Source organism: Mixophyes fleayi, chromosome 5, assembly GCF_038048845.1.
Source record: "Mixophyes fleayi isolate aMixFle1 chromosome 5, aMixFle1.hap1, whole genome shotgun sequence".
Taxonomy (NCBI): domain Eukaryota; kingdom Metazoa; phylum Chordata; class Amphibia; order Anura; family Limnodynastidae; genus Mixophyes; species Mixophyes fleayi.
The window spans coordinates 52,837,381-52,909,469 of record NC_134406.1 but is presented as its reverse complement, the minus strand read 5'-3'; positions in this window follow the sequence as shown (position 1 = coordinate 52,909,469).

Sequence of the window (72,089 nt, the reverse complement as noted above, 5' to 3'; positions counted from 1 at the left end):
GAATCGGCCGCATTAGGGGTCAATACGGAGAGCTTTCATGGGAACTTTTTACCCCAAGGACCATACACAGGACACGTGGTCATCCCCTAAGGTTAGAGGAGAGGAAATTTCACAACCAGCAAAGGAAGGGGTTCTTTACAGTAAGGGCAGTCAAGATATGGAATTCACTGCCAGGGAAGGTTGTGATGGCAGATTCAATAGATATGTTTAAGAAAGGGTTAGACAAATTTTTAGCGGAAAGGTGTATCCAGGGATACGACCGTTAATTTAAAATAAAGGATAGTAGTGGATATAGGGTAAAAATTGGATTGCAATATTGAGTCTGGGGGGATTTTCAAAATTGAAACAGATGGGCGGTTGCTTACTCTGGATTAATTTCAAATATAAGTGCAGGATCGCAGGAGATCCAAAATAGGTTGAACTTGATGGACTGGTGTCTTTTTTCAACCTCATCAACTATGTTACATAATCATAGACCTCAGTTATGATCTCGACAAAATGTGCCACAGCAGTGAACCACATATTGCACCCAGTTTTCTGCTTTGCACAAAGTATACCATTAGGTTAAAAAATTTACAACTAAAATTAGTTCCTTTGTTCTTGGGCTCTATAACTATACTGTACTATCAAGAAAAAAATATATTTTTTGCTAGTTTTGCCAGCTACCCCCTACATGATCCTTTGATGCACATAATATGTTTACCTGATGATTTGTTTTCCTTGAGAACTCCATGGCAGACTCCACAAATGGGTTAATTCTTAATAAGCTGAGTATAGATAAAAAACAAGTTGACACCTCAGGAAGGTATATAATGCGATTTCTCCTTTCCTCTCTTGTCTTATGAGTGACTTCCCAAACTGCCACTGCAAAATCAATCCAAAGAAACATGGGTGGGAATATTGGAACTACCATGGAGTCCTCAAAGAAAATAAATTATCAGGTAAACATAATTTGCATATTTTCTTTCCAGACTCCATTGGGATTTATCCCAAGCAATCAAAATATGGAGAGACAAAGAGAATAAATCCATCAAACTCTTATCAATCTATGCACATAAAAGAGACAACTGCTTGAAGAAACTTAATTCCATACTGAGTGTCCTCAGGAGTAATGACATGCAGGAGATTGTCTCTGGAGAATGTATGAATCATGACCATTTTGCTGCTTCGCAAAGCTCTTCTGCTGAAGTCTGTGTCCTGTGAGCCCAATAGGTTGCTACTACTCTTGAATGTGTAATGTGCCCTCAATATTTTGGTCCCTTCCTCTTACAACTTTGTGAAATAAATTATGTAATCCATATTGCAAGTGGTTTTGGAAGGAGCTTGACCTTGCATTGGAACTTCAGGAAATGCCAATCTGATTTTCTAACATCTTGTGTTCTGTGGAGACCCAGATATTGCTTTGACCAGATCCAAGGTATGGCATTTTTACTCTTTTTCATTAGTTGGTTCTGGACACAGTGCTACTTTTTCTAAAAATGCTGAATTTGTTCATAGAACCACCACTGAGTGAATGTTCATAAATGTACCACAGAGCCTGACGTTCTCCCACTTTCTAGCAGATATGTTGGCTATCAAAAATATTACTTTGATTGTGAGCCATGTGAGTGATACTCAATGTATGGGTTCAAAGGGTTCTGATGTTAGAGCCTCTAAAATAAAATTGAGATCCCAATGTGACACAAAGGATTTCCTGCAAGGGTGAATTCTCTTTGCTGCTTTAAATAATCTCTTGTTTATTCTGATATTAATATTGTATCCTGGAATATACTGTACTGGGAACATATTGCTGATACCAGTATCTTCAATGTACTAAGAGTACTTTCTGTCCAATGTCTGAGGTATGCTAGTACCTGGTGCATTGATTGACTTGGACCTGTACCAATCTATACATATTTTACAAACTCTGTAGCATGCTATAGAATAATTCTTCTTTTCTTGCCTGTAGCAATACTTTAATCACTTTGTCAGAGATACCCTTACTCTTCAACAGTAATTGCTCAATCTTCAGACCATGAAAGAGAAACTCTCGGAATTTGGGAGAAAAACTGCAAACCAGGGTCTGCAAGACCAAAACGAAGGAAATGTTATTACTTCTACTGCTTCCGTCATCATTCCTTCAGCATACGTGCAATTATAGGAGCAGGAGGGAACATCTACCCCAATTTGAACTTTCAAGGCTTGTTAGGGCATCTATTCCCATTGCTTTTTAGTCCTTGAAACAAGAATTTGGTGTTTTGGCTTGTCACCATTAAATTGATCTGTGTTTTTCCAATCCTTTCTATTATTTGCTAAAATACTTCTCTATTAAAAGGCCATTCGCCTGGATGAATCTGACACCACCTGAGATAATCTGCTACCTTGTTGTCCTTTTAGATATTTTTGTGACAATGATATGACTGTTGATATTTCTGCACATGCTTGCTCTTGGTACCTCCTGGTCTGTTTATAAAAGCTACAAACATCTGATTGTCTGAATTTTTGTTAGATGTTTATGCTGCAGTTGAGATAATACAATACAATGTGGCATGTATAGCACGCTACATTGCTCTTGCTACCAGGATATTTGCATGCAATCTCTCTTCCTTTTGACTGCTTGCACCTTGTATTACTTCTGTGATCAAAGCATTCCCCAGCCACTGGAGGCTGAATATGTCATTACCACAGTTTATTAGGCTTCTGAGTGAAATTTCCCCATTTCCTTTAATATTGGATCTTGCCACCAGTCTAGAGACCTTTTGGTGCTCTAGGTAAATCATAGTGGTTGGTCCAGGGATTCTGGATTGTGATCCCATTGTTTGAGTTTTTCAAGTTATAGATTCTCATGTGGCAGCTCACCCATGGTAGAATATATATGGTTGGGGAGAACATACCTAAGAGCCTGGGACATTCCACACAGAAGATAGCTGAGATTAAATGAGATAAGTCAGTTGTTGAATCTTATGTCTTTTCTTTTGTGACACTGAAGCTTTGTCTCTTATTGTATCTATCTGTACTCCCAAGAATTGCAGGTGAATTTTGCTGAAGTGTATGATAAAGCCATGTTTCTGTAAAAACACAATCACCTTCAGTGTTTTGGTTTTGGCACTGTGTTCTGATATTCTTATTACCCAATATCATCCAAATATGGCAACACTGCCCTGTTTAGTGAGAACAGCCTTTAGGGCCATCAACATATTTGTGAATGTTCTTGGAGAAGTTGAGAAGCCAAATGGTAGACATGTAATCTGGGAATGGTGTCTTAGATCTAGAACAGTTTGATAGTCTCCTGACTGCTTCTCTACCAGGAAAAGTAAATATATGTTGCCCTCTGATTTGTAGGTGAATTACTTGTTTCTCCAAAAGTGTGTGTAGACTGCCACATAAAGCTTTCCTTTGCACTAGAGATTTTGAGCTTCGTTATTTTACAAAAACATTTTTCTTGGGCACCCTCTGAAATTCTATTTTGTACCCATTGCTTACAATGTTCTGGGCCGTCCTATGTAGTAAGTGTCCTAGTCTCCACATACCTTGAAATATTGCCACCCACCAGGGCTGTTGGAGACTAGTCCATATTCATTGTGGATTTCTTGGTTGTCTCCCTTCCTTCCCTCCCTCAAAAGGGTCGAAAGGCCGATTGGATGGCTTGCCCACATACTTTCTCCTTTGCTGCTTGTTCGAATGATAAGTTTGGGCTTCCTTGAATTGTTGCTTTGAGAAGAAACAGATCGTGATTTTTTCTAGTCATAGATAACTGATGTCATTTACTCTCTGATATCAGAGATATTCACAGAAATCCCCCTCAAAGGGGAGTGCAGTTAAGCGGTTGGTCGGCTGTCCATGGACATAGCCAGAGAGCTCTTCTGAACACCACTGAGGACCCTACACTTTTAGCTTAAAGTGTGAGAGTATCTAGTGATACCTGACATAAGAAGTCAATGACTCCCTGTTTTTAGCAATTATTGTCTACTTCATTTTTCTTGAGAATCGGCATATAGATTTTCCATCCAGATTCTGATTGCCCTGGAAATGGACACCATGGCAACACCATGGCTACACCTTATTTTATCACTGTACCTGTGGGAACATGCAACTTTTTAAAACACATCTCCATTTTCCTATCCATAGCGTCTTTAAATGAGCCTCCGTCTTCTAATAGTATAGCAAATCTGCAAATCCTAAACTATGGGCAGGATTATTATGAGGCTAAGAGAGTGAAAGGTCCAAATCGCACTGTTTTGAAGGAACTGTATCATCATAATCATCATCACCATTTATTTATATAGCACCACTGATTCTGCAGCGCTGTACATATATTAATAAAGTAGAATTAACTATTGTTCATTTTTCCATGGAAAAAAATATTCAAACCACAATTTGTTGTCATTTGAAATTAATGAACCAAATTGCAGCAAAGATTTTGAAAAGACACAGATACCCTGTGACTTGCTGCACCTGGTACATATGACTACACCCCTCAATACAAAACACTGTCAGTGCCCGGCAAATGAATTTACCTGTTCCAGTCAGGGGCAGACCTAGACTTGGGTGGGGGTGGGGCATTTAGCATAGCCACACCCTCCTTCAATCGGATTGGTGGACCCCAACCCTCCTTAATTTTGATCAGACCTCTCACAAACCTCTGTACATACCTTTGCCGTTCTTGTAATTTCACTTTATTATACGATAACAACATCTGACAAAAAGGTCTAAAAACACTGAAGCAGCAAACTTTGTGAAAACCAATACTTGTGTCATTCTCAAAACTTTTTGCCTTGATTGTAGTGTGTTGCTAGGGGGGCGACTGCCAAATTCTTTGCTATTCTCTACAATTTTTACTACCAAGTGACAATATCAATGCAGAGGCAGAAAATCATTTGAAATGGAATGAGGATTCTTCACAAATTACATTTTAAATGATTTGAGGAATTTATCAAATTGGAGCTGTGTTGGGAATCCTAAAAAGCCCCTCTATCCCCAGGAATTATATAGTTAATAACTCCACCAAAAATAACACAGTTAGGGTCTCATTTAGAGTTAAGAGAAACACAAAAAAGGTTCAAATTTACACCTGGACAAACCATGCTTCACTGCAAGGGATGCAGATTCATTTCTATTTCTTTTTGCATGCAGGGAAAATATTGTCTGCCTATACATGTACCACACAAACACTGGCCAACTTTATTTTTACATTGCAATTTAGAGTTGAGCTAGGACACGCAAATTGCCTGTTTACAGTGCAACATATTTTTAACAAGTTGCAGATTTGCTCCTTATTTGATTTTCTCCTAAATTTAAATGAGACTCTTAGTTTAGGTGGTGCTAGGTGAGATTAATAAAAGAAAAAAAAATTACCTGCACTCCCCAGATCGTACAATCAAGCGTGTCAAGCAGGAGATTCTCTCTCCTACTCAAGGTGGTCTTTCTCCCAAATGGAAGTTTTAAAGAAGTCTACCCTGAGCAGGAGAGAAATTCTAGTTCTCAAAGATGTTAGAGATACAGTGGGACCCGTCGGATTGGAGGATCAGGGAACTCAGGAAAGTAAGAGTTTTGTGTTTATTAATGACATCTAATTACAATCAGGTCAATTTTTGGTTGTGGGTGGAGCTATTCTTTGACACTCAGATCCCTCTATCTTGTTTAAGCTTAGGCTAATGCTTGCATGCAAATTTGAGATTTAGATGCCAGGTCGGCTTCCAAAAATGTAATACTCCAAATTAACTTCAACAAAGAGAATGGGGATAAATAGGAAGGATTGCCTAAAATTTTAAAAACTTATTAATGATCTATATTTATTTACTTTACTATTGTCTGCCATCGAAGCAAAATAATGATATTTATACAGAAAGTAAAATCTGTAGAAATATGTTAATCTATCATTCATAATTAACTTATTAATTGGCAATACAATATTGTCTTGTAACAAGAGGAAAATGGGGATACACCCCAGACCACTTCAGGATCCATTATGGATCTTAAATGTTGTGTTTTAGTTACAGTAAGCGCTAAGGCAAGAAGATTTCACCAAACTGACATTTAACAGGACCAAATTGGAACTAATAAGCAAGCCTTGGCATGCAACGCTCCCCAGCCTACATTCTTGTCCACACTTAGGGCCTGAGTCATTAAGAAGAGCAAAGCAAAAAAAAAGGAGTAACTTTGCACATGGCAAAACCATGTTGCATTGGAGGGGGAGATAAAATGCAAATGTGGGAAAAGATTTATAGTTGTGGTAGGGCATGTCCTAGATCAATTTTAAATTTCAGTATAAAAATAAAGCTATCAGGTATTTGTGTTTTAGACGAAAACAACACCTAGGGCTAGATTTACTAAGCTACGGGTTTGAAAAAGTAGGGATGTTGCCTATAGCAACCAATCAGATTGTAGCTGTCATTTTGTAGAAGGTACTAAATAAATGAAAGCTAGAATCTGATTGGTTGCTATAGGCAACATCCCCAGTTTTTCAAACCCGCAGCTTAGTAAATCTAGCCCCTAGTATTTAACTTATGTGCAAAAAAATAAACTGACTTGCACAACTTTCATTGTAACATGGTTTGTCCCAGAGAACATTTACTCTGTTTTTTGCCTTACTTTCCTTAATGACTCAGGCCCTTAAAGTATAAAAAAAATTAAATCGTTCTGTATTATATCATATCTGTAAGTCCCCAAATCGTTCCTTGGGGAACTTACAGACATGGCTATCTACTGGCAACCATACCGATCCAGTACAGTTGTGGAGGCCAAGTGCAGAGCACACAGTGGCTGCAGCCTTTGATAATTGTATTAAAAGAAGGGCTGGTAGGTTGACTGAGACTAAGCAATTCATTATAAAAAAAAGTTTGGAAGCAAAGACCAGACCACTAAAACTATCTTGTACACTAGGCCTTCTAGCAATGCCCGAGCTGCCAGATAGCCACACTGTGCATTGACAAACATAAAATGATGCCAATATTCATAAGTTTTAATGCAACTACACTTCTTTTTAGATATGTAATAAATATCTCATATTTTGTATGCAATTTGACATATTTAAAGTAATTGTTGTTGTTGCTGTTTTTATCATTATTATTCGATATGACCCTGACTGTAGAAACTTTGATGATCCATTGAATTAAAAGCAGGTTACAAATCTTCCAAAAACAATAACAATAAAACACCAAAGAAACTGATCTTTGTTGTATACAAAACTCCAGTCCCTTGAATTCCAGAGACATAATACTCTTTATAGCCATTTGGAATGTGTGGAGAGTTTTCAAAGGATTCGGAGCTGAGGGAGAGAATAATAGGCTTAGCCATGCAACAGTGGGTATGATTAATAAGAACTGTGCTTTAGTCCTAAATCAGTCTCCTTTTTACAAGTTTTTTTTAGGAGATTGTTTCTCATTTTGCAGATATAAACAATTAGGCAAACAAATTGTTGTTATTATAGGCACAACCTGAACATTGCAACTCATTGTGTTATTAAGAGTGTTGTTACAAGTTTAGGGTGCGTTTAATAAACTTCATTTTGCATAAATACAATGATAATAGCATAAAATATAGTAGCAACCTAAAATATAACACATGTATAATAAGATAATAAATATAGGCTTCATCCAAAAGCTGCAAAAAATCCTGAAATTTTTAACTGTATTTATACTAAATAATAATTTAAAATACCTATTTAAATTTAAAATTAAATATAAACTTTTCAGAGTAGGGTTTGCAGAAAAAAATATAAGTTTTTTGGTAATATTTGCTAATATTAATTTAATTTCTGGACAACATGGGTATTTCAGTACTTAAGGCTTTCAAATTTTCTTCCAAATATATTAGTATCTGAATCTGCCTATGTATGAAATAAGTTAAATTCAGGGTTTAATGCCAGACCTTGTAATAGATCCTTAGTCATTCAGTAATTGGGCTGTGACATGACGGCTATGAAATAATTATTTTACACTCTTGCGTGTGCCTAACAACTTCCTGCTGTGCATCAAAACGAGTGGTCCTTAGCAGGGGATACGTTATTTATTATTAAAACTCTCCTCTGCAGCAAAAATACATTATAATAAAAAATCATGGAGGCTCTCTTGTGCTACGTACTAAGAATGGGTTTATAAAAAAAGTCCAATGTGTGAGAATTCTGACTAAAACATTGCATTTTTTTTATATCTTCCCTTCTCCTTTATATACTAATAACTTAACTGGATTAAGGAATAAGAACACGTTTGGCCCATTGCAAACTTCTCATTTAATCCTTATTCACACTCAGTTTATTAAATTAAACCAGACAAGATGGATGCGAAGGCTTTCAAGATGGACATCGTGTGTGAAATCTGGAGACAAGAGATTTTAAAAAGTGCCCACCATGACTTGTCACATCATCTCTCTTCAGCTTCAGCTGGCCTTACCAAGACCCAGGCAGGGTCAGCATTCTCCTTGGTCTTACACTATGGACTGCTGCAGAGAAACAGTACTGCTACACAGTCTCCAGCAGAGTTACTTATTACACCCTGGCCCTCTTCACCTGCCCCAGCCATTCAAAATAGCATCACACCATAAAATATTCATGAACAGCCAATGCTGCTGCAATGGGCTCGCTTCTGCAGGTGGCCGTCACATCAGTAATTGCCCAATACTTCCCTCCACAGCGTAAAATTGTTTTCATTATGTGTCATGCACACAGAGCCAAGCAAATCCCTCTTGAGTGCTTTCCCAAGAGCTAAAGGGAGGTGGTACTTCACTTAAACAGGCGCTTTTGGCTTACAAGGGAAAAAAAAAAGAGGGAGTTCATCATTAACTTACTTCTTAACGCAACAAAAAAGAAGAAGAATCTAATGCAAGAAGTCTTATAAAGATTATCCAAAATGTCTCAGTTACTAGGACAAGCCTTAGTGGCTATAGATGTCCTTATGATACTTATAGCTACTTCAGCCAAAGAAATGAGAATAACTTTCCACCTGACTGCAGTTCCCATGGTTTGCAGTGTAGGGCGGTAAGCAGGTTTTAGCTATAAACTGCTGCATTGTGAGGCCATAATGCACAGTCAGGTCCCCCCAATTGGATTCAAGGGTGCCTTTTTCTTTGCCCCCTGCAGTGGACTAATCACAGTTCCACTTTGTTTAAATGCAGCATGAGAGAAATATGTTTAGGAGAAGTCATGCACACACCAAACGTACGACAGCAGTCTTCATGCAATAAACCGATTTCATGAATGCAATTATACAATGTCTTGCCGTATTCAAACTATATCTCGCTGTGTAATAAAACATAGTCAGGCATTTGAGGAGGCAAATATGCATCTAAAAGAGTGACCGCTAAGGGAATAGCAGCTAAACTTTTTAAAACATGAGACACAATTTACTAATTGTTTTTGAGAAGCAGAAAATGTCAGTAAATTCACTAACTTGCAAGTTCATAAAAATAAAAAAAACATCATTACTCCCATCAGTTGAAATAAAAGTACACTGTTAGAAACATTCTTGACAGTATTGAACTACACAAGATATGACCATATATATTGGTCATTTTGGTACAGTGTAAGGCTATAGTTCTACAGTTGTGTTCCCCTTAAATCAATAAAAAAAAACTTGTGATAGCCTTATTTGACCAAACGTATGCTCTATGTACCAGATTAGTTATTCTATGATACATTTTGCTATTATATATTAATATATCAATTATTTATTGTGGTCCTCAGTAAATGTTTAAAATAACTGTCTGTAAAAAGTATTGGCAACCCTGTACAGAAAGTTTGCTGTATATCCATGGCAGATGTCAGTATTTTCACTTATAATGAAAACTTCACTTATGTCCGATCCTTGGACACCAACAATGATTCCTCTACTAAAACTCTGAAAAACCTTTGCCCACAATGTATTGTAAATTATGGCTTAGAGGTCACGAACTCAAGGGGGGCGGGCAGAGAAGCATTTATCAATCAAATGTGCTGTTTTCTAAGTTTGACAAAATTCGCCCACATAACATAAAGTGATTAGGAAGAAGCTTGCTACTCATTCTTCTTACAGTGATCTACTTTTTCTACATCTCTTCACCTGTTGCTTTTTAATGATTAACAAGAAAAAAAAATTGACAAATATTTTTTACAATTTGCAGTCATATCATTTTTTTATGTCAATTAAAAATATGGAGGGAAAAGAGAAGCCTGACCCGCGCAAACTTTCAGCTAATATTTAAAAAAAAAAAATCATAAAAAGATAAAAATCACATTTAGCTCTGTATGTTACTTAATGGTGTGGTGTATACCAGTAAACTTTGGCTCACAACAGCATTATAAAAGTATGAGAAGATTCCTTGGTGAGCACCAAGCCTAGCTGGGCTCATATAGCATGGTGATAGTGAAAAAAACCATTGCAAAGGTTACTTTATTGCACTTTGATAACATAAAACCATTACAAAAGGTGCCCATATTGTAGTATATTGCATACTTATATTATAAATAGGTGCTATATAATATATATATATATATATATATATATATATATATATATATATATATGTATATATACATAAAAATAATATATGTATATATATATATATATATATATATATATACACACACACACATATATATATATATATATATATTCATGTATATATATATATATATATATATATATATATATATATATATATATATATGTTTATATACATATATATAAAAATATAGATTGTCTACAGGACGTTCTTGTTTGAGTGGTGGTCCTTGCTCAGCTCTAAGTATATAGAAGTGGTATACTATATATATTTGTTGTTGCTTCTTATTTTGCTATTGTATTTATTGTTACTACATTAATTATAATGAAAATATCTGGAAAATGTTGTATGCCTATTAAAAGAATATGTATCCACAAGCCATGTCAACGCCATCAGACTTTTTTTTTTAGATTATACAATGTGTCAGCCGCTATACAACTTTGGGCCTTTTGTAAGTTGAACAACTGACTGTTTCAGACTAGGAGGCAGTCGATGCAAGACAGTAGCATTATGCCCAGTTACTTTCTGAGTGAATGGGGTCTTTTAAAACTTAGGTGTATCATTGCCAAAAAGAGCTAAATAGTTCTGTCAGCATTTTAAGAAGGGCTAGATTCTTTTTTTTTCTCTCTCTCTCGCTTCTGAAACGCCATTCTGGACAGCTGTTAGTGACTTACCAAACTTTTCATATGGATATGTATGTTAATGGCAAGCAATGAACTGAGGATGAAGAGCCACAAACACAGACCAATCTCTTCACTGCACATCAAAAGCCTTCACAAAAGGGGCAGTAAAAGAGGCAGCAATGGTGGAGCCTTCACTTTTGTACACTGAATTAGTTCTGCAAGCAATGAAACTGATCTTTTCTCCTTGCCAGAAAAGTCCGGTGATTTTTGTAAGTACTCATTAGCACAAGAGCCATTTATGAAGATAATTGACTGACGCTGATACCTCTGGCTGTCACAACAGTGCCAGAAGGCCATGTGCACAGTTGTGTTTTGTCCAAGAGATACTAGATTTAAAGGCTCACCATAATGTATCAGACTATCATCCACTCCCCTGTGTGACCATCACCTCAACAACTGTGCTTATTCCTTCTTATGTGCTGATCACAAAACAGGGGAGGTTTAACATTTCTAGAGATACAGGATAAATCTCTCAACAGGGAGTGGATAGAAATACATTTTCTGCTAGAAGAAGATGATTAGGTACTGTCAAAATCACACATGTCAATGTCTGCAATTCAAATATAGCCAATGCATAATATATATATATATATATATATATATATATATATATATATATATATATATATATGGGCATATATATATATATGGGCATATATATATATATATATATATATATATATATATATATATATATGGGCATATATATATATATGGGCATATATATATATATATATATATATATATACATATAGATATAGATATAGATATATATATATATGTATATATAAATATTTTTCATATATTTGTACACGATGGGTGAAATAAGTATTGAACACATCAACATTTTCTCAGTAAATATATATTAAATGTGGCTATTGTATTGAAATTTACATCAAATGTCAGCAACAACTCTTGCAAAGAAATCATACCATAGATGTCCATAATTTAAGTTTTGTGTAGTAATGTGACATTACACAGGAAAAAAGTATTGAACACATGAAGAAGAGGAGGTGCAAAAAGGCATGGAAAGCCAAGACACCAGCTGAAATCTCTCAGAAATTAGAAAGCAATCCTGCCAGCTAGTTCAGCAACAACTGATGGTCTATAAAAAGGTGTCTCATTACGAAGGTGTCACACAAGAAACATCTCATGATGGGTAAAAGCAAAGAGCTCTTTCAAGACCTTCGCTACCTTATTGTTGAAAAACATACAGATGGCATTGGTTACAGAACGATCTGTAAACTGCTGAATGTTCCAGTGAGCACTCTTGGGGCCATAATTCGGAAGTGGAAAGAACATCATTTCACCATAATCCGGCCACAACCAGGTGCACCTTGCAAGATTTCTGACAGAGGAGTGAAAAAATTATCAGAAGAGTTGTCCGACAACCAAGGACCACTTGTGGAAAGCTTCAGAAAGACCTGGAATTAGCAGGTACAATTGGTTCAAAGACAACAATAAGTAATGCACTCAACCGCCATGGCCTGTCTGCATGCTCACCACGCAAGACTCCTTTGCTGAACAAATAACATGTTGAAGCTCGTTTAAAGTTTGCTGCACAACATTTGGACAAGCCTGTGAAATACTGGGAGAATATAGCTGGTCACATGAGAGCAATATTGAATCTTTGGATGCCATAATACACACCATGTTTGGAGGAGAAATGGCACTGCACATCACCCAAAAAAACACCATACCAACAGTAAAGTTTGGGAGTGGGAACATCATGGTGTGGGGCTGTTTTTCTGCACATGGTACTGGCATACTGTACATAGTTGAAGGAAGGATGAATGGAAAAATGTACAGAGACATTCTTGATAAAAAATCTGCTGCCATCTACCAGGATGCTGAAGATGAAACGAGGGTGGACATTTCAGCAAGACAATGATCCCAAACACACAGCCAAGGACACTCTCAATTGGTTTCAGAGAAATAAAATAAAGCTGCAAGAATGGCCCAGCAAATCATCTGACTAATTGAAAATCTATTTAAAGAACTAAAGATCAGAGTTCATAGAAGAAGCCCACAGAACCTTCAAGATTTAAAAACTATTTGTGTTGAAGAATAGGGCAAAATCACACCTAAGCAATGCATGTGACTAGTTTCTCCATACAGGAGGCGTCTTAAAGCTGTCATTACCAACAAAGTATTTTGCACAAAGTATTAAAGACATTTCAGGAAGTGTGTTCAATACTTTTTCCCTGTGTCATTTCATATTATTACACAAAACTTAAATTATGGACATCTATGGTTTGATTTCTTTGCATGTGTGGTTTGCAAGGTTTGTTGCTGACATTTGGTGTAAATGTCATTACAATAGCCACATTAAATATATATTTACTGAGAAAAATGTCGATATGTTCAATACTTATTTCACCCTCTGTATATATACATATATCTCCCATGCAATGTTGCCTGTTGTGTACAGAACACCTTTGTGCCATTTAAAATAAATCCAGACAAGGGAGGGAGGGTGTGGTAATAACATAGTTAATTGTTCTAAATTTAGCACTTTGAAAGTGGACCACTGTTGGAAGATATATTTTTAAGATAGTCAGTATAAAATAACATGATCTGAAATAGGATATGTCCAGTAATGTAGAACAACTACATAGGCATGGTTTAGAGCAGCAAAGAGCCACATACTGTATGGGGACATACATGGAGTTTGCATGTTCTCCATGTGTTTGCATGTTTTCCACCCACATTCCAACATACTGGTAGGTTAACTGGCTTCTGACATAAATGGACCCTAGAGTGTGTGTGAGGTAGGGAATGACAACATATATTCTAAACAGTGCTGTGTAAAATGATTGCGGCTATATAAATAATAATAATAATAATAATAATAATAATAATAATTATAAAACATGTCAGTGGACAAGTTTAGCTTTTGTACAAACCAGTTTACTCAGTACCTGACTCCCTTTACTGGGGACTGTCAGTGTGGCTGGAATATCACTGCACACACAGACCAATAGCGGTCATCCACAGAATCCATTTACCAAAATGATCCTTTTCATGTTGCCAGGATCTTTATCAGTCATGATAGGTGTTTTAGGCCACACATAATATTGAGACAACTTCCCGATATTACTTGCATTACCACAGCATGTGTGGCCAACATTCAATTCTCATAGTTAAAAGATATTCGATGCAACTTTTTTGATAAATTCAAATTATTACAATACTGGGATAGTTTATGGGGAGCTCTATAGTAAGGAAAAGATAATGATGAGTTTGAAGATGTGAGGTCAGCAGATCTCAGTGTTCTGAATTAAATAAAATGGTTTGTACAGTTCTTTGGGGTTTCAAGTATACAGCATTGATTTGTGGGAAAGCAACAATGTAATTTAGAAATTAATCTTTCTACAAACTGAACCTCAATGGATTAATTTATCTATACAGAAAAAGTTTTAGTTGAATATGGACCTGGAGCCTTAAACAGTTTTGCCACATCTAAGTCTACTTATGGATTGCCTATGCTGTAACAGTTTAGTATACAATAGCTTTATGTGTTTCCAGTCTCTCTACTGCCTTCAAGTTTAGAGGAAGTATCTCTGTCACGCATTTGAATAGTTTCTATATATGACGGACAGTTCTATCTTAGAGGGGGTTCTATTGGATGTATTGTGCAGATCTCTATGGCTGCAACTCTTCACTGCCTCCCAAAAGTGTCAATCTTTGTCCCATTATCAATATGATGATATCCACCTTGAATGTCATTTCCGTTGTTTTCCAGCTTGTTGTTTAAAGCATTGAGTAATAACAATGAAACTGTCTCGGGGGAGTCTGCCTATGTACAAGTATGTATTTATATTGGAAGTATAGTATATGCAAGTTTTTTTTCTTGAGCACAAGGTGTTGGCAAGGCAAGGGCTAATACATCACCACAAGACTACATACATATTATTGTAGTAAAATAAAGGCTGTGTACATTCAAATGTATATTTAAAATATGTAGTACCTCAGCAATGTGTTTTCAAGTTGTAGTTGAACAGCTGAGAATGACACAACATGTACAGTATATATGGTATTGAATTTATATTGTGGTGTATCAGAAAAGGTTTCGTCTGTGTCCTCCTTCCTATTATTCCTAAACAAAAAATGTCAAATATTGCTAGATTATATAATAAATATAACAAAACTGTGTACGTATATGATTTCATAACTCAGCAAATCATATTTAAACTTTAATATTTATAAACTTAATATCATATCATTACTATACAAATAATTATATATTTAACATATTCATTGAGTTGTGCTTCCAAACTTTACTTATGCAATGTTAAAACACATGGAATTTACATATGTATCTCTACTATAAAATAGCCAAAAAATTAAGCATTTAATATACACTTAAATCTAGAGTAGTGATTATTCTTTATTCAATGTTAGGAGAAATCAGGTCTATTTCTCCCTCCTAATAAATCTTAAAGCGTTTGGTATGGAGACAGTTCCCAGCCTCCTTTTATACTTACAAATTACCCCTAGATACCTGCTGAGCTTCTGCCTAGAAGCTTCTGTCCAGCCAGCGCTAGTTCACAGAGTAGTTAATTATCTCTTGAAATTCCAGATTATCATGCTAACTTTATAATCTTTTAACGGTTAAGTGAAATGGTTACTGAATTGCATATTATTTCTTGATATCCTAGTAGTTTTGTGGGAGAGCCTCTGGAATAGATTCTAGTGCATGTTCTAATGTCATCCTCCTCTAAAAACAGGAAGTGACCTTTATAAACCTTCCCAATGTATAATGCTTAGTACAACATTTTTTAATGCACTGCATATACTTTTCACTATATTCTCAATGTGCATTTCTGCACCAAAACTGCTGCATGCAAATTTTTTTTAATGCTGCTTTGATCAACATGGATCAGTGCATGTGTCAAAGTCTGATTGACCATATTATTGTAGCTGTTCTGCGCTAAATAGGACATGAAAATCTCATTTACACAGCATTGGTGTTTATGAGCCCTTTATATTTACCAAAGCTTATTCTATATATCTAAATGCTAATTTTGTCCTTTTTCAGTAATAAAAGTCTTAATAGACTATGGAAAAACATTACAAACTTTTTTTTCCCACTGGAACCAATATAATATTTTTTTAAATGCTAAATAGAAGTTTCTGTACCACAAATGCAAAGATTACTTTTTTTAACCTTTGCTAAGCACCTTCATTTGGTATTAGAGTTTTAGTGAAAAATTGCATCAGTGCAAAATCAAAGGTCTAAAGGAATACTCCATGTCTCCACCTTAAAGCCCCCTACCCTCAAGTTTTAAATTAAAAGTTTCCATTGTTCCCCAGTCCTGTGCAGGTTTATCAGCAGCAAATCTGATCAACTGTGGCATGGGGAAAACAATTTCTGGTGGAGTTTTCTTAATCTATAAATTTGTTTTATTTTTTAAAACTCTCTACCCTATGTCTCATGTCTGTCCACTTCGAACAACCCTAATGTCATGTCTTAATTTGAATCTTCTGCTGTTTGTTCACTCACATGCCCTTAAACATACTTGCCAACTCTCCCGGAATGTCCGGGAGACTCCCGCATTTTGCGAGAGTCTCCCGGACTCCCGGGCGAGTGTGGCAATCTCCCGAATTCTGCCCACTTCACTAGGAAGTGCCCACTTCCTAGTGAAGTGGGCAGAATTAGATCCCAAACAATCGCGGCGTTTAGGGGGCGGGGCCGAAATGACGCAATTTGGGCCACCACGCCCCCTCACGCCCCCCTCCACTGGCTGGCTCCCGGAAGGGAGCTGAAGAAAGTAGGTAAGTATGCCCTTAAATCATTCTCCATGCAAGTTTCATTATGCTTAATTGTACTTATGTATCTGTTATTATATTTATTATATTCATGTATGTCATACCTGTAAGATGTATGTCATGTCAGTGAGATGATTGTCCATCAATACGGAATCTGTGGCGCCTAAAAAACAAACAATGATGACTGCGATGATGAGTTCCTGTTCAAAGAATTCCATATAGATATTTGTGTACAGAGTTAAGGATGACTTTACTCGTATGGTATGGTAGAATCCAAACAGAAAATATCTTTATGCTTTTATTGTAAATGATTGAACTGATATATATAGCAGCATGGTTTCTTCAATATAAACAAAGCCCTTCCTGTTATGCCAAGATTCTAATCTTGTTACTGGAAAAGGCAAACTGATCTATGACCCAGAGGTTATCATTAATAAATAGTCAAATAAGAATCATTAAGAATATGGCAGTGTGTTCTGTTTGCCATTTATATGTCAGCAGTCATTATATTTACAGATTATTTAAGCAGGGGGGAAAGGAGGTTCAATGGTCAAAATAAAAGCTGGGGGGACAACCTTGAGAAGTCACATGGTGTTTGAAGAACTGTGGGTCTTGTGGGCATCACAGATTGAACTTGAATGTAATAAAAAATACTTGACTCGGGTCAGTTGTAGATAGCAAGTGTAATACACATGGCCATTCAAAAGATAAAAAATGTAAGAGGTTTAGAGAAAGTATGGAAGCTGATTTGTCAGACTGATTTACTGCATGAACCAGGTTAAACATATTGCATATATATATATGTATATATATATATATATATATATATATATATATATATATATATATATCAGCCCCTTTCCTATATCTATAAAAAAAACAAGTTTAGTCTATGTTGGACAGGTCTGGTCAACACAGATTTACTGCATAACTAACTTCTACTGAAAATAATAGTTTAATTTCATTATTTATCATAGTGATTGGGCTGTAATTTTACAGTAACCTTTGACCCCTGTCTGTCTCAGTAAAATATCTCTAGCTTAAATCTGGTCTACCAGAAGTCCTTTACCCTACATTATGTGGCTATATATAGCTTTTAAAAGCAAGCAGAGATCTGTTCCACTAGGCAGACGTTCAGAGGGAGCTGTTGTAATGCTGGGTAGATAGATTGAAATATCGGTCATTGGGGCCAATTTATACAAATGTGGCGGTAAGGCTGATATTCTAGAAAATCACCTATCACCGCAATCTATCATTAAAATCTTGCTGAGACCGCTGAGCGATACTCAGCTGCCTTGGTGATACTAAGGATCAGCTTACCGCTTTGCCAGGCCAGTCTCAGGGGGAATGCGCGTGCATGACCTGGCTAGCCCAGACTTGTTTTTTCAGTTGGTCTTTGCAGTAAAAGAAAAAGTTGAAAATAGATTACAAATGTTTTTATTTAAATAATACAACATTTTTTTTCATTCATTTTCTTCTAATAATGCCATCCTGAGATGAAGGATTACTGTGGTATATATACCGCTGTGTATACCCATGTGTTGCTTGGGGAAGCAATCTTTGGTGAGACTCGGGCGACTCTTACTGCTCTATACATTAAGTTGGCCACTTTTGCAGGTGCTAGAGCATTGTGCCCTTTCTACAGTGCCCCTTGTGGATACATTTTCATGGAAATGGCAGACATGTTTAGAATACTTGCTCTTCAGTAATCCTTTCATGTGAGATCCTCATGGAAAGAATAAACCTGGACAGAAAAGATGTTTGACATTGTGTCTACATCTGTCCTCATCAGTTATTTCATACCTAGTTATATTCAATTACACAAAATGTGTGTGTACGTTACAGTTACAAATGCAGGGCGGCTCCTACAACAACTTATCAGCATCACTTTTTTAATAATGGGGACAAAATTTTGACAATATTTAATATTGATCCTTTATTTTATCTTACTGATCTAGAATTACCTGTGCTGTTTAGTAGCGTCTCAGAGGAACACTTGAAGTTATATCTGACTTTGCCCCAAAGACCCCAAAGGCCTCATCCCTCTGCTGTCGATCTTGGGTTACTGTAGACATCCCAATTCACCTATCAAGGGGTTACCTTTCTAGTTCCCCATTAAATATCTTAATGTAGTCCCTTTGTTTACTCCTTTAAGAGATTAGAACTAGGTGCGAACTTTGCCCAGGTGCAGAATTTAGAGGAATAAGCCAAGTAACACTGCAGGGGTGCAAGTATAAACTGTGATCTTGATGCACACACATAAGGTCTGATGCAGAGTTGCCCAAAGTGGTGCCCCAAACTGCAGGCTCTATTTGCGTTTACTTAAAAAGCCATCATTGTCCTCCACTATTTGCCATTGACCACCTGCAACTAACTGCTTGGACAAGCATATATGTATCTGTGTCCTAACTCATTCTGCAACAGGCCAGTAGTAGCTAACTCTTTTTTTTACACTGGATTTTAGAGAGAACTAAGCCAAGTTCCCTTCACAAGTCAAAATCAGGTAGTGTATATTATATTTTCCCCTCTGCAGCAAAAAATGTTTTTTCCTGGTTCAAATTTGAACCCAGTAGCTGGACCTAACTCATAATTGGCCACCCTTTATTTCCAAAACAAAAGCCTGTATAAAATTGTTCCTTTCAGTCTTGGCAGCATCAACCTGCTCAAAATGATTCTGATGCCAATTCCTCAGCCTGTTCTCCTTTGTGCAGAAAATTGGTATGATAAATCTGGAATGCACATTCTGCAAAATTAGCGTTATAAGGGCAAAGCAACTCTCCCAGACATTCATCTACATCGCATAGCGGCTTCATGTACTAAAAAAGCGCAAGTCTATCGCCAAGAACCAACAGATTCTTTCTGTAGTGAGAACAGGATAACCTTGAAGGGGCAATCTTTATAAACACTGAGTATATCAAATACACAAAAAAGTTAAAAAAAAAAGACAGTCTCAGGATCTTCCAGAAACCGTGCCCAGACAAACTTTGTTTAGAAGCTTCACTAATACCTTGGGCATACTCAGTGCTGAAGTCAGTGCCATGTCTACCTACAGCTGACACTGACTTTCTGAAATCAGCACCATAAGTAGCTTCCAGTGTTCAGCCAGGTCCAGCGCATTGTTTTGGTAGTTTGATCCTGCCTGTGCCTATTCTATGTTTGAACTCCTGTTCCAGATCACATTGAACTCTTTAATCCTGACCTACAGCTGGCTGATCCACCATGGTCTGCTACTGCTGCTGCTATTCTCTACTCGCCATCCAGCCTTCGGACTCTGTCTGTCTCTCTGACCTCTCCTTGTGCATCATGCAAGTTCAGAGATTGTTACAGACGGACGGTATATAGAGAGAAGCAGCTGGTCTTGCTACAAATAAGTTGTGGGTAAAGCATATATGCACTTATAGAAATAGAAATACCAAATAAAAACTTGACCCACATCTAGAAAATAATAGGCCTCCTATATTTAATTTCATATATATTATAAATAATATTTTAGCAATCCGAGAATTAGTCAGACTGCATTCACACTGTTAAGTTTTGTCTCTTTTTTTGAAAGTTGCATGCTTGCATATAATATAAAATGCTATTCTATTGCATGCTTAAGTGCAAAAATCTTTTAGAAACAAGATAAAGGATATTCCTACTTTCAATAGCAGGTTTTCGTTAAAACATATTAGGTCCAAGCATATATTTACCAAAACAATAGAAATGTCTGGCCTCTCTGTGGAGTAATATTGTTTAATTTGGTTGCTGTTAGACACAGAAAGTACCATACAACAATGGGACTGAATGGCCTGCCTCAAGCAGTTTAAAATACCATTTTGTGTTACCTTCTGTGCAGCTGTTTGTTCTGATAACTCTGTGCATGATTCAAACTCTAGCGGACGCAACCAAACAGCTTGGTGATAATATCAAAGGAGAGAGACCTCCAGTGTTTAGTGCTGCTATTAGATGCATGCGTTCAATCGTTGATGGGAGTTGTAGTTTATAGACACAATCATTGTACACAATGCTGTAATGTCATGGAAGTTTCCCCCCCCCCTGCCCCCCCAACTAGAACTGTATTTTGAACAGATACACAGACATAAGCTGCTACTGGGATTCATAGAAACTCCTACTAAAGTTATTTCTCGGGTCGCTATACGAAAATTTATAAACAGATACATTTCTTTGGCAAATATTAGCTGGATGACAAAAAATATTTAAAGATGTAATTATCCTTTTAGGTGTATTAAAATTGCAATAGCATTTTGCTGTTTTTAATTTCAAATATAAATATCAGTGCAATAAACATTTTTTTGTGTGTGTGCTATTTCCATAATTAAATCCGGGGTAAAAATGTTGCATCTGTTTTTCTCAGCTCCATATTGGCTGTTTTTCTCTTCTCTCTTCTGTTGTGGCATGAGCAGTAATTGCAGCAGTCTAGACACAGAGACAGATGCAGAGTAGAGCATTATTATACCGGACATTTGCCCTAGTACCTTACAGTCTAATTGCCCAGAAAATATATTTCTACATGAATTATTTGTAATTTGACTTTAAATGGACCAACTGTTGTATATTTTACGTGAATTCTTTTTAAAAAAAAAGGCACTTAAAAATAGATATTTACTTTAGCCTTTCATTTTTTTTTTTTTTTAATATATTAATAGATAATCTTAGCACTGAAGTATAATGTCAGTTTTAAAAATACAGACGTCAATGGCAACAAAATATAATATGATTTTATCCATTTCGTTGTTTTATTGTCTCAATGTTACATTTCCTTCACAAATGTTATTTATTAAACGTATTAGTGCAGTGTTGCTAATTATATATTTATTGGATGTGTCAGATGTATAGAAAACTGTTGTGTGATAAAAATTCAGCTTATAGCATGAGGTGTGTCTGGGCACTTATTTGGAGCCTTTGCTAGATTCCCAACTTATATCATGGGTCAGCAAAACTGAATGTCTTAGTCATTGTTCATTTGCAACCGAGAGCTAAAGCAATCTACCCAAGTACAGTGCGGAGTCTTAAGAGAAAGTACTTTTTTCCACTAAAAATACAGCTGAAATAATTTAAATTGACAGTGCCTTTTAATCAAGTAAACACATTTTAACTAGTTTTTTCCCTCAATCCTTCCATTCATGCCAACTATAGAAATTAGCCTTCACTCTTCCTTCACTTACACATGGATACACACACTTGCATGAACACAAGAAAAAATTCTTTTCTCCTGTCAGCATTCCTAACCAACAATAGTTAGATTAGTGAAAATGAGGGCCTCCGCAGAGAAAGGACATTCAGCCACAGAAGGCTCCCTGCAGGAACAGCTGGTAGGGGTTAATAGCCGCTGAACCTCACAGCCAGGGTCTTTTCTCTATTGTGTGTTCCACTCCTGGGAAGGAAGGAGACTTGTGACAGGCTCTGGGGTGCAGAGGATCAGAGGTATACTAACAGGTCACAGAAGCAGCAGCAGCAGCGCTCAAGGATATGGCTACCTAAGGACAGCATTAAAAAAAAAGAAAAGAAAATGCTCACTTTATTTATGTATGGAAATCGTACCTGTTTATACAGTCTTTTTGTCCATCTGAATAAAGCGCTACTGTATTCACTACCTTGGCCAATAGCATTTTAATTCATGTTACGGCTTAACAAGAACAATTGCCACTGGGGTGTTAAATGAATTATTCACACACCGTAAAATGGACACAATTCAAGGGATGGAGGTCTCTAAGTCAGGGAAACACATGCTGTATACCTAGTAGACTTATTTTTTTTAAAAAAATTGTAAACGCTGCGCTTAAATAAACTTTTTAAAATAGCCTATGTAAGTGAAAATGATTCTTTTCAAACTTTTGAAAAGCACACACGGGCAACAAAAATCAATAAGCAGTTCAATAAAAGTGTGTATATGTGTTTGCTGTAGCGTAATCATCACACAGAATAAGACTAAGGGGTGGTTTCTGCAAGGATCAAATCCTTTTCAGAACCTGTGAACCATTCCCCGTGTGAATGTTAATATCAGATGATCTACTTTCCTGCTGCTTTCAGTGAGCTACTGCGAACAGTTGCCCAGTTAGGTCGCTTTGTATTACGAGATAAAATACAGATACAAATATAAAAATAAAATAGATGGCTCATTTCGGGAGTGGAGTTGTTTATGCTTAGTTATACACATTTCTACAGTTATTCTGAGTGACAGTTTTGGTGACAAAGTCATTTTTCAGTAGCCTCGTGCTGAAAGTTGCACCGGTTCAAAGCATTTTAGAGAATGGGTTAAGCTTTCTGACTTTCTGGTAACAGTGAAATTATGACAGAAAGAAAATTGTTCCATTTTAGCATGAAAATGCTTGTACAAATACTGTCGTTCCTTCCTTCTTGCTTTCTTTATAATGCTTCAACGATAGCTAAAATGACAGACATTTGACAGGTATCTGTAAGCATACAACCCAGGCAGCTCATTAAAGTTTTTATTCCTATGCATTGCCTTTCACAAAGGGAAAAACCCATTAGCATTGACTGTTTTGCAGATTAGAAGAATTAAGGGCTTCAAATGTTGGCTTATACCAAGCAATGTCATTTGTGAAGTGATGTTTGCTTTATTATTTCCCGTACTCTCCCTCTGAAACCAGCCTGACATGACTCTAGCTCAACATAGGGCGTAATGTGCAAACGAAAAGACTGGCTCATCGATGAAAAGAAACACATTTCCTTTTATACATGACTGGAATGGCAAAGAGGGGAGACTTTACATGTACTCTTTAGGCTCATTAGAGTACTGATTATAATAGTTCTCCGATGTAATCTTTAATCGACTTTGACACTAGATTTGCCCCGTTACAAATCCTGTCATGCAAATTAAGTCATTTGTGTTGTTTGATATGGAAAGATCCGCTATGAAATGAAAGATTAGTTCACAGATGAGGCACCAGAGACTGCTGCCCTCCTGCACCGTGCAACTGATTACAAGGATGAGATCATCTATTTTTGCACTGCCACTAACATTTATTTTTACACTGCCGCTAACATTTAAGGGGAGGGCATTAACCATTTCAGCTCTGAACACTTCTACAACATTACTTATGTGTGTTGCCCTGCTCTATGGCACCTGCCAGGTCAAATATTTGCTAAATAAAAATCAATAACTCACACAATTAAACTTTATGTATTAAGAACAACTATCACAAGTGTAAAATAAATTAGCAATCATATGTGCATTGCTCCCCTTTTAGAGTGACATTCCTTCACCTGGTCTAAAATAGCTTTCTCCTCTTACAGTTAAAGTGCCAGGTATCCCAGCAAATGATTCCAGAGATATCCTAATCAAATCATTTTGTGAGAACAAGTGTTGCAACTGTATGTATAGATCTTTGTAGGTAAACTGTTATCCATCCCACCTTGAATACTACAACCTCATGCTATCTGGCATTCCCTTCACCCATCGTTTCACACTTCAACCCAGCTTAAATGCTGTAGCTAGACTGATCTTCCTTTCTCGACGCTCCCCCTGTCCTCCAAAATCCAATTCAAAGTACTCACCCTTGCCTACAAAGCTTAGACAACACCATCACTTCATACATCTCAAATTTCATACCAAAATACTCTCTCTCTTGTACTCTTAGGTCTACCTCTGACCAGCATCTCATCTCTCCTCTGGTAACCACCTCTCACTCCTGCCTACAAGACTTCTCCTGTGACACTACCCACTAATGGCATTCCCTACCGCACCCAATCAGACACTCCCATAGCCTTCAAATCTTTCTGTAAACCCATCTCTCTTAGAGCTTACAGCACCAATACTACTCACATTTATACAGCCTAACTAGTGTCACATATAATGCACACACACTAGTGTGTCCTGATCTCCACCCTGAGCGACACTAGTTCCTCTTGTTCCAGCTGTGCCCTCTTCCACTTAGGGTTTAATGTAAGCTCTCCCATGAGCTGGGCCCTCACTAACCTTTGTTTTAATTTTTGCATTTATTTTGTCTACTTTGTATGTCTTAAGTGTGTCCTGTTTTCCTTACTGTACAGCTCTAAAAAGCACCGGTACCTTACAAATCTATGATCAGTCACATAGTAATAGTCACTCTGTACATTTATGTGAGGTTTCATTGTTTGCAGCAGTATATAGTAATAGTGTTTTATAGTAATGTGGCCTAATGTGGCTATTTCACACATAGAGAGTAACAGGTGAAAAGCAAAAACTAGAAATACTTTAAATATATGCCTACATTAAGCTTTAGATTCTTCTTAGCTATATATGAGTTTATTATTTTTTTTGTATACATTTACAGTATTAGTGGGTTATTTTGTCCTTTGACAAGAGATTGTAACAAAATTGTGCAGATATCAATATTAATAATTGGGCTAGAATAAGTACTCTGATAAAAGTAGACTTTTTATGTATTTTTACAGTTAGTGTTTTTAGATTAAGGATGTTTTATATAGTGCCTATATCTACAGTCTCAATACTTATTACAATTGCCCTTTCGAGATGTATCCAATATTAATTTACTTTTAGATACACCTTTAAGGAGGAGTATCTCTGCATTTCCAATAGGCCTGGTGCAAGTTTCTGAGTTGACGATGATGACATCCGTTTCTGTGCCGAGCATAGCTATATGCAAGATCTAAATTTCCACGTATCTTAATATAAGTGCGTATAAGTGCGAACATACAATTTGCATTTAGCTGTAAATTAGTACCAGTATGGTCAGTTCTGGGCAGAATTCTCAACCACAGATGAATCAATTCGACAACATGATAAGTGATCACGTAGCCACACAACATAGACATTTTTTGACTCAAAGACACAGTTCATATTAAGGATGCACCAAATCCAGCATTCATTATGGGATCCAAACAAATCCTAAGGAATTTTTAACAAGAGTTAGGAATACAGGACAACAGAAACTGAATCCAGATTTCCCTGCAATTTTGGTGTACGGAAGACAGAATTTCCACTTTCTGGAGCTAAAAATAAAGATAAGAGTTTAACATTTGGTCCATGTTGCTTAATTTTAATGTATAAATTGGAGTTCAGATTCTGTTCAGGGATTAGCTGTAACCTCTATGACCAGATTCAATACTTGGTTGAACCTAAAGTATGAGTCCCGAGCATCTATAGTCCTTATTGCTGCCATTATGGCTTATGTTTTATGAACAATAAAGCACTAAGGACAGCTACATATCAGAGAGAGTTAGACCATACTTGCCAACTCTCCCGGAATGTGGATTCCTGTGAATCTCGGCATTTGGCCCTGCCCCCTTTTGTAAAATGGCGCGAATGCGTCATTACGTCACAGGGGCGGGTCCAAAATGACGCAAATTTTGGAGCCCTGCCCCCATCACTCCCACCTCCCTCGTCAGGCTCCCAGAAGCCAACTTTAGCAAGTTGGCAAGTATGAGTTACACTTGCCGGAGACTCTGGTTTGAATCACCGCGTGAATTTGAATTTGTATACCTGGCTGGTATTTTGCCAACTTGGCATGTATAAACAGAACTTAGTGCCATTGTTTTAAGGGGCAGAAACACATCAAAGATAGGAAGGACAGTCTTTTTTTTCCAGGAAAGGTGGCAACTATAGTTGCTGGGCATGTGCCCTGGGTACCAAGAGTTTGGTTATGCAGGGAAATTGAACATACATATTTCTGTGCACACCACTATTCAAAATGTAAGCACTATGTTATAGACAATGCATAAATAACAATAAAGATACTGATTTTATATAATATGGCTTCTATATGTGTACATACCATTATCTGTACATCTGATGGTGACACATTGCAGGTCTTGAAAGACACATAATTTAATTACATTACAATATTTAAATAAACCATCGCTTATAAATCTCTTCTATATGTCAGCTTCAGTTACACTGAGTAATTTATTTGGTGGCTGAATTTGACAAACAAGTCCCAGGTGGTTGAGTTGTGCACTGTATTGCAGCAAGTACAACTTCAGTCCTAATAAAATTGACCAGATGTGTAAATGTTTCTGAAAAGAAGGTTATATGAGAGTTCAAAGGATACTAATATATTAGTGCCTATTATATGCATACATGTATTTAAACTTGTGTATTTATTTATATATAGTTCTTTTTCATGTATTTTTAGGTGATCTATTCTATACACATATACACATCTGTAGCGTATTAATGTTTACACTTTTATTTTAAATTATAGTAACTGGAAACAAACAATGGAGCTTACAAGCAGCCATTTATTGACTATCTGATCAGATTTAGGTTGCTGACAATAATTCTTTTATTAGCAGAAAATTCTCATCAAAGAATGAAGGAGAAACAGCGCATAAGAAATTACATGAAATCTGAGATGCCTCTATTTTAGTAAGCTCTGAATCCAGTCGCCTTCTGCTTGAATTCAGTCAACTTTGTTGACCATAAAATATAGCATTTAATGTATACAGAATCTATGGCTTGGATGCTCCTTCTTTGTTAATAGTATATGACATCTATAGAGCCGCTCCAACAATAGCAGTGTCTACGAATCTAATAAGCCCCACTTGTGTGGTTTATTGGAAGCTGAGTCCAGAATCGGGAGGTTTAGAGTTATACTAAGTATATCTCCCAGCCTACCATATGCCAAGTAGCACATTTTCAGGTGTGTCATACAGGATTGACAAAACTGTACTAAAAGCAGCACGGTTGGCTAGTGGTCAGCACTTCTGCCTCACAGTACTGGGTTCATGAGTTCAATTCTCGACCGTGGCCTTGTATGTGTGGAGTTTGTATGTTCTCCCCGTGTTTGCGTGGGTTTCCTCTGGGTGCTCCGGTTTCCTCCCACACTCCAAAAACATACTAGTTGGTTAATTGGCTGCTATCAAAATTGACCCTAGTCTCTCTCTCTCTCTCTCTCTCTCTGTCTGTCTGTGTGTCTGTCTGTCTGAGTGTGCATGTTAGGAAATTTAGACTGTAAGCGCCAATGGGGCAGAGACTGATGTGAATGGGTTCTGTGTACAGCGCTGCGGAATTAGTGGCTCTATATAAATAAATGATGATGATGATGATGATAAAAGGACCTGTTTTATTTTTAATCACAATTTTCTCCTGGCTATGATCAAGAAGGAACATTATGACATAGATGTTATATATGTTTCAGTAGTTTACTATTTCCAGTGTCTGTCCATCTATGCATGTCACATAGATCTTTAGTGTAATTTATTAATAGTGACACCATACTATGAGGCACTATAGAGATAAATATCATCATCATCATCATTTATTTATATAGAGCCACTAATTCCGCAGTGCTGTACAGAGAACTCATTCACATCAGTCCCTGCCCCATTGGGACTCACAGTCTAAATTCCCTAATATAGACACACACGCACACGCACACAAAGACAGACAGACAGAGAGGGAGACAGACAGACAGGGAGAGACTAGGGTCAATTTTGATAGCAGTCAATTAACCTACCAGTATGTTTTTGGAGTGTGGGAGGAAACCGGAGCACCCGGAGGAAACCCACGCAAACACAGGGAGAACATACAAACTCCACACAGATAAGGCCATGGTCGGGATTTGAACTCATGATCCCAGTGCTGTGAGGCAGAAGTGCTAACCACTAGGCCACTGTAATCATTCACATCAATCCCTACCATAATGGGGCTTACAGTCTAAATTAGCTACCACACACAATAGGGTCCATTTTGTCAGAAGACAATTAACATACCAGTACGTTTTTGCACTGGAAACCAGAGAATACTGAAGACACCCATGCAAATGCAAGGAGAACATACAAACGTCCCACAGGCCACATGCAGCATAAAGGCATACATATCCCTGGACTAGAGATGATTTTTTTTTTTTTTTTAATGTTTTATTATTTATCTTTTCAAATGACAAAAAAAAAAATCAAAAAGGTATTTAATGTCAAAACATTGTGTAACATTAAATACCCATATTCAATGGGGTGTATTCAATTGACGGCAGGATCGCCGAAAATCCCGCGCTCAAAGAATATTACCTTTAATACGGTAATTACTCGCTGGATTTTTGAACTGCGAGCTGAAATCCAGCGAGTAAATTATCGTATTAACGGTATTTACGCGCAGGATTACCGTATTAATGGTAATATTCTTTGAGCGCTGGATTTTCGGCGATCCCGCCGTCAATTGAATACCCCCCAATAAGTCTTTTTTTGCAGAATAAGATCTGCAATCATGTTACAGAACAAAAGAGAACAAAGTGTCAATGTACAGTATTAACAATCAGAGATACTATTAGTGACAAATACTTCCAAGATTTGATATTTTCTGAAAGTGGGACTGCATTTCTGCACAATGGATAAAAAGATCATTATGTATTTTCCATGTGCTCTAGCTATATACATAGGTTATACACATGTAACTATATGTAAAGTAAACAAACATTGCATGTAATTACAAGCCACAAATCACACATAAAATTTCTGGATATTAATAGGAGTGAGTAAAAGTTTTTGTCAAGGGTAGATCGTCTCAAAATATCATTCATTTGGGGGCTTGAAATCATTTTGTTAATGCTAAGCGGATTTTTTAAATGACAAAAAAGAACTAGAATTCAGAATTTATCACACGGTTTCAGAAGCAGTTTGCACCCACTGCTATGACATCTATTGGATAAAAACATTTTTTTCTTATTACAGTCAATAACAAACTGAATCAGATGTGGCTCCAAATGAAGCAGAAGGACCATAAATAGTCAAGGGGGTAAATGTTTTTGCATCCCGCGCGAGATCGGCGAGATGACAGCTAAAATTTAAAGCGGCGCTGCCTTGTAAAGGGAAACTTTCCTTTACAAGGCAGAGCTGCTTTAAATTTTAGCTGTCATCTTGCCGATCTCGCGCGGGATGCAAAAACCGGACTATGATACATTTACCCCAAGGTCACTTACCCACCAATAACATGTAGTATGGACATTTCAACCAAGCAATATAATCCACTACCCAGGGCAAAGTAGATAAAGTGTAACCTAACCAAGCTTCCTAATACTCCATCATTACACATTCTTATTTTAACAATGTCTAGTACAAGGTCAGTGCAACTTAATTTAGCAGTACTTAAGCAATAATTATAATCCTCTATGAAAAAAATGCTTTCGGAAACGGTGAGTAAATGTGTTTAAAGGCGGAGAACCCTATTAAGAAGACCATTTATATTTCATTACATTCATTACATACATACATATTTTCCAATGGAAATATAGTCAAAACACACCAAGGGCTAGATTTACTAAGCTGTGGGTTTGAAAAAGTGGGGATGTTGCCTATAGCAACCAATCACATTTTAGCTTTCATTTATTTAGTACCTTCTACAAAATGACAGCTAGAATCTGATTGGTTGCTATAGGCAACATCCCAACTTTTTCAAACTTGCAGCTTAGTAAATCTAGCCCCAAATGTTCGTAGAAACTAGTTTTCTCTCTGTGTTACGTTTTCATTAAAAAGATCTGAATCTTTATTCTATTTTGTTATTTAATTGTCCAGATTTTTCTCTGATTTTCTCAACTCAGGACCTGATGTAGAGTCTGACGCAAGTCCAACTGAACAGCGCAAAAAGCTCTTTAGCCAAGGATCCATCCCAGTTTGCATTCAGACTGAGACGATTCTCCCACTTGCACCTCTCTGCACTTAGAGAAGTGGAAAGGGGAGGTAGTGGGCGAGCCTAGCAATGTAACGGCGTGTTCACACACTTTACATACTATGCTGAGTTGAAAGCAGACGCAGATTGGTCTCTTTTGTGGGTGCTTTCTGCTGGTGCAACAGACCTTGCAGTTTTAAAAAAGATTTAAAAAAATGATTAAATAAAAAAGAAAGGTGTACACCCCCTCCCAAATGGCTTAACCAACCCTAGCGCTATTTAGGGGTAAGAAGCACTATTTTTGTTTTGTTTTACATTAATTTATTTATTCATTAATCTGTATTACAAGGCTGCTGTGACTGATACACCTAAGTGTATCATGCACACCGGCCCAAAAGGCAGATAAAGATCTGTTTGACTTGAAATACTCTGTAAATTATGGGATGCAATTTACACTTATGAGTTAAGTGTAAATTGCGTCCGACTCTACATCAGGTCCCAAGTCTCAAATTCACAAGACTGTGACATATAAGCATTTCTGCCTCACAGCACTGGGGTCATGAGTTCAATTCCTGACCATGGCCTTATCTGTGTGGAGTTTGTATGTTCTCCCTGTATTTGCGTGGGTGTCCTCAGGGTGCTTCGGTTACCTCCCACATTCCAAAAACATGCTGGTAGGTTAATTGGCTGCTTTCAAAATTGACCCTAGTATCTCCCTCTCTGTCTGTCTGTCTGTGTGTGAGTGTGTGTCTATATTAGGGAATTTAGACTGTAAGCTCCAATGGGTCAGGGACTGATTTGAGTGAGTTCTCTGTACAGCGCTGCGGAATTAGTGGCGCTATATAAATAAATGATGATGATGATGATGATATAAGCATTTTACACATAAGCCAAAATCTCACAGAACATGTATGAATATCACAATAGCATAAAGGAAGTCCAAATGGAAGTGAGGACCCATCAGCCATGCTTAGTAAGTCAAGCAGTCTATATTAATGATTAGCCTACACAGCCGGTGGTAGTCGGTTTCCTGACTACCATTACACTGACACTACTAACCTCTACATTGTGACGACGAAAGTGTCATTCCCGACATGTTCATCTCCCCAACTGTTGAAAAAGCTGACTTTGAAGAAACTCCACAGATCGAGTGGGCCGCGCACAGGAATGACGTCAGTGGTAAAAGCGACAGTATTGTTAGTGCTGTTAAGGGGGCAATGCAAGTACGCGGCGGCTGGACAATGTACAAGGGTTATTAAAAAGCACTGTCTAGCCGCTGCACAATTGCATTGCCCCCTTATCAGCACAAACAATACTGACACTTTTGTCATCACGGTGTAGGGGTAAGTAGTGTCAGCCTTATCATCTTCGATATTTAGTACCCAACCCTATACAGCAGTACAGACTAAGGGGCATTATAGTAAACTCAGACTCAGCAAAAATGCTGGTAAATAGGAAACTCTTAGGTTGCCATTTATAGACTTTTACTAAATGTACAGTTTCCATCAGGGTACCAGAAAAAATGTAAGCTATCTTTCTATCTCCTGACTGATGGCTAAACTATCAATTACACATGAAATGCTACCCATGAACTGTACAAATAACTTGTCTAAGCACAGACACTGCTGATATTCAAATGTATAAATATACCATAAATTTTGATGTGAAATTATAACTGTCTGTATTGTATACGGATCAATGATTCCAAACCCAAGCTCAGTGAGACCTGTGTTCACAGATTAGATGTGGACAATGGGCCTGAGTCATTAAGGAGAACAAAGCAGAAAAAATGTAACTTTGCACCTTGGCCGTACCATGTTGCACTGGAGGGGGAGGTAAATTTAAAATGTGGGGACAGATTTTTAGTTGGGTTAGGGCATGTCCTAGATCAACTTTAAATTTCAATGTAAAAATAAAGTTATCAAGTATTTGTGTGCTACATGACAAAAAATCCAGTATTTTCTTTATGTGCAAAATAATAAACTAATTTGAACCCCTTGCACTGTAACATGGATTGTCCAGGATCAAATGCACTCCTTTTTTTGCCTTTCTCTCCTTAATGACACAGGCTAACTTTAGTTTGCAGGATGCCATTGAGATTACTGTTGTTTCAGAAGAAGGTCTCATTGAAGCATTTTCCAATTGCTTTTAATGGGGAAAATATATTTTCCATTTAAAGAAAAATAGCCAAGTACACCGATCAGTCACAACATTAAAACTGCTGACAAGTGAAGACAATAATATTGATTATCTCATTACAATGGCCAGGGGCAGGGGGGCATCTGCCCCCCCGGACCGGTTGCATAGTGGACTACCTTGGACTGGGTCACTGGGCCACCTGCAATTTTTTTCATTGAAAACAGACTCCTGAGTTGAGTCTTGCCCCCGGGGCTAAAATTTGCCAGCACTCCCCTGACAATGGCACCTGCCAAAGGTTATATTAGGCTGGAAGTGAACAGTCAGTTCTTGAAGTTGATGTGTTGGAAGCAGGAAAAAATGGACAAGCGTAAGGATATGAGTGACTTTGGCAAGGGCCAAATTATGATTGCTAGACGACTGGGTCAGAGCATCTCCAAAACCGCAGGTCTTGTGGGGTGTTCCCAGTGTTTAGTACCTACCAAAGGTGGCCCAAGTAAGGACAACCAGTGAACCGGCGACAAGGTCATGATGCATGTGGGAAGCGGAAGGCTAGCTCGTCTCGTCCAATCCCACAGAAGAGCTACAGTAGCACAAATTGCTGAAAAAGTTAATGCTGGCTATGATGCAAAGGTGTCAGAACACAAACTGTATCACAGCTTGCTGTGTATAGGGCTGCGTAGCCGCAGACCGGTTAGAGTGCCTATGCTGTCCCCTGTCTAACACTGCAAGCGCCAACAATATGTACGTGAGCGCCAGAATTGGAACGTGGAGCAATGAAAGAAGGTGGCCTGGTCTTATGCATCATGTTTTATCTTACATTATGTGGACGGCCAGGTGCTTGTACGTTGTTTATCTGTGGAAGAGATGGCACCAGGATGCACTATGGGAAGAAGGCAAGCTGGCGGAGGCAGTGTGGTGCGCTGGGTAATAATCTACTGGGAAATCTTGGTCATAGCATTCATGTGAATGTTACATTGTCATGTACCACCTAGCTAAATATTGTTGCAAACCAAGTACACTGCTGTTGGCTACAGCATTCCCTGATGGCAGTGCCCGATTTCAGCACGATAATGCGCTCTGCCACACTGCAAAAATTGTTCTGGGTTGGTTTGAGGAGCATGACAAAGAGTTCAAGGTGTTGACTTGGCCTCCAAATTCCCAAAATCTCAATCTGATCGAGCTTCTGTGGGATGGGGTGGAAAAACAAGTCCGAGCTATGATGGCCCCACTTCCTAATTTACAGGACTTAAACAATCTGCTGATAACATCTTGGTGCCAGAGTTGAAGATGAGTTTGGGTGGTATATTTACTTAACTGCAAGATTGATAAAGTGGAGATGTTGCCTATAGCAACCAATCAGATTCTAGTTATCATTTATTTAGTACATTCTACAAAATGACAGCTACAATCTGATTGGTTGCTATAGGCAACATCTCCACTTTTTCAAAACCTGTTTAGCAAATATACCACCAGATCTGAATGAGTAGCAGATGCGTCTGCTTAAAGGAAAACACACCCCTCAGACACTTATGTCCAACTTGCTAACCTGTGCAAAAACCTTTTATTTTATATGTTGCAAACAAATTTGCTATGACGCATCATTTAAACTTGATTAACCAAGCTAATACAGCAGTAACAGCTGCTTGACATGTACAAAAAAATAATGTTTTTATCTTGGCAACAACAGGCTCGGCAAATCTTAATCTATGGCCGAGCGACTACAAACAGTTCGCTAGTTTGGGTGTTCGTCCTCATCATCCGCTACTTACACCTACCTCTAATCAGCAGCAAATAAAAAACACTTTTACAGCTGTATCTGCAACTCTGTACCAGTCTGAATCCGTACAATCGCTTGAACACACCCTTACTGTACATTGCCATTGTTAGACCACCCCTTTCCTCCCATATCACACCTCTTCAGATGTTAGGAATCGAAAGTACCAAAAAGTCACAGGTCTGAATAGTCACAGTTGTGTACGTTCACTTTCTGAGCAAATGCAAAGATACTCTGCATAAACAGGTGTAAGACTCACTCTCAATCAGGCCCGTAATGTACCCAATCGTTTTGCAAAGAACAGACTTTTGCATTAATGGAAGAGCCTTATATAATGGAATATCAGTATTCATTGAAGCATAAATTTACATTTTTGAGACAGCTATTGATCCAAACTAAGCAAAGTGCTAGAACAAAACACTGTACTACTAACTTTCAACTTTAGCCCACATGTTGTATTGTCTTCTAATTTTGACCACCAAAGGCAGGCCAACTATTGTTTAGTTCAGTGTTCCCTCAAGAACTTGTGCAAGTATACTCATTTTGCTCAGTCCCAAAATATGTCCAAAGCTCTGAGTGCAAGAGAGCACTTGGTGCCATGGGATGAAAGAGGCGAATGACTGTTCCTTTTAGCCAGTTCTGATTTATGATGCCAGGTCTTGGGTTGGTATTAGGCAAGTCTATAAAGAAGTCTTTAGGAATAATCTTGTGAGACTTATGGTGGCTGAAGACAATGATATCCACAACATTGCTGGGAATACTGGCATAGACAAGTTGTGGCAGACTTGTATTAAAATGCAATTGATTTCACTTTAAAAGTGAAGGAATATTTGCATTTCCATAGTGCTTATTAAATTTAAAATGATTAAAAAAACAGACCGGGTATTCAATAAATAGCAAAATGAGGTAAATGATAAGTGACTTATAATTTCACACTATTATTGAGATATATACAAGAGTATTACATGTGAGGTAAAATCGCAATACACCCTGAACCTAATCAATAGTATCATATCATTTTTAATATTTTGATATTTAACATGTTTTTGTTTTATAGAAATATAATAAAGGTTATTTTTTAAGTGTGAATTAGGAGTATAACATCCTTCTAGATCATGTCTGCATTTCTGATGCATATAAATTGACATTTATTGGTTATTGTCAAGGGTTATTTATTAACTATCTGTCACTAAGCTGGAGATTCAACTGCTGTTGCCGGTGGCTACATTACATTGGCTCCATTAGAGCTGGATTAAGGCTTTAGTGAGCCTAAACAGAGGTACATTCACTCAAAGGGGTGGGGGGCGGCACACATGGACAGGGGGACAGAGGTACACATGGACATGGGGACAGGGGGACAGAGGTACACATGGACAGGGGTACAGAGGTACACATGGACAGGGGGACAGAGGCCCGCATAGGAGGGGGACAGAGGTACACATAGGAGGGGGACAGAGGTACACATGGACAGGGAGACAATGGTACACATGGACCGGGGGACAGAGGTACAAATGGACAGGGAGACAGAGGTACATATGGGCAGAGGGACAGAGGTACACATGGGCAGGGGGACAGAGGACACATAGGAGGGGGACGGAGTTACACATGGATAGGGGGACAGAGGTACACATGGACAGGGGGACAGAGGACCGCATAAGAGGAGGACAGAAGTACACATAGGAGGGGGACAGAGGTACACATGGGCATGGGGACAAAGGTACATATGGATAGGGAGACAGAGGTACACATGGACAGGGGGACAGAGGTACACATGGACAGGGGGACAGAGGCCTGCATGAGAGGGGGACAGAGGCATGCATAGGAGGGGGACAGAGGTACACATGGACAGTGGGATAGAGGTACACATGGGCAGGGGGACAGAGGTACACATGGGCAGGGGGACAGAGGCACACATGGAGAGGGGGACAGAGGTACAAATGGACAGGGGGACAGAGGTACAGGTATATATTTTCCGTACTCTGTTTTTTTTAAGCCAATGTTCAATCCCAGTATAAGTTATATAAATGGTGTTTTCCAGATCTTTGTTATTTAATTTAACAAAAAAACATCTACAACAACACCTGTGGTACAGTTCTGTTCATTGCCTCCTATACAACAGTACAATTATATATAATTGTATCTAACTACTAAAGACAAATTTACTGGAAAAGTATAAAGCTGTGTATCTTTTCTCTTTTACAAATATAAATAAAGTTATACATTAGATATTTATGCATCATTTCCAAATGTATCCACATACACCCAGTTTACATCCATATGTATTAATTATCAGTCGTATAACAAATATTAATAGTGTGGGAAGGAGGTGTTGCAATCTAAATGCTGTCATAAAAAAGCTTATTGAGATGGCAGCACTGAAAGAAACACAGGTTGACTTTTCAAACCGACCCAAACATAATATGTTTCTATGTTAGCATGCTAAGTACCTGGAAAATTGCATGACTGCCCCTCATTATTACTGAATAAGGTGATAAAAGCATCTTTGTCTGAGAGGCACCCCTATAGAGCAGGTAGCAGCATGTACGTAGAATTAGCCATATGCAACTGTGAAATTCACTGTGGGTTTCCACACAATACAGTTTAGCACTGGTAGATTAGATTTCAGTGCCAAAACCAGAAATTATATTATGAAGGCAGACATTCTACAAATAAGACAGCAGATTTTGCTTCCTTTCATGAGCAGCGGAAAACATTCTATAAAACATTACTGCATTAGTCAAGCCAAACAAAGAAAGTTGTTTTTCCAGTCCTCAATGTCTTGCTCATTTTATACTTATGCGCAATATTTACACTTCTAAATCATTCCGGTTTGGAGATGTTTTAAGCATCTCTGTGACTTCTGACCATATTCAGTTTAGAGAAGGCATTGGGACAATGCCCATGTAAAGATTTTAATATTAAATTGGCTGTGCTGTGGAAATGATTATTTATTTTGACGGAAATGCACAAAAGCAGTTTGTGAAGAGTGTAAAATCTCTAAGTATCACAAATAAAGAAAAAGAAAAAGTGACATCTGACGTCATTGTACAGTTTCATATGTCTGCCAACAATGCTGATATTGTTTGTAATTATGTTGTTCAAATCAGCAAATCAGTCTGCAAAATACAGGGGAGTAGCAATAGGTGGTGCAGAGGGTGCCCAGGTCACCCTTCCCTCCAAGGCTCCTGCTCCCCACCAGAGCATGGGGCAGAGTGGAGGGACTGGGAGGAGAGAGCGGCATCGCCAGGCCTTTACTTAAATTTTGCTGTGTGACCCGAGCGCTTCTGCCCATGGCCTCTGCCATGCTATTGCTGCCTCTATAAACAATTTCTGTGGTTTTATTGACTGCTCTGACTTTAATTTTGTATGTTGGAGCAGTCCATCATTTCATTGGCTGAAATTGTTATTGCTACGTGACCAATTAAGAAATATAATGGTATAACTAAGAAACCACTACAGCTTCACTACATGAAATAACAATTATATGCAGGTGTGCAAGCCTTATTTCTATTGGCTCTTCACCTTAACCTGGAAATGTAACAATGCAGCAGTCAGTGAGATTCATGTAACCGTACTGGTGTTTGATTAGTGTACAGATTCAGCAAACCACCAATGCAAGAATAACACTATTTAATAGACTTGATTATTTATTAAATTCTTGTATATGTTTGTCATACTGACTGTATTGTCACTTGTGTGACAAAACGCAATTCAAAAAATGTCCCAATAGGGTTCATAATGATGTTTAATATTTCTATTCTATATCCATGGAAAAACAGGTTTTCAGAAGTTCCAGGTGCAATTCACAAAATGCTCCAGGAGTGCTCAGAACCACAGGCTACATATTGGGAGGAAAATATAACATAAATATAAACATAAATTATGATGCATGTGTATCAAATACATAGGATGTCCTAGATGAAGGTCCTGAGGTTCCCTCAGAAGGTAGTATCACATGACCATGGACTACTATGTACTGAATAACAGGGTCCCTCCATTTAAAATATCTGCTGCAGATGCCTAAGAATCAGCAAAAGCAAAATAGTGCACACCGATACCAGCTTGTTTGGTTCACTGAAACATTTCTGATATTGGCATAGGAATTTTATAAATGAAAGACTAGATTTCAGTAATTACACTTATCAAATAACTCCCATGAGTTAACTTCTTGTGATTCAGGATCACTGAGCTGGCAACATTCCATGTATATGTTTTCTGATTTCTATATTCCAAATAATCAGCTTTGGGACATTTTGTGAAATAATAGTTTGACTATTATTAATAGTGTTCTAGTTTGTTTTCCTATTTTGACTGTGTAGAAAGTGACATTCCTGACATGTGTAATCCTTGCCATGAAAAGATACCACAAGAGTCCAAAATGTTCAACCACCTCCCTCCCCATGGCAAATAAGTCGGTTACTAGTATTCTATATAGATGCTACAAATTTAAAGCAACTTTGTTTTAAAATTGAGGATTAGAGGACATTCTAAACAAGTGGTTTCCATTAAATATATTATGGCCAAACATGCATATTTGCTAGTACAACATGGTACCTGTGAGCTTTAGTTAACAAGGTAAAAGAGAGAACAAAATATTACAACCTAATGGGGTAGTAAAGAAAATAAGTGTATGTAGGATGTGGCTACTTACAGAAGTAGAAGTGCTAGAGCATCAAATATCATCTGAACTCAAGAGATATTTCTGGGCTCAGGACTAATATCCACAAATAGCTACAGGTAATTATCATGATTTAAAACATCAAGCTTTAAACTTCACCATGTGAAAGAAAGCCCAATATTTCTCAGAATTCAACACTTTGTTCTCGGGAGCAGGATAACAGTGTGTGCAAGGCACCATCTTTAAATGTATCCGATTAATACATTACAAAGCCAAATCCACAAATTACCTGAATGCAGAAAAAGATAAGCTGATCAATGAGATACAAATATAAATGTTAACAGGGTGATCCCTTAAAATACCTGCACTAATTAAGTTTCCTGTGTGGAACTAATAATAATCTATTTCCAGATGTCCCGTCCCTCCAAAAAATAACAAATCACATGAAAGGAAAATGGAATGAAATGGGAGAACATTTCTAAAACATAAATGAATGGCAATATATTTAAAACTCTGAAAGTTCAATGTTATGATTGAGTCCATTTGAGTCAAATCTTTTTAGGCAAAAGGTATAGAAGGACTTCTTCTGACATAATGTTTTGAACTGATTTCTGATCACTTTAGCGGCAATGTGCTCAATCCTCAATACTGATAGGAATTTAGGAATGCATTATTGTACTATTGATATGTGTTTAGTTAAACTGTAAGATTTAATAGATATTAAAATTCAGGGAAGCGTTCTTTTAACTGTCTTGTTGTTCTTCTTACAGATTGTAGGTCACATACAAATTAAATTAGGTAAACAATATAAATGGTGCTGTAAATGATGACTTTTTTTTGGAAACTATCTCTCCTGTACCTGTTTTGGACTTGTTCAATGAATGATTACATTATGCAATACTAGAAACTACATCTGCAGCAACCTTACGATAATTCCCTGAAGCGCTGGAAACAAATCTTGAGTATTATTAAAATGTTTTAATTTTTAGAACAACATGTGGTGAAAAGTCTGGTAACATAGTTTAAACTCCTTTCAATATAATAAGCACATCATCAATATAATGTATTTAAAAGACCAAGATCTCCCTGAAGTGATTGTAGCCCTAGAGGATTCATGCATATTGTTGTTACTAGATTTAAGAAGGTGTGGATCACTTTCTTCCATAAGGCAGCTTTTGGGTATTGAGACATTGGGCAAATATTTTTTTGTGTACGTTACATTCTCCCACCACCCCTTAAAAAGTTTGGCAAAACTTGGGGCAAAGTTCATACCCATAGCTGTTCCGCAAATCTGAAAGTAATATTTGTTGTCATGAAAAAAATAATTGGTTTGACAAAAGATATCAATAAATGTATCTTTAACATTTAAAGGGCAGCAGATTTTTCCCTGAAGGGACATTAAATCAAATAATTTTATAAATGAATAAAAAGATCCTCTGCTTCATTCTGAATAGCATTGATCATAGGGTGAGTTAGCAAGAGTGGAAACTTAGATGCCATTGTATTGTAATTATGAGAAAAAGGAGGTTGATGTTCGGTTTGTCTTTAAGAGGTTTACAGGAACATGTCTCTTGATAATCAGTTGCCTTACAAATTGAAGATCAACAAACAAATGGAATAAAATAGGAGAGCAGGAGAGATGAACGGTTACACCTTTAGACAACAGATACATAGTACTAAGGGAAAAAAAAGATAGGTTAATGATGCTAGTATCTGTCTTCAGTAAAATATATTTTTTTTTCATTTTACATCTTTGTTGTCTAGTTCATCTTTTTCTGATGTGTGGGCATGGTGGTGCTGGTGCCTTCAAAACCTTGAACTAGTATTTGGTAAATATCTTAAAAAAATGGTTAGCATTTTCAAAAAGATTTGACAACACTGCTGAAGCATTCTATCATTCAGCCATATAACCATCAAAGCACTAGTGTTACACACTGAACAAATAGTCATGTTTGAGGTGATGAATTGTTTTTGTGTGTAAATGAACGTCCATGGTGTACAGAGTATTGTTGCAGCTGTTCGGTTGAAGAATTGTCTTATGGATTTTGTTTCCATTTCCAATTTATTTTGTTGTTTCCATTTTCAAGGGAAGATTCCCTGTCTAAAGAAATATTTAATTTGGTGATAGGGAAGGGGAATAATTGCTTCTGAAACAGAATGTTGTGAGTTTGCTTTCTGGGTAACGGTGGTTTAGTGAAAATGAACATATTCTTTGTCGTTGCCTTTTTCATTTTATGCATCTGGTCATGATTTGTTGTGCTCATGTAGACTAAATGTTGTGTAGACATTCCTGGCTTGTAATTTAATTTAGAATATGGGTCCCAGTTTGAGAGTTTTTTGAGATGTCATGTTTGAATTTCTGTACAGCAATCATTAGTTTGGATCCAATATTAGAACTATGTTGAAAGACATTCAACAAAACTTCAAACAGGGATGGGGGAATGGGTTAAAGTGGGTAAGGGAGGAGGAGACAAAAGCCCAAGGTTTAATTGAACAAACAGACACATAGGGGAGAAAGAGAAGAGGGAGACAGAAAATGATTTAACTTCCTCTTCTTCAGGACTGTCAGTGGTGTTATAGTCTCTTAGCAGGCTGGGGATCAGCCTGTGACAGTCCTGGATGGTCATCTTCTTCCTTTTCAAGATGAGGCAATTTCTGGCAAGCCAAATAGCGTCCTTAAAGCAGTTCATAAGTCGCCAGGCCTCCTGGATTGCACAACTGGTGTGGGTCCCAGGAAATAATCCATAAAATACCGAATGATATGAAAGGCAAGTTATGGGCACACTATCCTTCAGTTCATGTTCCAAGGCATCCAACATTGTCTGTGCAGTGTGGCAGTTCCAAAAAATATGCTGCGCTGTTTCCCTTCTGGTGATGCAAAAGGGGTAGTAAACATATCGGCACAGGTTCCGGGAGTGCATGAATGTCCTGAGAGGCAGACTCCCCAGATAGCCATCCATACAATGTCTTTATGTCAATTAGTCAGCCTCTTAGAGGCCACATTCACAAAAGTTTTTGGCTTCCACAAGTCTGGTTTAAGTCCCTCCAGATGTTGCTCCCTCACAAATTGTAAAACATCCAGGTAAAACCAAGGTGTAGTCCAGTTGTAAGGGAAGGAGCTGTCCCACTTGTCTCAACCAAAGGTCCTCCAAAGAGGTGGGAGGAAAAAGCGAGACATGGACTTCCCAGCAGAGCAAATGTTATTTTCAATAAGAGTTCTGTGGATGCAGTTGCAGACAAAGAAGGCTGGCAGCATGCTGGGGATATCAGGTATTCCTTTCCCATGTTTGAGGGGCTCCTTGTACATGACCGCCCGCTTCACTCTGTACATGTATTAGCTGTAGAATTACCACAGTTATCCAAGGAACGGGTGAAGCGATCAAATGAACCATAACTGATTTCATGATTTATTCTCAGTTTCACTGTACCGGCCATGGGCACAGGGTGACAGCGATGTCCTCATCATCATCTTCCAAAGCTTAGTCTGTAGGGGCCAGTGACACACACTTTTCTTTACGGTGGTCTCTTAGCTGTTCTTTAAACTTTAAAATGTATTGTCATGCCTCAGGGCCTCCTCTGTATTATTCTTCTGAAGGGCAGTGTATCTCTCTTGTACAAGTTCTCTTAAGTCCGGGATTTCATCTGGTGGGTCACGTTTTAACTTAAGTACGGCATCCTCAACTACGTCTATATATTGGTTTAAATCTCTGTTCAGTGCAGCGTATTCCAACATGACAGATTCCATGATGCCCACATGTTCCGTGACACAGTCTATCTGAAGCAGATCTATTGCCTCTCCAGTTGTAATATCCATTCCTGTGTCTATATAAGTTTGGCAGTTCTTCAGGGATGACAGGGGAGAAGGAGATTAAATATGCAGCATGATCAGACATGGTTTAATAATGTTGAGTTAATTGACAGCACTGTTAGGCTTAAGGCAGCTAAGCTGTTGTTAGCTTGTTTTGTGGGGGCCCAAACAAACCAAGCACTTCAGCCACAAAAGTGGCACTGCTTGTTGCTTGAGTACTTGATTTGTTAAACTGTACATGTTCTTTTCAATATCTTACATAAGTGTGTTTGGGAGGTAAGGACAATCCCATATTGCACCACTTTTTTTTCTGCCACTGCTGTGTGGCAATGTTTCGTAGATGTGCTATGAACTGTCGTGTGTTTGTGGCATTGCGCTGTCGCTTACCATCCAGCCAGGTTGCTGCAGTTTTTGGCCGAAAGTGTATGAAAATAATATTGTGACCTGTGAGATGGTCAAAATTGACTGCAAATGACTTGAAATTGGTATTATTGAGGTTAATAATAATGTAGGGGGGAAAAAGGAGCAAAATTATGTGATTTTAGAAAAAAAAAATAGGGATTTTAGAAAAAAAAAATAGGGATCCAAAACCAAAACCAAAACCAAAACACAAAGTTAAACCAGATCCAAAATTAAAACCAAAACCAGAACACGGAGGTCAGTGTACTTGTAGTTTGTCATGTAATTTTAGTTTATTTAGGATATGCACCACACACAAATAGTTGCTGCAATCAATTTTCTCTAAAGTTCTCTTTTCATTTACGTTAAACCTATAGGCAGTGGTCGAAGTGGGCTAGTGTACGATGATATGCCATACCACCACTTCTCCTACTGCTTGATTCTAAAACTATCACATTACATTCACTTATCAAATTACATTCACATTTTCTATACATTTTCTATACCGCCATTTCTAAAATTCTACATTTGACCAATACCTATGGAAACGTGAAAGTTTATTAAGCATTTTAAAACTGTATTGTAAAACTACTTTTGAAAATAATTAATTAAAAAATAACCTTCATAAGTAAATTTAGAATCCAATAGTATGAGCAAGTCAAAAAGAAAGTACAATTTTGTGAAGGCCATATCTTTGGTGACGACCAGAACCAAATATAGAATCTATGGTTTATTGACTTGAGATGAATGCTCAAGCACTGAGATCCCCATTTATTTGATCATGGCCTTGATGGCTACATCTCAATCTTCAGTTAGGGTCTTCATTTTGCCACACTCTTTTTCTGTTTGTACATGTCTAATTAACTATATTTTTAATAGAACAAAAAAAATAATATATATTGGAAGATGATGGAGAAGGGAAGATCAATTCTTAAATTGATTGACAGATATGTGTGCACTAACTAGCTTGCAAAAAATAATAACCAACAGTAACAGTAATTCTGTTACACGGATCACAATCAGTTGTATGGTTTGAGCTTTTATTGCTATGTGCACAGACAGAACTTGCAGTACACTGAAAACACAGTCTGAGTTGTGATGATTAGCAAGTGTGACTGAACACAAAGACACTTTTATAAGTTTGTGAATTTGATAATTAGTACTAGAAATTCCTCTTGGACACCAAATCATGCATTATTTATTGAAGTTGATTTATGTAAATTATACCTTTACTATCATTTTCATCCGCTATCACCAAACCTCAATGGAAGGGCTTATTTTATGAAATAATACTAATATTTATTTTACATATAGTACAAGTTGTATCTTATAACATGATATTACTTTATCTTTTTTTCTGGAATTTTTGTATATTTGGCACAATTTTCAAGCAACGAAACTGCATTGATTCCTGCAGCTTGACTGCTCTGTGCTACATTAGGATTATCTGGTCTTCCCCTCCCACTTCAAACTTAATTCTGTGTTATCTTCTCTGCATCTGTTAGCTGTCTACAGGCAAGACTCAAACACATTCAGTTCAGTTGATGTTACAGGGAAAAGGCAGATACTATTTAGTGCTGCTGTAATGCATTCAATGTATGGTATATGTACTTTATTGCTTTAACCATTGCATATAGGGGGTGTGATTTCTATAATTATTTTTGTTGTTTAATTAAGGGCAGCATGGTGGTTTAGTGGTTAGCACTTCTGCCTCACAGCACTGGGGTCATGAGTTCGATTCCCAACCATGGCCTTATCTGTATGGAGTTTGTATGTTATCCCTGTGTTTGCGTGGGTTTCCTGCGGGTGCTCCGGTTTCCTCCCACACTCCAAAAACATACTAATAGGTTAATTGGCTGCTATCAAATTGACCTTAGTCTGTGTGTGTGTGTATGTTAGGGAATTTAGACTGTAAGCTCCAATGGTGCAGGGACCGATGTGAGTATGTTCTCTGTACAGCGCTGCAGAATTAGTGGAATAACTGATGATGATGGTGAAAGGGGTTCTCCATATCTTTAGGGACCAGGTGGTAGTCTGAATGTGTTCTACTATTTCACATATGCCCCACCAAGCAGCACAATAAAAACAATTTAACATATTTCATTCATTCATTTTTACATTCCCAGTGAACAACTTTGCATTTGTTACTGAGTGCGAGTATGTACTATTAAGTATAGTTGACCATTGATGTTTTAATTATCCTGCATTTTCTTAGTTTCTTCTGGTATTAGAAGTTTTAAGGCATATTCTTAGTAACAGGTTGTTACACAACATACAGCTCAAAAAAATATCTATCTACATAGTATTTACATTTCCTGTAAGTTTCACTCATAATTATGCATCACAGAATTAATTGCTTGTAGTGTCCTGCAGTTCTATAACTCCATGTACCTGGAGTGTGTGGTTTACCCTATTCCATTGCAAGTTCTGCTGTTCTGTTATGCAATTGGCTTTTGTTATGGTTGCTTGAGTTAAATTCTTGGGAGAACTACAGACTAGCAGATATTTACTGCATAGGTATAGAAAATCACTTTTTTACACTGTAACCGAAGGTAAATTACATTATGGGCCTGAGTCATTAAGGAGAGTAAAGCAAAAAAAGGGACAAACCATGTTACAATACAAGGGGTGCAAATTAGTTTATTATTTTGCTCATAAGTTAAACTCTGGCTGTTTTTACATCTAGCACACAAATACTTGATAGCTTTATTTTTACACTAAAAGTTAAAGTTGATCTAGGACATGCTCTATCCAAACTTTACCTCACCTCCAATGCATCATGGTTTTGCCCTGGTGCAAAGTTACTCCTTTTTATGCTTTGCTCTCCTTAATTACTCAGGCTCTATATGTGGCTCCAAAATAAAGAAGGTTACTTATAAACATGTTGACTCTCTGAGATCCTCACTACCTGTACTATGGAGTGGTTATCATGAGTAATGCACTGACAGCAACCCTCTGATTGCTCCAAGAAAGTGTTAGGGCAAGTTATAGATGCCAGGTTAGCATGGCATCATGTCAAGTAGCTTGGAGGAAAATATGAGCACAAAATTCCTGGCAGCCATTGTAAATTTAACCTGAAACATGTGCATAGCCCAGGAGAAATTAAAAAAAGAAGAGGAAAATACAAATGTTTTGAGGATTGTAAGTGATGGATTCCGATCAACAACATCATGGAGTGCATGACAGTACATAGAGACAATAACAGTACCTAGAGACAATGACAGTATATAGAGAAAATGGTGAAAACGTTTGAAAATAGCCAATGTGAGAAGAAAAATATCATCACTATAATTTTAAAACTTAGTGTGTAAATCAGTATCATGTTTCCTGGTGTAGTTAATTCACTATAGCTATGTTTTGTGATCCTATGCTTGGACAAATAAAAAACAGGTACAAAATAATCTGTATTCATATGCACAGCTTCTTACTCTAACCAGTGGTGGAAGTGTGCTGGTATATGGTGGTATGCCATACTGCCACTATTCCTACTACCTTCATTTAAAACTATCACATTCCATTCAGTTACATTTTCCATACCACCATTTAGAAATTACCACTTTGACCACTGTCTCTAACTATAAAGAATTGTAAACAAATTATTTGTGCCTTCGTTGTTACACTGTTCAATCACCATCGTGTTTTTCTTAGTTTACAGATTTTCGGGTTCCCTACCTTAAAATAACTTTCCACAGAGCAGTGCTGCAGAAGAAAGCTGATTCCTTATACAGTACTATAAGACAAACCTTGAGCGGGATCCTTTGTGGGTATTCTGTGACATCAACACCATGCACATTGTTCTGTTAGAACAGAAGTATTGCTATTCAGAGGAGCAGAAAACAAGATGAAACAAACGATTGCCAATATGAACATACTTTCACCACTTTGCGGCATAATTATTGTCACCTGTCCAATTGTCATTAACAACCAAGTTCCGGAGATTCCACCTTAGCTGTCATAGTCAACATTTCGGAATCTTTGCATTAAAATCTGTTCCCTACCTTTGTATAATATGTTATATTTCTGTGTATACTTTAATAACGTTTCCTTCCTTTTCTTTTTATTGTAGTAACATTGTAAAATATATTTGCATATGAACAAGCAACAGCTCTGTGGCAGATTTGTGCCACATTATTTCTGCCATAAGCTTTACCCCCACCAAGTAGATACCTTACAAGCCAGATGTTAAATTGCCTTAGCCTTGGTGTTAAAATGAATAGTATTATGTTAAAATGTTGAATCCAGTTCTAATGCCTTAGCACTCAAGCAGAGAAGAATATACAAGCCTTGGATTCATATTATAGCGCAAACTACCTTTTCCCATTTTTGGTGAAAAAGCCTAAGTATAAAAATACATATCCAACGACTAAAATAATAAACTACTTCCTGATATGTAAATAGAACAACTGCTTGGCTTATTGTTACCATTGAAATACATTTTAAATTCTGTTGGGATGTATCCCAGAATGTTTTTATGGGTATAGCACATAACAAACACTACACTGAATCGATATCCAGACAAATAAAAGCACTGCGATTTCAGAAAACAGCACTGAACATTAAAATTTCAAATAAAAAAAATGATTTTCTCATTCCTATGTATTGGACACATTACCGTACAGCATTACACCATTGCTGTTCCACGTGCATCGGTTAAATGTGCACATTTATTACAAAATTTGGCATTGGATATTTATAGCACAAAAAAAGTAAAACGTCCTGTAGTGTGCACGTAAAGATTAGGATATATTGTGCAAGAATCCTTGAACAATTTTATCAAAAGCCCATTTCCATGTGGTGTTTTACTGCCATAAATCACACGGTAGAAATCTATCAGAGGACACCACCTCGCAGATAAATGAACAGTGAGGAAAAGGGGTCATCACAGATTTTCTGTCTTACGACCTGTCACTAGTCAAGAGCCTGCTAACATTTTATACACATTTCTTCACCTGCAATATTCAGAAGATTAAAAATAAACCAAACATCTGGACAGCCATAAATAATAATAATAACAAAAAAGAAAGAAAGAAACTTATAGTGGAAGAAGAGGCTAAAGCAACAATATTCAAACCACCAAGAGCAAAAGTTATTCTGCAGATTACATTAAAACTTAAATTAAATTAAAATGTAAATTCAATTATACATTCATTAAAACAACAGTTGACAATATACATTGCATTTTTATAATTAAAAAAAAATTGCAATAGCCACTATATTTGATGGGTGATTAACAAGGCTGCAAAACTGTGGATGTCCAATGCAAAGGTTTTTTTGGTGAAGTTATGAACCTATTTATGTGCAATTGGCCCTGTTTGTGTAGCTATGGGCGGGAAAATGGCTCCATCTGTGGCTGTTATCTGAGTTTTCTTCATTCTTCTGCCAGAAGGATGAAGTACAGGTTATGTGTAGTATTTTATCTCATATTATGCCCACATGTAAAAAGAGAGTTCTTGTCACATAGAGTAGATATAAGTTATTGAGCATGCTTTAAGTGGGATGCCTTTTACACCAAGCTGGCACAGTTTATACAGCAAAGTTTAATAGGTGAAACCAGAGCTGGATTTAGACCTCATGGGGCCCTAGGCAAGATACTGGTTTGGGGACCCCTCCCTGAAAAAATCCATAGCACTATAGTTTTTTAGCATAACATATACCCCTATTCAGGGGCTGGCTGGCAGACTTTAGCCCGGGGGGGCAAGCATATAGCACTGGCCCACAAGTAGCATCCCATTTTTAAAGGGTGGTCTCACCGCCGGCCCTGGGAGGGCCCTCTGGGGACCGCTGAGCCCTAGGCAATTGCCTAGGTTGCCTAGTGGTAAATCCGGCCCTGGGTGAAACTATAATAAAGTGACATGAATGATATAAAATAAAATAATAAACAATATAAATAATAATATAATACATAATATATCATCTAAAAACAGTCACACATGACATAAAGACAATCTCATTGTCAGTTTACGCTCAAAGTTTGCTGCTTCAGTGTTTTTAGACCATTTTGTCAGATGTTGCTATGGTATATTGAAGTAAACTTACAAGCATTTCATAAGTGTCAAAGGGGCACATTTATCAACAACCGCATAAAATGAAAAATAGTTTTCAATCCTTATCGCATTGATTAGGATTGAACTATTTCTCATATTTATTAAAAAATCTCCACAGGAGTTGCAGTCACAAAAAACTGCTGTTCCTGTGGAGTTAAAAACGTACCTTTTCATTGCCTCTTCGTTCCCGAAGCTTCTGTGCGATCCACAGAAGTCCTGTGCGCATGCTCCCTCTGAAAACTTCTCTGCACTTCAGTGTTGCAGAGAGCGGAGTGTGACAGGGAGGGATCATGTGATCCCTCCACACATGCGCTGTAAAGCTCTGCTCTTCGGAGCAGAGCTGAACAGTGCTGAAAAATAGCAGAAAAGGTAATGTACGTCAGCCTGAGCTGCAGTCCCCATAGACATCTATGGGGACCGCTATGTATTATGAAAAAAAGTGCAAAGCAGCAGATATCTATGATATCTTTTGCGATGCACTGTTGATAGATGAGGCAAATACTTCAATTGGCGTCTATTGCCCGAAAACAGCAGTTTTCTGGGAATTGACATGAAAAATTAGGTTTAATAAAAAGGCCCCAAAGGCTTTTATTAAGAAATACATTAAGTTTATGCAAAGAGCCAATATTTGCAGTGTTGACCCTTCTTTTTGAAGACCTCTGCAATTCGCCCATGCATGCTGTCAATCAAATTCTGGGCCACATATTGACTGATGGCTGTCCATATTTGACTAAGCAATGCTTGGAGTTTGTCAGAATTTGTGGGTTTTTGTTTGTCCACTCGCCTTTTGAGGATTGACCAGAACAGTTTGGTGGTGAACAATGCCTTTTACAGCATTTGCCATAAGGCAAAAGTGATAACTAAGTGGCTCGAGGATCAAAACATCAAAATTTTGGGTCGATGGCCAGGAAACTCCCCAGACCTTAATCCCATTGAGAACTTGTGGTCAATCCTCAAGAGGCGGAGAATGGGCAGCCATCAGTCAGTATGTGGCCCAGAAATTGATTGACAGCATGTCAGGGCGAGTTGCAGAGGTCTTCAAAAAAAAGGGTCAACACTGCAAATATTGACTTTTTGCATAAACTTAATATAATTGTCATTAAAAGCCTTTGACACTTATGAAATGCTTGCAATTTTATTTCAGTATACCATAGCAACATCTGACAAAAAGGTCTAAAAACACTGAAGCAGCAAACTTTGTGAAAACCAATATTTGTGTCATTCTGAAAACTTTTGGCCATGACTGTAAATGTTTTATTAAAGTAAGTGGGTAGTTCTAAACTGATAATTTGCAAAACTCTGAAGTGATGTTTTTAATTTTTCTGGTATACACATTTCCATGTTTGCCTGCAATCCTGCAAATGGGCGCGCAAAAAAAATTGACACTTCCCAAAATGGGCGGGGCACCTACTTGTATGTCCAATGCTTAGTAATTGTTGAAAAAATGGGGAAAATTTTAGATTCACAAGTTTCACACATTTTACTCTGAGAAGTTAAATTTCAATAATGGTAGAGTCCACTTGCATATAAGAAACAGTGAGCCTGATTCATGTCCAAACGCAGCTTCCATTTAAGTTGCGTGTTTAAATAGAGTATGCAATGGGAGCAATATTGAAGTGCAAGTGCATCTCAAAATACCTTTTGATTTGAATCTGGGTGTGAGTATGCTCTGCCTAAACAACACTCGCCATATGTAGACACACAGAACAGACTGCAGTAGACATACATGTGTAAGTACAATAAAAAGTCACATCAGAACGCATAAAACTTTTATTTTATTAAAATTTAAAATAACAACTCTCATCAGTATGATCACTGATATACATAATTATTTTCAAATATAAAATAATGTTTTCCATTTTATTTATATTTTGTTACATGTTTTCATAAAAATAATTTCAATGCGTACTGTACATACAATGCATTTTTGTAGTATATCTTAGTTCCATACAGTGGTTCTGTGATAGCTACTGGCACGCATATATGTAATTTCTAATTGAAAGACTATGCCGTGCCAGTCATCACTATCGTTCGCCATATACAGCTGCCCTTCAGTGGGTGCAAAAGATACGGCTGAAAACAAGCGTACTTACGACAAACACAGGACTTGGCTCAGTTGTATCTGCATTGAAATGCCTTTACTGTACATGACCTATGTTAGACCGTCCCTTCCCTCGCCGTTCCGCCTCTCAAGTTGAAGACAGATGTAAGTGTCAGTTGCATGAATTACATGCAATTGTGTTTATTGGTGTGATGTCCATTTCTGGGCATGTGTAGAGCTATTTTACATGAACCGGGCCTACTGGATGTGAGTCATTGAGAGCAAATAAAAAGGAGTAACTATGCACCTGGGCAAAACTATGTTGTATAGGAGGGATAGGTAAATTTAAAACGTGGGGACAGATTTATGGCTGGGGTAGGGCATGTTCTAGATCAAATTCAAATTTCAGTGTAAAGATAAGACTATCAAGTATTTGTGTGCTACCTGAAAAAGCAGCCAGTATTTAATTTATGTGCAAAATAATAAGCTAATTTGCACCCCTTGTATTGTAACATGGTTTGCCCATGAGAACATTTACTCTTTTTTTTGCCTTACTTTCCTTAATGACTCAGACCCCGTATGTTTTAGAACTTTAAAATATGTGTTGAAATATGTTTTAGGATTTTAGATATACTAGCCTCTCCTCTACTTGACAGTGCTAAAGAAGAACACTAGTGAACCTTACTCTTCCAGAATAAGCCCTCCTACACCAGTAATCACAATTTGGCCATTCATGAAATAGTCCATCTCCTTCTCCCCCAGCTACTCAGTAACAGTACATTCCCCAGCTGCAGCAGACAGGAGAACACTTCGCCTCAGCGCTGATTGGATGGCAGCAAAATTAAATGATCCCATTTACATTTAGTTTCCAATTTGTCAACATTTATTTTTTAAAGTATAACCTAAAAATGATTATAGTATGAATATTTTATTGTATGTTATTAATTGGAAACTGTGATAGCAAAAACTAAAAATTGCACATGTTTTTTTAATCCATTACTTGTCCACGTCTCTTTATTATTTTATTTTATATGGTTTTACTAAATTGACAGCTAATATGCAGAAAATGTACAGCGCTTTGTTCTTTTTTCCTTTGCTGCACATAATTAGCAATTTAACAAGAGCAGAAGAAAATAGATGGTACTGTGTATTATGTACACAGCCATTACTTCACTTACCCTTCATGTGCAGAAAAAAATATACCAACATTTACATATATTAAATGGCCCATATTAATCTCTTTTAGTGGTTAGTGTCTGCAACACCTCAGAACGGCAGTGTGTTCAGACTACTTATCTCTTCTTGGTTACATTTAAATATTCCCTGCCATTGTGTAAATGAAATGATGCTTGTCTAACAACTGGACAACAAATGTTGCTAGCATTTAGCTATTGATAACTGAATAGATTTGGTCTCATATAATAGAAAGCATTCTAGGGAACTCATTATACAATTGCTTGCTGGCCTTTCAACGCTTGAAAGGATATTTTTATATTTAATGCAAGCGCATTTAAGGGTGTGTGTTTTAATATCGTGTTTATTTGGACATTAAATGCAACACCAGAGTTTACATTTAATAGGTAAGTAAAATATAAAAGAAGAGATCAGGGAAATTTTCAAAATTGTTCTGCAGAATATCCGCTTCATTTACCATTTGGCTGCTGATTTGCGCCTGTTTCTCTGGAAGAATTTGTACTTAAGTGCCCTGAATTCCTTTATAAGTTTTCATTCGCCTGGACATATATTTTATTATACTCCAACCACATCAGAGAGCAGGACAAAATGACATTAATGGCAAACAAATATAGAGAACAAAAAATATACTCTGCGAAAGAAGAAGAAAATGTATAGGGTACACTTCCCTTCCAGATCCAAACCAGTATTGGGATGGCAGTGTATTATGTTATGTTGAGTAGCATCTTGTCAAGTTTTCCTGATAAGATCACTATAATAAAATGAATGCTTTATGGCAACCATGATAGCAGGACAATTAAAGACTGCCAAAAATAATAGTGGTTTCAACCAGACATAAACATTCTAGTGAAAAAGAAATAGAGATAGACAGCTTTTAGAAAAATAAGTAAAAATACTAAACCTACAATATCCTGATTGTATAAGTGTGCTCATAATTTCAGAATGGGACAGTGGCTATGCTCAGAATTAAATAATAACATTCAAAATCATTCAAAGTCATGTTCACAGTTAATTAGCATATACCTGCCAGTATTGAAAATAATTGTGAATAACCCCAAATGGAGATCATCTGTAGGATTTTGTTGCAGTTTTCTTAGCTACATCCTACTGGAATAGCCATTGTCTCCAAAGAGCTTTCGGAACGTCTACGGGATCTCATTGTTGCAAGGTATCAATCAGGAGAGAAGTACAAAATAATATCAAACACATAACATAAACCATGGAACGCTATGAAGATAATCATCAATAAGTAGGAAACATGTGACACAATAGGGACATTGACAAGATCAGGACACCCCTCCTAAGTTGATGACAGTAGTAGGAAAAAATTAATCAGGAAGTCTTTGGCAACATTAGCATAGAATATTTTAGACCACACTTGTCTAATCAGTGGTCCTGTCAGATGTGAACTTCTAAAGCATTGTTCTGGTTGTCATGTTTATTATTCTCCTATTATCTCCATTATCTCAACTAGGCACATGTATAGAGCGCCTGGGAGGCACAACACCATAAATACTCTGATAGACCTATAGGTAAATATGGAACTAATGCTATAAGGTGAATCCGATCTCTCCTTATCATTGCTACAATTCAGTTGTACTCTTTGTGTTCCAGGACTCCCACAACAGCATTTCTTCCAAAAATGCCACTTGGGGAATTGGAACATTTTAAGCCACATTCAAATTTACCCAGGCCAAAATCTCAATCCACACAGCCATCCCCAAGACACGCCACCAAAAAACTCACTCCACATTTACTGCCGAATATCTGTCTGGCAGAAAACGGGACTGTTACAGGGTATGCACAGCATTAACACAGTAGCAGCATACAGTACCTTCTAATGATTGTCTTGTCATTAGTGGTGTCAAGGATACAGGTAACTAACATTAAATTCATATTCCTGGTAGAAGTAGAAGTTTGCAGCACAATAAACATCAAGGTGAAACATAAATTAGTAATGTTACCACAACAAGGATTTACTGGGACCAAAGTTTATACAGCAAAGATAACCTTATCCACAAGACAATGCCATATGGCTTTATGTCTCTGGATGTTAATGATATTTTTAGTAAGTACTACGAAACAAAAATATATCCTTCATTTCACCAAGCATTTCAACGGCATGTATTTATGGGCAGTACAGAGGGCATGCTTTCTTTGTAGACGTATTTTACAATGCAAGTTGTAAAACCTGTTTACCAGCACATTTCATAGGAAGGATGCTTATAAAGGGATTTCAGCTTTCACCTAGGTTCTGTATTTGAAAATGGCCATAGTGTAAGAGTGAGAATATCATGTTTCCAGCACTCTAAAGATCTAATTGGGATATTGTTCCGTACATGCTGTTAGACACTGTAGTGACAAGAGGAATCTTAGCTAATGCTGGCACAGAGTCAACACCTATCTTCTTTAAAGAAAGTGCAGGATAATTAAAGTGCAATCTGGAAAAATGCTGTGCGGAGAGAACAAAGGATCGCTATCAAGAAAGTGCGAGAAAACCTCTTTCTGTGGTGTATTATTGGGCTCAGTTGTTTCCCTCATTGTCCGATTTATCCCTCACGTGTTTAGTCTTACATTGTGTTGTGCTCCTTGGTAAACTTCAGATACAACATGCTGCAAACATAATGGGAAAGCATGAAGTGGAATGTAATAGATGTTTTCCCATTGACTTATTAACTTGTTAGTTAGAACTAATTCAAAACACTGATTTTGCCTTTTTATGAAAAATAGCATATACATAGCGTAATAAATATTGGTTGTTTTCTGTCCTTCAATAGCCACAGACCTTAAGGTTCAAATAGTTTAAAAGAAAACACTTACACATAGTTACATCATTCCAGTAATGCCACTGTAGTATGCAGTACATTAAAAAGGTGGGGAACCTCCAGCTACACAACAATATTTATTACTATGTAACAGGAGAACTTAGCAGCAGCAGCAGGGCATATCTGGCCTAAAATATCTTCCTCTCTCACGACTCCACATCTGCTGCACCACTTTACAAATCCCTACACTGGCTCCCTGTATCCTCCAGAGTCCAATTCAAATTACCCACCCTTTCCTACAAAGTCCTCAACAACACCACCCCTTCATACATCTCAAATTGCATATTAAAATACTCTCGCTCCCGCCCTTATAGATCTATCTCTGACCTGCGCCTTGTCTTGTCTCTGATAACCACCTCTCACTCCTGCCTACAAGACTTCTCTCGTGCTGCTCCCCACTTATGGAATTCCCTACCACGCGCAATCAGACTTTCCCACAGCCTTCAAATCTTTAGATGGTCTTTGAAAACCCATCTCTTTCTTAGAGGTGACCTTATCCTCGATAACACTATTCACACTAATGCACCTTCACAACTATCCCAGTCTCCACTCTGAGCCACACTAGTTCCTCTTGTTTCAGCGGTGCCCTCTTCCCTTTATAATGTGAGCTCTCTAATGAGCAGGGTCCTCCATATCCTTTGTTTTCATGTCTGCATTTATTTTGTCTACCTTGTATGTCCCTGTTTTATGTATGTTCTGTTTTCCCTACTGTATGGTGCTGCAGAGCACTGTGGCGCCTTACAAATCTATGATAATAATAATAAAAGGTTACCGCAGGTAAGTATACAAGCCGACCTGCTACATTGCATTAAATACTGCTTTGCAGCCAGAGGTTTCCTGTACCTTGAAAGTAGACCTGTCATGGGAAAACATAATTCTGATACAGTGCAATGCAGTATCTGCATAATTATGTACATGCAAATAAAATTAGACCTTATATTCACAAGAACATTACAGTGTCGCTCCCCACCTATCAGGCCAGAATCTATATCAGACTTATCAAACTTATAGTACTCACAGAGTTAATAAATTGATAAGTAAACAGAACTGTGTTCACTGCATTGGAATACTTTAAAATAAGCATTCCTGATTGCCTACATTATGTAAGGCAGAAGTTACCACAGAAGACATATTGCACAAATTAAAACAGACACTGACTAGTTTTTACATCAATCATAGCATAGGAAAGAGATTTTGTAGATAGCAAAACTAATAGCATAATTAGCATGTCTGCAAAGGAAGGGTAACTTGCAATCAATGCAGGCTACAATTTCATGCCATAAGACCTGTAAAAGTAAGTTATTTGATTTTTCCTGTAAACATAACTTTTAGGACTTGAGTCTGTCTTTAGGACTTGTTCATACCGACCCACTGTTAATATGGATAACAGAATCATTTGAATATACACCAACTATTTCTTTTCCCCAAAGTCAGTAGATATTTCCTATGACAAAATGGCTTTCCAGATTGAGGGCATAGCTGAACGGACTCGGGCCATAGCTGGGCAGATCGGGGATGTGACATTGGTGGTTTGGGGAGTGGCTTTAAAGAAAAGTCCTTTTTTACGTAGGAAATGATGATAGAGAGATAAGATTATGAAGGCAGAATTTATTGATATTATGAAGATGAAGAATTAATAAAAATCAAATGTTCTAACCATAGTCAATGGCACCTAAAAAGCTGTGCAGGGCCATCTTTTCCATTGGGCACGATGGGCAGGTGCCCGGGGGCCCCACGGGCAAGGGGGCCCCATAGGCAGGTCTCTTAATTAGAATAAATAATCCTGCAAAAAAAAAACCTGCAAAAAAAACCTTCAGGGTCACTGAGCAAGTACATCTATCTATCTCTATCTCTATATATCTATATCTGTATCTCTATACACACACATATATATATATATATATATATAGGGGCCCCGGGGCACTGCTCTGCCCGGGGGCCCATAATGTTGTTAAGATGGCCCTGATGCTGTGATGGGTGAAAGTCGCCCATTTCTTCATTGCTGAAGAAGAAACACATAAGCATAGAATTCTGTTCTAGATATAACCTCTAATATCTCTTGTTCTCTTAGCTTTGCTCATAATAAAACATAAAAAGTAGCTAAGCTATTTCTAGAAGTGAATCTGATATATTTACATGAGCGGAGTTGGTAACTACAGACAGAATGTCTCATTAGCTCACAGTAAACATCATTCAGCATTATTGTCTTTTTCAGAAACATACCTTACTGTGCATTGTTATAAGCAATCAGTCGTGGCAATTTTAGCCCAGAGTGAAGTATTCTGTAGGTCATTTCTCTGCATTGCAAAAAGTTTACCTGTTTTAAATTCAGCCAGTAAAGCATAAAGAATGAGTTGTTCCTGCGTCTCCTCTTACCTGAACATTTTGAATGATTTACAACCGGTTTGTGTTTGATGTTGTTGAGTACGATAATTTCAACTTTATCAGATTCTTGTGATCATGTGTCACAATGACTAGTTGGTAAAACCGTACAGAAGATTGCATGACACGTAGGAAGTGGTGACCCTTTGATTAATGAAGAACTGGATAACAGTGTCTCAGTAAAGAGAAAGTAAATAAATTATATTTATACTGTATCTGTGTGTGTGTCCACATCTATCTATCTATCTATCTATCTATCTATTTTTTATATATGTATGTACATATATATATATATATATATATATATATATATATATATGTGTATATACATATATACACAGCATACATATCTATCTATCTATCTATCTATCTATCAATCAATCTATCTATCTATCTGTATAAATGTATATATATATGAATAAATATATATATATATATATATATATATATATATATATATATATATATGTGAATATATATATATATATATTTATATATATATATATATATACATATATATACAGCATATATATATATATTATGATATGGGCAATATAAACACATCTAATAGATTTAGCTATGGATTACAACACATTTTATGCCCAGTTATCTATGCACCAGCTTGCATTTATGCAATTCATGCATTAAAAGATACTTGTGTGATATGACTGACAGACCCAAATGGCATTGTGGCATTAAAACTCAGAGATGTCCTAGACTACAATGGATGCAGACGTCTTTTTGTGTAGCTCCAGGCAACACGACTTTAAACAACTTTGCTTTAAAGATTCTACCATGTTTTATGTCTTGTGATTACACACTACAACAGACAATCCCAGGAAGTAGGGTTCACTTGATATCAAATTATCATTAGTGGGTAAACAAGATGTATTTTTACCCCCTCCCCCTTTGCAACCTCACTATTATATCTAAAATATTTTTCGTCCCCATACCTCCTGTATAACACCAAACCCTTACTTTCACAGCAAACACCTGTATCTGTAACCATAGGTAATATATTTTATCAATCATAACTTAAACTTATGTTGGCAATCCATATAGAAATTAAGTCCTATATTTATGTAGCTTTAATTTGTATATTTAAGGGCAAAGGCTGAAATTCACAATATAAACTTAGCAAACAGTCCTCTTTCCATAGCAACTATAGGCCTCCTCCTTATTAAACTTACTAAAAATATACTAAAATCTGGCCCAACTGTGGCAGGTTCACTTATAAATAGCTTATTGTATAAATTTATTTAATGGAAATAGCGCAGGGGCGCTTATTTATATCATAGCAATGTACTGATTCTTGATACTGTGTATTAGAAATATACTTTTTTTTATTATATTGTGTTATATTTCTGTATAGGAGATGCATTTATTTCTGAGGTATTGATTTGTAACTTCTGAGAGATGATGTCATGATTAGATTTGTATAACTTTTCTAAAGAAAGTCCATCATGTTAATTAGACCTTTTTATCTCAGTGGCCAACACATCTGGCAGTCTGGGTGGGGTGTGCTGCCTCTCTGTTTGTGTAGCTTCGATCCTGCATGCCCAAATAATGCTCACAGAAGGTTTTGGGATATAGCGGATTAATGTAAATTTTGATAACTTTGCATTGCATTTAACTCCATGTTTTGGGGAAACATATTGCATCCTGATACTAAAAATAACTCACACTTCTTGGGGCCAGCAAAGTTCAAGGGGCTGGCTTACCTCCTGCTAGGCTGTGTCCAAAACTGTATAAAACTGTACTGATTTGTACTGAAATGTATCATTATTGTTCAATCTGACTTTCTGATCACTGGTACCTTCAACCAGTTTGAACTGTCCTTGTCAGGACACTTAAGCTAAATAAACATCACTTGCTTCAAGACCTGCTTGACAGCTTCTTCCCTGCTGCAATTTCCTGTGACCTACAGATTAGACCAAACTCTAATCTGTTTCCGGCTGTTCAGAGGTTTGAACCCAGCTTTCCGGTACCAGCACTCTGAACGCTACTCAGCAGCTCTGGCCAGTGTGATAGGACAGGGATGATCCATCCACAGCAACCCTGATCTATAGGAAGAGGTCAGGGGTACCAGCCCAGGTGCATCAAAAAGGGTGTACACTGTCACACCAACTTACTAGAATTCTTATATCCCTCATTAAAATTTACCAAGTTGGTTTCAATATGGCCAGCCGACTGTGAATTGCTCGTAGATTTTTAGGCCTAATTTAAATTTTCCTGGGTGACTGCAAGCCTTCTCTGCATCTTTTGTTAAATGTAGAGAAGGCTATTGACAGCGTGCATTCAGCTTAAAGGTAACGGTGACTTATAAGTATTGTTTTTGGGTGAGCCCGTTTTTAAAGTAATCATGGCACTATATTCTGCCTCATCAACAGCAGGTTTACTTCTGACAATTTTTCATAACTAAAGACAGGCATCAACCCAATAATTTGAACCTTAGGTATGGAACCCTTAACACATGCAATCAGAATAATAGGTCATATGCAAGGTAAATAAGTTGGGGCTTAGATCTCACAAATGTGGCCTTTTTTTCCCGGTGATTTTATTATAATAATGTACAACCCCATGTCATCAACTACATCATTAGCAAATATTATGCAGCACTTCTGCAAAGTTTCCTACTATAAACTCAACCAAGAGAAAACACCAACATTACATGTAGGTATCCCAAAAGTAGAGCCCATAAAGACCTCCTTTTAGTTTATTTAGTATGCTTCTTCTCTTAAATATTTAGGTATTAATTGACCCTGTCAAACAAATCAATTATACTCGCCAAAACTGTCAGAACAATCAAAATAAACCTACAAAGATATAAAACTCTTTTTACTTCATTCTTTTTACTATCGGTATCATTATCTCTCATTCTAATTTCTCTTTATTTTGAATCCTATTAATCTATTTCAATTGTTTTATTTACCCTAAATCTAGTTCTTCACACTTATTTGTTAATTTTTTTCTTTATTCTTATTTTTATTATGCTAGTTTTTATCTTTTATTCTATTTTATTTGATTTAACTGTATGCTTTTTTATTATTTTCCATGTTATTAAATTTTATTCTATGCTATTTGATAAAGAAATTGAGTAACTTTGCACCTTGGCAAAATCATGTTGCTTTGGAGGTGGATGTGAAATGTGATGGCAGATTTATAGTAGGGTAGGGCATGTCCTGAATCAACTTTACATTTCAGACTAAAATAAAAGCTATGAAGTATTTGTGTGCTACATGAAATAAACAGACAGTGTTTAACTAATATGTAAAATAATAAACTACTTTCCACCCGTTGCATTGTAACTTGGTTTTGTCCAAAACGTACTCCTTTTTCTGCCTTACTTTCTTTGAGGAATCAGGCCCAATGTGTTGATATCGCATACACCCAGCACCCCAATTATAGCTAAGCGCAAAACTGCATCCATCACTTTTAAACTACTGTATACACCAGGGTTGTCCAACCCGCGGCCCGCGGGCCACATGCGGCCCAGCACGCCTGTAAATGTGGCCCAGAAGGAGTTATGGTTGTGGAAAGGGGGCAGCACTGTTAATGAAAAAAAAAATCCTGCAAAAAGAAAAGAAAATACTTACCTTGCGGTCACGTCAGCTGGTACTCCGGCTCCCTCCCTTGTCTCCTCCTCCGTGCAGTGCTCGCAGGGAATGTTGGGCGTGATGTCATCAAGCCCAACATCCATTGCGGAGCGCAGCACAGAGGAGTCACCCGCGCGAGAAGAACAATCAGCAGCACAGAATTGGAGAAAAGAGAAGAGGACAGGAGAACAAGCCGATTAAAAGGTAAGTTAAGGTGGATTTTTTTTATTTCAAGGGACGCTGACCAGTGAATAAAAGTCACTTTGTCCTGGAGCATCATGGACCTTGTCTCCCTGCTACATACTTCTACTTGTAATACTAACGGGGCATTATATATTATTCTCTTTGGCCCAGTATAAGTTGTTATCCCTTAACTAACATATTGGTGTAATTAGCAAAACAGGTCACAATTTGGGGTCACAGTGGTGTATATGTCAGGTACCGCAGGCCTGGTCAGGGCACCCTGATATACAATGCCTGGCTTAAATGCACTTTATTAATATTGTATTAAAACAATACAAAAAGTGATTATAGTATAATAACTAGAGAGGATTTTTTGAACAGGGCGATTGAAAGGTAAGTATAGGGGGATTTGAAGAAAAAGTGATATATATATATCACCTTTTTTTCTCATACATATATATATATATATATATATATATATATATATATATATATGTGTTAACTATGTTTTCTATGGTTTTTTGGATTATCAGCTATCGTTATTGTTAGTGTATCTTATGTGCGGCCCAAACCAACTTGTCGTCTTCCAATGTGGCCCAGGGAAGCTAAAAGGTTGGACACCCCTGGTATACACAATGCAAACATACAATGTAGAAATAAAAAATATTCATGGACACTTAGAACGGACAGTGTAGTGCAAAAAGGCAAGCTTGCCTTTTGTGCTGACATTGCACTAAGACAGAGGAAAAGTGTACCGAGATTTTAGGTTTTGAGAATGTGCTTATAGTTTTATTATAAAGTTACTGGGTGTGTGGATGCATTTTTGTGCAATTCCATCTCAAACAGGCATATATATGTTGTAGATGTGCACAACATTATTTTATATACAAATGGCCCCCTATTTCCAATACCTATGGGGCAGGATTGTTTAAGAAGGGGTTATTCAAAAGTGGATATCACTTTTAACTCTGTCTACTGATTTATTAGACTGTGTAGTTTTATTAGAATAATCCAAAGCAACCCCCAGTTCATCATAAGTTCTTGGACTCTTGAACGTAGGTGTTGGACACAACAAAATCGGACTTTTGGTTATATAATCTCATATATATTTAATACTACTTCTACCAATAATAATATTAATATCTCATCTGCCCTCCAGTTTTCCTGGTGAGGGCTGAGAAGACAGGTTGGGCAGGCTGGCCCAGACATCCCTCTTCCCTGCTACTGAGCCTAATTCCTCCTTGGGGAACCCTTCAGCACATCCTGGGTCTACCCTGCGACCTCCTCCATGTTGGATGTGCTGCACAGTTATGAGGTGTCTAAAACACCATGGCTGTCCCCACCCTGGCTTGTCGAACTCCTCCTAGTCATGGAGAGTGTGTCTAGCAATCTGCAGGGAAACCTAATGTCCGCTGCTAGGATCCGTTATTCATCTACCAGGGCTTATAATAACCAGAATTATTATTATGCTTGTTAGTTTTATTATTAGTATTTATAGCCAATCTTTATTGGGCTTTTTATTTATCAGATATGTAGCTACATAAACATGTAGGGCCTGAGTCATTCAAAAGAGCAAAGCTAAAAAAAGGAGTAAGTTGCTCCTGCACAATCCATGTTACAATGCAAGGGGTGCAAACTAGTTTATTATTTTGCACATAAGTTAAGTACTGGCTGTTTATTTCATGTAGCACACAAATACTTGATAGCTTTATTTTTGCACTGAAATTTAAAGTTTATCTAGGACATGCCCTACCCCAACTATAAATCTGTCATCACATTTTAAATTGGCCTCATACTTGCCTACTCTCCCACAATTTCCAGAAAGCTCCCAAATTTCGGGGGGGCCTCCCGGAATCCCGGAAGAGTAGGCAACGTCCGGGATTGTTAAGGATGTGGGGCTTAATGAATGATTGTGCCATTAAACCACACCAATTGCATCTTTTGAGCAACTTTATCTCTAGTTTTCTATACCACTATACTAATACTATTGAAGTATATCATAACACATGCTAATATGTTGATAGCCATGTTCCTGGAATTATAAGCACTATAATAATTGTAATTATTAGTAAACCTACTTTTTTAACACTGTAAATAAACATTTGTATTTTAGAACTATTCATTTCTGGGGTGATAAGAAGCTCAGCCTGAGATCAGACAGTAGGATAAGGTAAGTGACAGAAACTTATAGTCTGAGAAGAGAATAGTTTTTCTATCCATTTTCAAATATTTGAAAGTTCATGTATGGCATTCTACTCATCTGTGTGAGTGTAATCAAGTGTACTCTGTTTCAACTTCCTTTTCCACTGAATATAGAAAGCTATGTGACCACAAGAAAAGCAGATAAGATTGAAAAATGGTTAAAAAACAAAGCTCTAGCACTGTCACTTGAGAACATAAATAACAAGGAGTTTCTACTTATGCACAGTAAGATTATATGATAAGGACAGTAGTGAATCTCAATCATATCTGTGATACAGGATGGCGGAAGAGCCCTTGGCAAATTCAGCAGCTATTTTCAGAGTCCTGCCATTTGACTTGATAAATACAGACACAAATATTAGTAACTGGCGTCAGAGGTGTTCTGTGTTCATCCCTTGAAGGCATTTCTTATTGCAAGCTAATTCTCACACCACATCCAGCGACCGTCTGTGTCTTTACAATATACATATATTTACCAATATTTTTTATTGAGCAAACATTGCAACAACAAATATTCTGGGGTTAATTTCTAATGATCCTGAACTTCCAATATCATACATTTATTAAATTGTTTCAATCAAATCCACTTTCCATTTACAACATCAAGAAAAGATAAGCGTTTTGTTTAAGGCTACTGTTTCTAACAAAATGCAAAATGAAGTTTCAAATTCTAAAATAGAAATAGAGGCACAATGTATCTTTTTATAAGTTATTTTTCATGTTCCAATAGAGTTATACTGACATTAAACTTCATTTTACAAATGTGCTGCTCAATGGTCATAATGATTTAGAATTGAACGTACAGATGACCTGCTTGCGCATGAGTACAGATGCATCTGCACATTTGCATTTCTACATTTTGAGTTGCATGCAACTTAAGATATGTGCAACCTTAAATCTAGCTTTAAATGCATGTGGAGCAGCGATGCGACAATCATCATCATCAACTCCAAAACTGCAACCAATTGATGTAGGTGTAAAATGCATATGTCATAGCTAGCGTATTTCAAGAACTGTATAAATCAAAATAAGATGAATCTCAAAGGACATGCCTAACCTGCGCCTGCACCTCCTTACTCTACTGCACATTCATGCTGACTCCCCTGCTCTGCCTCTCAAAGCACAAAGAGGCATAAGTACAAGATACGTGCAACTCTAAAGACAGCATCAAGTTACGTGCATGCAGTGCAGAAAATTTGCACCAGGACGCACCATTATGTCATGTAAATGCTGTTAATGTGCAAGACATTAAATCAGGCCCTATAAAGCTCTTGTAATAAATTACATTCACAATAATAGGTGACAGACTTCTCCAGAAAAAGAAAAGGAAGGAGGTTCAGTTGAGATAAACAATGAAGACAGTCGTGGTTGCCTGCAGCAAACTGTCTTTAGGTTTCTACAATGTCAGTTTTATTATTGGTGGTTGATAATGCTACTTACTTAGAATATCCACACATTCTCCCCATGGACAGCTACAATTGTTGTTCCACTGCCTTATTTATCATTGTTCCCTGCACATCTTAGACTGTAAGCTCATTTGGGCAGAGCCATCTTTACTCTCTGTTTCATGCTACTGTATATTATTTAACTGCATATGGCCCCTGAATGCACAGTGCTACGTAATATGTTGGCGCTTTTTAAATAAAAGGATAATAACAACAATAATTGTCAGAGTGATTAAGTATTAGCCTGTCTAGGCATTGTACATTGAATAGATAGCCTCATATATAACATGATTCATGCTTGAAATATCTCTATTGCTAATATTTGTTAGCTAAGAATTTGGTTTGTCTGCCCTTCTTTGTGTGTTATTGTACTTAGTTTAGTTTTGCTGAGTTGGCTGTTATGGATTATGGCTTTTTATCTGTTTAATAACTAACAAAAATTAATGTTGAAGTTCTGCCCCTCCCCCTTTGTCCCAACTCCACTCCTCCCTAGTAGTCAAGGGTACAAATGCTATGCAGCTTGGTTACTAATACACACGGAATTCACACCTGTTTTTGGGCTTCCTGTATTTGCTCGAACATTACTCATACCTGGGTTTTGTACCACACATCTGCTATTTTGCTTAATTGTATTTGTTATTATTTGTATGTGTATTCAATATTCAGTTACTTGTTATGTTGTATTCATTTATCTGAATGCTGACTGTCAGGCGCTACAGAATCTGTGGAGCCTTATAAATAAACTATGTTTATGATGATGATGGTAAAAGCAATAGTCTGCATTACATCTGCGCCTGTTGAGTTAAACTTATTTTAAATACAAAAGTTCAGCTGAGGTTACTCTGCCTGCAGGAGCACCTAAATAGCAATCTAACAGAATTGAGATCATCTATAGGATGTCCTAGTATGCTCTTCATGGGAGTAACAGTCTAAAACCACTAGAACGCCTTTGTTCCCCTGCATAGTAACCTCAACATCTATATTTTTTTCTTAACATATTTAACAAGGTTTCCAGCTAAAGAAACCTTCTTCACTTTGTTTTAAATCTGTTTGCACTGCTCAAATAGATGTCTCCATATCACCCTACCAGTGGGACTAGCGGTACAATTAGGCGAACCTAGGTGGTTGCCTTAGGCATCAATGTTAGGGGCCACCTAAAACACTGAATGACTGATATAATGCAGTGATTTTAAAGTCCCAACGGCCACACTCACAGGGGCTTTTTCTGACCCTGCCTCCAGTTTAAATAGCTTAAAGGGTGTTGCTGCAGGATACATAAGATGGTCGGGGATGGAATTCATGGTCATGAGTTCGATTCCCGACCATGGCCTTATCTGTGTGTAGTTTGTAGGTTTTCCCCGTGTTTGTGTGGGTCTCCTCTGGGTGCTCCGGTTTCCTCCCACACTCCAATGTGTGTTAATTGGCTGCTATCAAATCGACACGTGTGTGTGTGTGTGTGGGGGGGGGGGATTTAGGCTGTAAGACTGTAAGCTCCATTAGGGTAGGGATTGATGCAAGTGAGTTCTCTGCTAAGATGTGGTTATGCAGTATATTGGTAACCATCACACTGACAGTGGTCTTTGCGTATGGCTAGTAGATTTTGGGTCACAATTGGTTGAAAAAAAAATAATAAAATAAATTCTGTTCTGACTGGAAACCCATAGAAACACTCTCTCATTTAGAACTTACTGAAATTTTACTGTCCTTTCATGAAACATTTTTATGTCCGACATCTTTAATTCAACATGGCACACCAAGCAAACTTCTTTATCATCACTCTGATTTATTGCATTAGAAAACTGACAGTATATTTAAGCTGCATCTCATGCAGTGAGAAACCACAACAGATGGAAAAAAATCACTTTGAAATGCTTCCAAAGTGCATCAGAAAGGTAGTGTCACATTCCATGTGACAGGGTAATTTTTTATGACAAAGCAGGCTCTAGGGTGCAGTTAAGAGAATATGTCATTTGCTTCCTGTGAATGTTTATAATCGATCAAGAATGGCTATAATTTTCTGTGTATATGTTCATTGGTCTTATTAATTGTGTCAGATCTAGGAAAATAGTTTATAATCCTTAAACTGTACGCAAACTCAACAGGTACTGAGATATAAATACAGATTAGGAATTCTCTACTGATGAAAACTGTTGCAAAACTTTGCTTATAGGAAAGACTGCATTATAACAAATTTAAATATACAGTGTAGTCAAACCATTATGTCAGTATACCTAATAGCCAGTTGCTCCTCCATTTGCACTTTAACCTTGATTCCTAAGTGACTCAACATGGCATTGAAAGAGTGGTATCAATGTTGGCTCATGTTGACTCCAATGTGTCCCGTAGTAATTGTGAATTATCTTGTGCCTCTACATAAAAAACATATTTTTAAAACCATTCCAGGACTTTCCTAGAACTGTGGCATGTGTGTTATCGATCTGAAAAAGCTTATACACAGATGTGTACATCATGTACCTCATTTGCATTTATGTTAGTTGTTCACTAAGTTTCATGCATTTAATCTGATTTTTATCACAATTTGGGAATGTTGTAGTGCCCCCTAATAGAATTATTCATCCAATGTGGCTATCCACATGAACCCAATCAGTGTTCAGGACTTATGTCTTCTTATACCCACACTACCAGGGGAACAGGCTGTTGGTCAATTGTGCTTTTATAACTTTTTTGTAATGACACCCCCTTTGTGCTTTTTCCATATATATATTTTGTGATCGTCAAGTCCTGAGCCTCTATAGTATATGCACTTCTTGATTTCAAGCAGCAATAAGACATCTTGTAACTTGCAAAGTTGATCCACTCGTATCAAGGAACTGAAGGTGTGCCACAAAAACACACCCCACGTGATTACACTAAACCAAAACTGCATTTTTGACACTCAGCAGGATGGATCCATAGTCTCCAAAGGACCTAATAACACACTACTAAAAATAATGCAGTTAAAGCCTTTTTATAGTAAATTCCTTCCACTATAATAATAATCGTAGCGGAGGACCCTTATGCTCCTTATATCTCTCTTCAATAAGACTGTAATTTTTCCACTGCAACGCACCGAAGAAGCCATTGTTTCATTTCTTGCATTGATGAGATCTATGAAGATTGATGGTTATCTGCAAACTGGATTTTTTGAATTTGCCTTTTTGCCTATAGCTATGCTAGTACAGCGACAGTTATTAGGCTCTATGTAGTATTGCTGGTTGTTATAAAGTAACAGTGAGCCTGTGAATACCTTTGGGGCTGACTATACAGATAGATATACAAAACAAAAGTAATCTCAACAAAGTTGACCATCTTAACCTTCCATGGTGGGCATCTGAGCTCCTTGGCTTATAGGGGGTTGAAGGGATTCCAACATTGCTTGACCATTTTCTAAAATGTAGAGGGCAAGACACACAGTACTTTGGGATACTGCTATCCATACATGAACTAAGGCTAGGCACACACTGGAGCGTTTTCGTCCAATAAACAGGCAAATCAACCGACATACGACAGTTCGGTTGGAAGTCGGGTTAGTGTGTATAGTGACACGATGGTTGAAAGTTGCTCCAAAGTGTTGGTTGTCGGCTCATTTGGTTGGTCGTACTGTTTAATATTTTCCGACCAATCACCGACCGATCATGTAATGTGTATGCACTGATAATAATAATTATTATTATAGTACTGACGATCTCCATAGAGTTTACAGAGTCGTGCTCTCTTCAGCCGATGCTAGCAATGAATGTCCCGGTGAGAGTGCTGTAGAAGGAATATTTAATTTGTTTGTTCTGAGACAGAGGGCCTGATTCATTAAGGATCTTAAATTAAGAAATTTCTTATTTAAGTCACCTGGACAAAACCATGTTACAATGCAAGGGGTGCAAATGAGCTTTCTGTTTTGCACATAAGTTAAATACTGACTGTTTTTTCATGTAGCACACAAATATCAACTTTAAATTTCAGTGTACAAATAAGCTATCAAGTATTTGTGTGCTACATGAAAAAACAGTCAGTATTTAACTTATGTGCAAAACAGAAAGCTCATTTGCACCCCTTGCATTGTAACATGGTTTTGTCCAGGAGACTTAAATAAGAAACTTCTTAATTTAAGATCCTTAATGAATCAGGCACAGAATGTATTGATTCAGAGTCACAGAAGCTAACAAAATTTGTTAGGACAGGTGGATAGCTATAACAAGGCAGTTTTAATCAGCGTAACAATGTGACAATAATGATAAATGAATATTGTGCTGTCATTCTCTGAAGACCAAGGAACCAGATGAAGGATCAAATGAAGAGCACAGATCTGAAGGTAAATCGTGTCACTGTGTATGTATGAATTGTCAGACTGATCAGACTTTCAGTCGTAGGTACAATCGTTTGAGATAACACGTTGATCGGAAAATTCTTCAGTGTGTACCTAGCCTAATTCTTTATGAAGAGATTGTGAGATAACCCCCTCTTACCTGGCTATAAGGAAGTATAGCAAAACACAGTAAGTGCATTAGAAACTCTCAAGGGAACAACTCCAGCCAATAGACCCAACATTTGAAATGAGTAAAGGGAGGGTTTGAATGAAGTAAACATGAAATTAAAACCTCCTTATAGACAAAGAGGGGTTAGTCCCCTAGAGTTAAATATTAAAAATCTTAAACATACTCTAGACAATTATTACATGGAACATTTTGTATATTAGTGACATGTTTACATGTTAAAAACATATAGATATATCTTAAATTTTAGTTTTTATTACAGAATATACTAAAACATGTCAATGTATGCATATTAAACTTTTAATGAGATAATATAAGACCAATGGTGTCGGATACTGTAACTTTGTTTACAAATTCATTGACTGTGCATGTATGGTTATTTGTCTATGCTGAAAAAAAAATCACAATACATATAATAAAACTTTCACATGTCGTTTTTGGCCCAACGCAGGGAGATATTTTCCAATCTGAATTCTGAATAGCCTCAGCCTTATGAGCTTAAGAAATTTGCACACAATTAGAAATTAGAACACAAAAATGTATTTTCTGTGAAGATAACAGCAAGTAAGTACTGTAATTTCAGAGTCATGTAATATCGGAATAAATGAGTTCCAACATAATTTTAATGTTCATTTATTTCCATACGCCTGTATAATTATACATTTAGGGTTTACAAATTGTGTCACTTGCAACATTTAAAATTTGTCCAAGGTTCTTAACTGAGAGAATGTGTAAATACTTATACTATTGGGGCTACTTGGTGTCATTGTGGCAATAAGTGTTAACTTATTGCCACAATATGTTAACAATATGTTAACAATATGCTTTAACATTTTAACAACACAAAGACAGAAACGTTATTAAATAGCGTTAAATATGACAAAAAGTCTCAATGTTTATTTAATAAAATGGTGACAACAAAATGAAATATAGAACATATAGCTGCAAAATAGTTATCTTAAAATGACAGGAATAAAAAAGGTCATAGTACAATCATGTAATTTTCTGCTTTTGAGTAGGAATACTGAGCACTTTTTAAACCATCCTCTCTCCACTCAAATCCCCCTTTCCTTGTGATAATAGGGAAGAAGGTGTGCTGGTATGCTTACCTGCTTATTGCCCTAATATGTTCCAGACATTCTTTAGCTCTCTTTTAAAACATACCAGATATAAGATGAGAGGTTCTTTCAGGGCCGTAACTAGGGCTGTGCGACAGGGGGCGACCGCCCAGGGCGCAACGCTGAAGGGGGGTGCAATTTAGTAATATTTTATGTTAATTTGGTTAATATTGAGGGCTAGGGGGGCGGCATTTGTCTTTCTCACCCCGGGCGCTAGAATTCTAAGTTACGGCTCTGGGTTCTTTAAACAGAGTAAGTCCATTAAACTATACAGTGAAGCATGGATATCTATATAGATTCCTTGGGGAGATACAGTATCTCCATAACACCCCAAAGGGGAGTTCTATCTACACATGTATTGTGGTTGGTTCCACAAATTTCTACAGAGACTTCTCCAAATGAGGATTATGAAAGTATTATTTTCCCTATAAAGAACATGTCTGCCCTTGGAGGACCACAGCTATTATACGTTGGGTCTACAAAGGAATCCCCAATCTTCTAGCATCTGTGGGACTGTGCAATAAACCATAGTTGACTGGTCATCTGGGCACCCATTCATCTCTGCATAAAACAATCCCAGCTGAAGCATACATCAATATACATTAACCCTTTGTTTAATTAGACAATGATTTCACAGATTATCTAATACAAGATATACCTTTGGGAGTGATCAAAGCCATATTTATATTTTACATTACTAATTCCTGATGAGGACATAATCATGACACTGAGAAATATCTGAATAAAATAAAATCTAATCATCTAAATTTAATGGAAGTGTTTAATTTTACCCATACATAGGCAAACCAAGAGAGGGTTTCCTAGTGCCTGGAAACCCCCCCCCCCCCAAGCCTGGGGCACTGTATAATTGAGGTGGCTGGACCCTGCCCCTGCTTCACACAGCTCTGCTTGAAAAGGGAGAGCTGTGTGCACCTAACAGTAGTGCACGCAACATTGCCCATGTTTATTATGGGGATAGGAAGAGTTGGAGAGCAGCCAAGCACTGTCTAAAGTTATAGCCACGCCCCCATGTATGCTGGTCATGCCCATTGGCGGCATGGTGTGGAAACCCCCCCTCTACAAATCCTGCGTTTGCCCCTGCCATAGGCTCCATCTACCTCCATGCAAATTACCAAATTAAATAATTGTAGTAGAACCATGAAAAAAAATCTTGTATCCAAAATGTTTTATCCAGAACATCAATCTATATCTTCTGTGTATATATATATATATATATATATATATATATATATACATATGACGCATATATATATTTTTTTAGCCTTCATTTCTGCCAAAACTGTACTGGTGATTCCGTATTGATAACAACAATGGTATCACTGGCCGAGACTTTCTG